The sequence below is a fragment of the Argopecten irradians genome, chromosome 2, assembly GCF_041381155.1.
Source record: "Argopecten irradians isolate NY chromosome 2, Ai_NY, whole genome shotgun sequence".
Taxonomy (NCBI): domain Eukaryota; kingdom Metazoa; phylum Mollusca; class Bivalvia; order Pectinida; family Pectinidae; genus Argopecten; species Argopecten irradians.
In genome coordinates this window covers 63,356,230-63,428,318 of record NC_091135.1, presented here as the reverse complement: position 1 = coordinate 63,428,318, position 72,089 = coordinate 63,356,230, and the positions used below count along the sequence as shown (strand labels likewise).

General features: G+C 37.1%; 2 protein-coding genes across 2 annotated transcripts; one reads left to right on the top strand and one right to left on the bottom strand.

The window, feature by feature from the left end:
- Positions 1-23,763: 23,763 nt before the first annotated feature.
- LOC138316205 (aquaporin-4-like) lies at positions 23,764-49,257 on the bottom strand. The gene is made up of 3 exons (XM_069257783.1): positions 48,500-49,257; positions 29,760-29,840; positions 23,764-24,560 (listed from the first exon to the last, which is right to left on the bottom strand). The coding sequence occupies exons 1-3, from the start codon at positions 49,085-49,087 to the stop codon at positions 24,348-24,350; spliced, it is 882 nt and encodes a 293-aa protein (XP_069113884.1). The 5' UTR covers positions 49,088-49,257; the 3' UTR covers positions 23,764-24,347.
- A 961-nt stretch (positions 49,258-50,218) lies between these two features.
- LOC138316776 (uncharacterized protein FLJ40521-like) lies at positions 50,219-50,854 on the top strand. The gene has a single exon (XM_069258431.1). It carries the CDS (start codon positions 50,219-50,221, stop codon positions 50,852-50,854), a length of 636 nt encoding a protein of 211 aa, XP_069114532.1.
- The last annotated feature ends 21,235 nt before the right edge of the window (positions 50,855-72,089 follow it).

Below are 72,089 nucleotides of genomic sequence, written 5' to 3'. Positions count from 1 at the left end.
ACAAGAGGCCAGGAAGGCATGTAGAGCTCATCTGCTTTATTTAGTTATTATTTAGTATATTATTTACAAGATCCCTTACATTATAATTTGTCCCACCACAATTGCATATTTGATATGTTTCAGAGAGAGCATTTATATGAAAAAAGTCAAATTGTCACCTTTTGGATCAACCCCTCAGGCCCATATAGTACTCGCCCGAACATTTGTACACGCTGTAATATGAGTATCTACGGTACAGACACACTTAGCTAGGTATTACGTCATCAGCTTATGTGTACTTTATGTGTACTGTGTACTACGTCATCAATATGGAATAAAACTCGTGCTTTAGAAGTCAGCCATCTTGTGTCCACTGTTACATGGTGTCAGAAGTGAAAATGAACGGTTTACGAGCCCCAGAATCCCTAAAACCTGACGGGAACTTGTCAGAAAACTGGCGCAGGTGGTATCAAAGATTTCAGTTTTATGAAACAGCGACAGGAATCACAGAGAAAGCGGAAGGTGTCCGTTTAGCAGCGTTTCTACATGTTATCGGTACAGAAGCGTTGGACGTGTATAACACTTTGAAATTTGAAAACCCTGGGGACGAAAATAAACTGGAAAAGATTGTTGACAGATTCAAAGCCTACTGTAATCCTATGTCTAACGTAACATACGAACGTCATTTGTTTTTTTATGCGTCACTGAACTCAGAAATAAAGCACGCACGTGTGAATTTGGAACACAAAATGACAGTCTAATCAAAGATAGGTTAGTTTGTGGCGTGCAAGATAATGCAGTACGTGAAAGACTTCTGCGTGAAACGGACCTCGATTTAACTAAAGCAGTGGATCTTTGCGTGCATGTGAAGCTAATAAAACGCACGCACATGGCCTACGTGAGGGCGAGAAATCTCAGCAAGTAAGTCTGGTGAAAGAAAAGAAAAAATATTCCGGCTCAAAACCTCAAAAATATGTCGAAAGGTCAAGAGAAAAACTTTAAAGAATGTGGAAGGTGTGGTTACAACCATCATCCTGATAAATGCCCCGCTATTGGTCAAACGTGTAGCAAGTGCCGCAAACCGGACCATTTTGCGGCGAAGTGCCATTCCAAAACCCCAACAAATAAACATTCTCAACATAATAGGAGAAGGAAAGGTCGACAGGTACATTTAATTGATGATGATGATGATGAGGATTACGATGAACATCCATTATTTGTGCAAGCCATTGAAAATCAAACTGTCAAAACAAAACAAAATGGCGATGAAAAAGATTGGTTTGTGACTGTGAAAATAAACAATCAAAACAAACAGTTCAAAATGGACACTGGAGCCCAATGCAATGTCATGTCACAGAAGGACTACGAAAGGTTAGGTGGAACAACAGTGACAAAAGTGAAACCAAAGAAATTGGTAACATACACTGGTCAGCGAATCAAAACAGTTGGTACTACAATCCTAACATGTGAGTACAAGAATGCCTTCCATCTACTCGAATGCCAAATTGTGGATCATGATGTGACTCCTGTTATCGGAATCTAAACATGTAAGGACTTGAACCTTATACAGAGGATCGAAACTGTCGAGAAAACACCAATACTGGCAGAGTACACTGATTTGTTTGAAGGGCTTGGCAAAATTCATAAACATCACATAAACATTGACAAATCAGTAAACCCAGTCGTTCATCCACCCAGAAGGGTACCAGTTATGCTACACGATCGTGTCCGTAAAGAACTCGACCGGATGGAAAAATTAGGTGCAGTCGAAAAAGTAATTGAACCAACAGAATGGGTCAACTCTATGGTTGTGATTACCAAACCCAATGGAAAATTGCGTGTATGCATTGACCCGAAGGACCTAAACAAGGCTATAAAAAGAGAACACTACCCGATGAAAACCATAGATGATGTCACATCCAAGGTTTCCGACGCAAAATTCTTTTCTAAGGTCGACACAGAATGCGGATTCTGGCATGTCGAACTTGACGACGAAAGCAGCAAATTATGTACCTTCAACACACCGTTCGGTAGATATAAATTCTTGAGACTTCCTTTCGGAATATCCTCAGCTCCCGAAGTGTTCCAAAGGGCAATATTCGAGATCTACGAGGGAATGGATGGAGTGGAAACTATTGTAGATGACATTCTAGTATGGGGTCAAACTAAGGAGCAACATGACAGTAGACTACGTGCTGTACTTGATCGTGCTCGTGACCGCAATTTTAAACTAAATCGAAATAAGTGCGAAATAGCCATGACTGAGCTACAGTACATCGGACATACCCTCAGCGACAAAGGTTTGAAACCAGACCCGGAGAAAATCCGTGCAAAACGCGAAATGCCAGAACCTACTGACAAAACCGGCGTACAGAGGTTTATGGGAATGGTCCAATATGTCGCGAAATTTATTCCAAACTTGTCAGAAGTAAGTGCACCACTACGCCAATTGTTGGGAAAAAATGTGCAGTGGCATTGGGATAAGCATCACAGTCAAAGTTACGAACGCCTGAAGGACTTGGTATCATCGGCACCAGTGCTAAGATTTTATGACGTAACTAAACCAGTTACACTTTCTGTTGATGCCTCCTCTATGAGACTAGGAGCAGTGCTTCTCCAGGAAAATCAACCAGTCGCGTTCGCATCAAGGTCGCTTACACCAGCACAACAGAGATATGCTCAGATAGAAAAAGAGATGCTGGCTATCGTGTTTGGAACGAAAAAATTCCATCAGTATCTCTACGGCAAGAAAGTAAATATTCAAACTGACCACAAGCCACTAGAAATCATAGTGAGAAAACCCCTGTACTTCGCCCCTACGCGTCTACAAAAAATGCTGTTGAATCTACAGCAGTACGACGTAAATGTAGAATATGTACCGGGAAAATATCTGTACATCGCAGATACACTGAGTAGAGCACCATTGACTGAACAAGCTTCTGATCTAGAGGAGGAATATGATGTGAAAGTTGTACTGGCGGTCTCTGAAAATAAACTGGACATAATAGCCAGAGAAACGGAAATGATCCAGGCATAAAACTTGTGAAAAAACTTGTACTGTCAGGGTGGACCGACGACCAATCTGAGCTACCGAGCGCGACAAATGTATACTGGAACTTGCGTGACGAGCTCATTGTTGAAAAGGGTATCATATTCAAGGGAGACAAGCCTGTTATCCCTCCTTCCATGCGAAGTGAAATGTTGCAAAAAATACATGAATCGCATCTCGTGATTGAAAAATTTTGGCCAGGCATGTCCAAGCAAATCGCTGAAGTGGTTGGCAGGTGCAAAGTCTGCCAGGAGCATAGACATTCATATTCAGAGGAACCGTTTATACCACATGAGGTACCGGATCGTCCATGGTCAAAAATCGAATCGGATCTCTTTCACTTAAGAGGAGAAAACTATTTACTACTTGTGGACTATTATTCCGAGTTTATAGAAATCTCGAAGTTGGCCGACACGAGGAGTGAAACCGTAGTAAACCATTGTAAATCACAGTTTGCAAGATACGGTATTCCAGATATTCTCATCACTGACAACGGACCATAATATAACTGTCGTGAATTCCGCAACTTTGCTACAAAGTATGGATTCGAACACAGAACGTCTAGTCCCAGATACCCCCAGTCAAATGGGATGGCAGAAAAAGCTGTTCAAACGGCAAAAAGCCTGCTCAAAAAAGCCCAGCAGGATGGAACTGATCCGTACTTAGCCTTAATGGCTCATAGAAACACCCCCCGATCGTCCGCGATTGGTTCTCCGGCCCAACGGCTAATGGGAAGGAGAACGAAAACGCTCTTACCCACCTCTAACGAGCTACTGGTTCCAAAGATAATTCCGCATGTTAAAGAAGCCCTACAGGAAAAACGACGAGTGCAGAAACATTATTATGATCGTGGTTCACGAGAGTTGCCTCCCCTGACACTTGGACAAAATGTTAGAGTACAATCTGGGAATGTATGGCAGCCCGGTCGCGTCATTGATCTTCACAAAACTCCACGTTCTGCCCTTGTCAGAGCAAACAATAACGTGTATCGGAGGAACAGCCGACAACTTCGCGCCACTAAAGAGACATTTACAGATATGGACATAAATCCACACGAGTTTGTTTCAGACAGTTCACCAGTCGCGAGAGAACCTATTAGTGAATCATCCGCGAGTGCCTGTGGAAACAGAGAAACTGTATCTCCGTGTTCAGAGACTGTTACACTAAGTGGTCGTGTGGTACAAGAACCACAGCAAATGAAGGACTATGAAAAGTTCTGATAAGCCTAATGATCGGCATACAATAGCTGTTAGTCAGATATATGTGTAGGATTCAGTAGAGACACTTTCAGTTCTAGTCAAGAATTTGTTTAATATGCATCTATTGATATAGAGACTGTCAATAATGTTTAAATTTCTGTACCATTTCAGTTTTTTGTTTATATTCACATAATACTCAACGTAAACAGTGATTTGGTATATTTTATAATTCGTTTACTGTAATAGTCTTATAAAGTTATAATCGTAAATACATTACTGAGATATAGTAAAAATAACATAATGGTCATTCTGATAACTATCTCCCAGTTCTTTCAAATTACATTTGTTGTGTCAATTCACTTTAGCTTAATTAAAAGGGGAGATGTAATATGAGTATCTACGGTACAGACACACTTAGCTAGGTATTACGTCATCAGCTTATGTGTACTTTATGTGTACTGTGTACTACGTCATCAATATGGAATAAAACTCGTGCTTTAGAAGTCAGCCATCTTGTGTCCACTGTTACACACGCTACCAATGCAATATGAGTACAATACAATTATTATTTTCATAGAAGTCGTTTATAAAGTAATAGCCAAATTGACCACTTTTGCCCCACACTTCATGGTCCCTGAGCGTCAACCTAACTATCTGTACGATTTTGAATCCTTATCCCACAGGGATACTACCATAGCAATATATTTACACTTGCTAGGCTTGGTCACTATACGTAAGTACTAGCCGATTTTGTTTACCATAACTGCATGGTAACATTGAACTTTGAACTTGCGTATGAAAATGTTCTGTGCAACGTAAAAGGACTACTTTTTTTAAAAAGAAACACATGGCTTTGTTTACATTTTAACGCAACATTACGTATATATTGTTGTTTTTTCATAGGATTTTGGAAGAATGTAAACAAAATAATACATATTTTATATTTATATATGATTCAAACAATTTTTAAATTAACAATTTTATAAAGAAACGGAAAAATATCCCGACCGGGGCGACGTGCTTTCATTTTTGTTAAAAATGATGAGTGTCAAATGAAAACATTACCTCTGTGCCTATGTTCGTCCTACGATCGAGTCTTTGAGGTGGACGGGCGTGAGATCCTCTGATAGAGGTCAGTTATAATCATATCCTCTTGTCTTTGTTCTTTGAGAATTTAATCATGTGTATTATAAAACATGCACCGCTAATAATCCACGTGTTGACAGTTACGCGTCACCACAAATACATTGTATCCATCGAATACAAGTGAATTTGTTTCATCTATCGATGGCGATATGAGCGTAGATTATATAATCACATGGCTCCCAAGGATGTAATATCGTCAAGTCAGACGACATCTCAAACACATTGAGCTACTTGAAAATCGGTGTTTTGACAACTCCAGTGTGTAAGCGTGCGTCAGCTTCGCCTCGCTGCACAATAACGGTCACCGAGTACACACATGTGACCGTGTACAAATTCTTTATGTTATTACGCTATATACTAACTTTTAGCAAAATTGAATATATATTTAAAGTTCTGATCTGATTAAATCAAATTATCTCTGAAATTGACTTTGTTTGTCATGTTTATTTTACAATAAAATATTGAACTTTTTGTCGTCGCGGATGAATAATTCTACCTTATGTGAAGAGTCATCATTCGCTGTTCAATTGAGCAAGCTCCTCCCACTTTTGACCGACTTTTATTGAATAATTACGTCACATTCAAATGACGATTTTATTGCATAAAATATAAATGAAAAAAGTCATGTGAGTGTAAATATAGGGATTGGATTTCGCTTTTATGTTAACCATGCTTGTATGGAGCAATTCCTCTAAGAATATATTCAATATGGGGCGCTAACGCGCCCCATAGAATATATTCTTAGAGGAATTGCTCCATACAAGCATGGTTAACATAAAAGCGCAATCCAATCCCTATATGAGTGCTATCATATGCTTAGGTTAGGAAAAAAATCGTTTATATGGAAATATCTCAAATAACCCCTTTTGGCCACTCCCCTTCTGCCTACGGGCGCCAGCCTGATAATTTGTTGATGCTACATATGAACCAGTCATTTGGTTAAATTCCATTCTTTGTAGTTGTAATAGAGGTCTTGGTCCTTCCAGGTGTGGGGCCGCGGTGGCCGAATGGTTAAGATGTCCCGACATATTACCACAAGCCCTCCACCTCTGGGATGCGGGTTCAAATCCCATGTGGGGCAGTTGCCAGGTACTGACCGCTGACCGGTGGTTTTTCTCCGGGTACTCAGGCTTTCCTCCACCAATAAACCTGGCAAATCCTTACATGACCCTGGCTGTTAATAGGACGTAAAACTAAACAAACCAAATCCTTCCAGGTGGCTGATATGTGCCATTTTCGCTTTTTCGTGTTGGAAAAACGCGAAAAACCGAAAATCCAACGTTACTTTTTCGCTTTTTTTTTTCACTTTTCCAACGCTACAATTAGGAAATTATCCTTTCTTTACTTCCTAACTAACTTTATGCTTCCTAACGCCTCTCTTGACCGCCTCACTTTTGACCTTCTTTTGAGTACTCGCCCCTGTGGGTTAGGCTCTGGCTCCTGTCCCCTGGCCGATACGTTTCTGCTCCTGCTTAGCGCTCAGTATACAGGGAGTAGAACGACTGGTTGGCCCGTTGTCAGTATAATATGACCGGTTGGGGTAAGTTACTTGGTGTCTTCGGCAGCATTCTTAAGTGATATAGTACTATAAAAAGGGCAAGAGTTCCACTATACATGTTGACACAACACTAATATACCACAGTCTCTAAAAACACGCACCGCATACTACATACCCGCTGCATACCGCATACATGGGAGCCCGTCCTTACATGACCCTGGCTGTAACATGACCTTGATAAATTAAACAAACAAAAAAACATAGGGGTGCCCGTCCTTACATGACCCTAGCTGTTAAAATGACAATAGGGGATGCAGTCCTTACATGACTGGCTGTTAATACGACGTTAGGGGCGGCCGTCCTTGCATGACACTGGCTGTTAATACGACGTTAGGGGCGGCCGTCCTTGCATGACACTGGCTGTTAATACGACGTTAGGGGCGGCCGTCCTTGCATGACACTGGCTGTTAATACGACGTTAGGGGCGGCCGTCCTTGCATGACACTGGCTGTTAATACGACGTTAGGGGCGGCCGTCCTTGCATGACACTGGCTGTTAATACGACGTTAGGAGCGGCTGGCCTTAAATGACCATAGCTGTAAATAGGACGCTAAACCTGATCAACCAACTATGTACAAGGGTTTTACGTATGGTGGCTGATTTGTGCCATATTTGCTTTTTCGCCTTGGAAAAGCGAAAAAGCGAAAATGGCACAAATCAGCAATCATTCTTTAGCAAGTTTCTGGGAAAACAAAAGACGATAGGGATAGATTAAGGAGAATTTCTAAAGTTTTCAAACAGTGCCAACAGTGCTTAATTATACTATGGACCGGGCCGGCTGTCCTTCTGTGGTATGCTACCTCATACCTCCTAAATTTAGTCGCCTTTTACGACCATGCAATATGGGCAGCATGTACAATTCTCATGCCCTACCTGCAGAGTCACCACTATATGCAATGTGTTTCGTGTGTGCAGTATAGTTTTAGAGGTTGTAGTACATTCGTATTATGCTCCTTGTAATTAAGAAACCTGTGCCTTTTTATATTGTCATCTTAATGAAGCATGTCATTAAAGACACACGGTCACATTATACTGCCAACGGGAAACCAGTCGTCCTTATTCCTATATGCTGACCGCTAAAGAGATTCAGACGAGATGTGAATCCTAATAATACACATACACAAGGGACTCCGCCCTGACCTTAATCAATAGTCAAATCATGATGCCCTAAGCCCCGGAAATCTGTAAACAAAAGTAATGCTAGATTTATTTTTCTAAAGCCTTATGACCCACTGATAACGAAATCGAGAGGTAACATTGCATAAACTGGGATGAACTTCCGGTTATGACGTCATCAAAATGGCTGCCATCTCGAATTTCACTAACAATTGAAAAATAGTCATAACATTAACATTTTTCAACCGAAGTAGACAAATGAGGTATCAAAATGATCATAATAGAACAACAAATTCATATCGGGACCACATAATTCAATATATGTAGTGATTTTTAGGTAGGAAATGAAAAAATCGGATTTTAAGCTCAAAAATGATATTTTTTTAGCAAATTTTTCATATTTGGCTTGACGCAGCAAAATGTTTACCAACACCAAACTATTATTCGTAAACAGTTATGTGACTTCTAATCACTCAGTAAAACAATAAAATATATAGAGATACAAAAAGAATTATTGTTATACCATCATTAAGTTTACAAAACACCGGGTGCGTATACTGGGTATATGCTATTTTTCTAACTCCAAATCGCTGACACTACAGTTTCCTGGTGTATTATAAGTTCCTTAAATAAGTTTGACTATTGGCGATTTATAAGTAGGAAACATGAATATAAAATTGGCAGAATATATAGGTAGGACAATTCACAGTTCCGGGTTTTTTCCTATGCATAGTATAAGCAAAATGTCAGATGGTTACCACAATGTCACATAAACATTATCATTGTGCGTGCTTACCCGCCTTACTGCACTATCCTCTGACGTGACTCGGCATGTCTGGTAGCTGGTACATGCAGTCCGAATCAGAGTAATCGAGATATCAGTATCCAATTCGTCGAAAGCCAGAGCGTCGTCTTCGATGTCGATGAGCTGATGTGACACTACATTACCAGTGGTGTTCTAGCCTGTCATCCTTCATGACCCATCCATGGCCAGAGTTTATATCAGGAACAACAGGTTCAGGGATGTGGGATCTCCTTCAGATTCTAACATATCTTATATGGTGTTTGCAGACTTCTCAGGAAATTACAATAGATCCATATTCTTCGAATGGTGGAATGATTCAAGCACCATTCATCAACCTTGTGGACACTCTTGCGACTATAGATGGCACAGGTGACATCCTCGAGGTCTTTAATGAGGTCATAATGTTAAATGTTTTTCATTGGTCAGACTTTCCTTAGTCCCTTGAAGATACTGGTTGTGTCGCATCTGGTGTATGCGTGGATACACCATTGAAGACTCTCCAGAAAAAGTTTTCTGCAGTGCTCTCCAGACTTGTCAAAGAGAGGAACTTCACTGTAGACCTCATTTATGACCTCACAGAATTCACCTGTGCCATCTATGGTCACTGAGAGTTCACAAGAATGAGGAATTGTGCTTCATACGAATTAAGGAGAAGCAACTCAACCCTTCGCAGGATGTGGCTCTGGTGTCTTTTCCATCCTACTGGAGAAGTCTGGAACATCATATACGATATGTGAATCACTAGGTTGAAAACAGGATGAGCTCCCACATCCGCGAACCCTATGTTCTTGATGTTACCTCTGGCCATGGACGATTGACAAGTTAGAATCACGATGGTTAACCGGTAATGTAATGTCACATCAGCTCATCAGCTCATCGACACTCTGGCGAGAAAGCACGCACAACGATAATGCTTATCATTAAGAACTATTGAAAGAAATATGTGATACTGCAGTAGCCATCTGACATTTCCTTACGTTATCCACAGAAAAATAAAGTTAACAGTGGATGCGCTATTTCTAAAAGAAACACATTTCGGAAAGTGTCGTGGTATTAACGGAAACAAATGCTTTCTTCAGTTTTAATTTGATACCCTATTAGTTGGCGTTGTGCTGTAAAAATTCATTTTGAGACGCTACTAGTCTACAAACTTTCGAACATGAAAATGGATTATGTTAGGAAATTGTCAAGTCCCACTTAGATATTAAGCTTAATATTAACTTAAAATTCAAATGTGTTAAGATATGTATCGTCAATTGCCAATGTTATCTTCAGGAAATTTTAAGACATCCGGAAACTGTAGTGTCAGCGGTTTGGAAAAAAAAGCAATTTTATACCCGGTATACGCACCCGGTGATGTTTTGTAAACCAAATGATGGTGTAACAATAATTCTCTTTTGCATTTCTATATATTTTTGTTGTTGTTGTTTTTACTAATTGATAAGAGGTCAAATAACTGATTACGAATAAAAGTTTCTTATTGGGAAACAATTATAGCTGTGTCAAGCCAAATATGAAAAATTTGCTAAAAGATTATCATTTTTGAGCTTAAAATCCGATTTTTTCATTTGCAACCTAGAAATCACTACATATATTAAATTATGTGGTCCCGATATCAATTTGTTGTTCTATTATGATCATTTTGATACCTCATTTGCCTACTTCAGTTGAAAAATGTTAATGTTATGACTATTTTTCAATTCTTAGTGAAATTCGAGATGGCGGCCATCTTGATGACGTCATAACCGGAGCTTATACAATGTTAACATTGTTTTTTTGTTGGTGTTGTTTTCACTGATTGATAAGAGGTCAAATAACTTATTAGAAATATTTGTTTGCTATTTGCAAACATTTTTGCTGCGTCAAGCCAAATATGAAAACTTTGCTTAAAAATTACCATTTTTGAGCTCAAAATCCGATTTTTTCATTTCCTGCGTAGAAATAACTACACATATTGGATTATACGGTCCTGATATGTATTTTTTGTTCTATTGTGGTCATTTTGAATTTTTTTACTGACCTTCAAAGCGTTTTTTACAAGATTATTAATGTCATCTTGTGATATTCTAGCCAAAGTACACAATGCTTGAGTATTAATGAAACAGTCTATAGTGTATATTGTCCTATTTCAGCCCTGGAAGCAACATTTACTGCATATTTTCCAACCCCAAGAGCCATTTTGCAATATTTTTAATTTATTTGTTCAAATGGCGTTTTATCTATAATTGAAAATTCGTCAAATGTTGAATTATTCACACGCGCTCTTTTTACTTGCATTCGCAATTTTACTGTAAAAGTCAGCATACCATATTTCAGAATTATATGTTAAGATTGGTCTGACTAAAGAATTATTAAACTTTTTCCAGGGTCATATGGGCATATCAGCTATTTTATTTAAATATTGCTTAATTGAAAACAGAACTTTTCTACTTTTTACACTAAGTTCCTTAGCAGCTAGCATGACTTTACCGTTGTTACATGAAGTTGTACCTAAATATTTATACTCAGAGACTTGTTCAATTTCCTGATTTTTAAACATAAACGGTTTCACATTATGTTTGGTTTTGATATTTCTCTGCCTAGTTTGGAAAATTATCGTTTTTGTTTTTTAGCATTTATTGATAGCTGCCATTTTCCACAGTGGTTTTCCAATTCAATTAATGATTGCTGCAGTCACTCGGGAGTTTCTGATAAAATCAATAAATCATCCGCAAATGACAAACTACCTACTGCTAAATCCCCTAATTGTAGTGTAACAGGACAGAAGTGCCTTACACATAGGACAACATACATACATACCTTACAATGCTTTGTTTACCCAGAACACCATTGTCTGCCTGTCACGGACAAAAACTAGATGAGAACCCAAGAGCCCACATACTCATATGTTTTAAAAATAAACATGTCACCCGATGCCTTATTTGCACCTTACAGTGTAATAAAAAAAATCCGAAAAACAAAACCCTGAAGTCACACATCTACATATGGTCACAGACATTACTGCAAAGTTTAATTGAGCCTGATCAACTAGTTTAGAAGTTGTCCCGACAAATTCATCGTCGGTTACCCACGTTAACCAGCCTACACTAAGTTCATCGTCGGTTACCCACGTTAACCAGCCTACACTAAGTTCATCGTCGGTTACCCACGTTAACCAGCCTACACTAAGTTCATCGTCGGTTACCCACGTTAACCAGCCTACACTAAGTTCATCGTCAGTTACCCACGTTAACCAGCCTACACTAAGTTCATCGTCGGTTACCCACGTTTACCAGCCTACACTAAGTTCATCGTCGGTTACCCACGTTAACCAGCCTACACTAAGTTCATCGTCGGTTACCCACGTTAACCAGCCTACACTAAGTTCATCGTCGGTTACCCACGTTAACCAGCCTACACTAAGTTCATCGTCGGTTACCCATGTTAACCAGCCTACACTAAGTTCATCGTCGGTTACCCACGTTAACCAGCCTACACTAAGTTCATCGTCGGTTACCCACGTTAACCAGCCTACACTAAGTTCATCGTCGGTTACCCATGTTAACCAGCCTACACTAAGTTCATCGTCGGTTACCCACGTTAACCAGCCTACACTAAGTTCATCGTCGGTTACCCACGTTAACCAGCCTACATTAAGTTCGGTATAACGGGGCGCATTGTATAGTGGAGTTTATACACTGGGTTATTATGAAACCTGTGCATAGTGACCTGATTACCATGACAACCAAAATTTTGAAAAATGAAAACATACGTGCACATTTACACATGGTTCCATATAATGCTGCCTAATTCATTCCATCGGTCCAGTATTATAGGAGTGATCTGAACTTCTTGGGAGTAAGGAAGGAGGGGTTGATAAAGAAAGTACGTTTGAGCCATTGAATCTCGATTGAACCGGGTATTATATAATTGTTAGGATACACATAATTGTTACCAGTAACATCTATATATATTGGTATAAGTGTTCCTAAGGTAGATTTGCTTTAACTGAACACGCGGAGACCTGCACTCGGACACGATTCGATTCATTTGCCTATAACGAATCTCGTGATGGATTCTAGCAGCTACTATTAGAAAATACTAGTAGGTGACAATCGCTGATTTTTTGCATTTTTTAAAAATTCGAAGCGAAATTTGATTAAGCGAGTCAGTATAATGACAATTTCCATGGAACCGAATCGAATGATTACAACCTACTGAATTATCCTTTTGGAATTACACATCGCCGTTCTGGAGTGTACTCGGATCCTGGAGAATCATATCGATTATATGATGATAACTGGGAATTTGAAATCAATAAGATATATCATTTCACAGACATTATACGAATGCGGAGAAAGTTCGTTCAGACATCGTGTGAAGTCGGGGTGGTTTTGTTGTACCGACCCGTGTAGTAATCATCTAAAATTACATTAGTGTGAAGGATGGGAAGAAAACAAAGTACTTTAGGATCTCTAAAAACTCCACAAATATGTCCTTACCTAATGAAACTGTAACATATTCTGTTCATACTATAATAAATTATAAACTCAGTGCTGTAGTCCTGCAATAGATCAGTCCCTGCTATCCCAATTACAATGACTGTTGACGGAGACTAAATCTGAGGTCCTTTTTCTTACCTGTTCTTCCTGTTAAGACGGATCCGAATTCCATCATCTAATAGAGTCTGCACATGAACGGGGAGTACACGCTTATTTTGACTCTTGTTATTTCTTATGTATTAAACATAGTTGTGATGATGTCATCTATTGTTGTTTCTGTACTTTAACTCCAGGACCATTACTTGTAACTGTCCTATATGTTACCTTTTACTGTCTTAAATGTGACTCTAATATAAGACAGTCACTTATAAGACAGTAAAATGTAACTTATGGGAGAGTTACACAATGAGGGTGAGTATACGTCTCCGGGCATAATCCCATAATTATGTTAACACAAAACCTGCCGGAAAATTCCATAATTTTTAAATCAAAATTACGAATAAAATCCCACATAATGAATATGAAGAAAATTTAATCCTCTATTGACGCAGAATTAAACACATCCACAGAATTTCTGTATATATCCCGCTTTCCACTTTTGATTTTAAATTTCCAAATCATCTACACTGTAGTTTTACACTTATTTTGATTTTGTTTCAACAATATTTTAGAATTTCACCTACATCCCATTGGTTTTTTGAATGAAATTGCACATGGTATAAATAAATCCAAGATTGTCCCTAGAGAGGTCGAAATTTTAAATCCTCTGAATTCAATGTAAGTTCTGGGGGCACCGACTGTTTTGAACTAGCCTGAAAAATCACTATTATGTGCGATCATTTTAGCAAGATGCTTTCAAACAAACGCCTTAATTGCAAGTCTAGTTTCATATGTCATTTCTTTACCACACCAGACATTGGACAGAAATGTCCTTTTAGCAATAAAAATCACTAAAGTCACCTTATTATATCGCTTAAATTGATATAAGAAAGTAATATCCCTCCATCACTGTCTGTGGACATGGTTAAAGTGAATTTACAGATAGTTGTCCAACCCAAAAGCATGCTTCATGCATTCCGTTCATGAATGCTATTCATCACATATAACAAAGGCAAAGGTAATTCTAATTTGCCATTGTCTATCTTGGATTTGTCATGGTTGAATGCACATTGGTAGAGTTACCTGAGCTCATAGACAAAGGCAAAAAACTGCCTTATATTAGAAATAAAAGTGTACTTTATTAACACAAAGACTTGCTATGTTTTAAGTTAGAGATAAGCCTCAAACTGTACAATATGTTGAAGAGAGAACAGATCTCGGCCTTGACGGACCTCGATACAGATCTTTCTCCAACATATTGTACAGTTTTCGGCTTATCTCCATAACTTAAAAAACTTACATTGTGCGATTTACTTTCACGATCCAAGTAAAATCGCGAAAGCTTATCTAAATTAATATCTACATCATCTACATTGATAGGGATTGTCATTCAATTGTTCAATCCGTGAATATTAATCATCTCAAACTTGTTTTAATCTCGAAATAAAGAAACCCAGATAAATATATTGAAATCTTATATTGAAATAACCAGTATAAAAACCTGTAAACTGCTGTAGAAAATAAACATCCGATCTTGATACTCGTCAATATCAATTTTATGTCACAGGCATCTGCATCAATGCATACTGATCAATTGACACGATTTCCATTGATCTAATATGTAGTTTGATCAACGATGTACAACTGTTTGACCGATGATTTCCGATATCATCATGAAAAATAAAAAGTCAATAGCTATTCCACGTTTGAGTAAATCCTTTCAGGATAGCAGACAGACAAAGCAGTCCTATTTATCGGGTGTTTGTTTGTATGACGTGTGTGGTTTATCTGTTGGTCCCCGTCATCCTGCACACGGCGCCGTTAGGTGTTCTGATAACCGGCAGCTGACTAATAAATCTTTCTTTTGTTTTGTACCACCTAGAACATCCGAATCTGTTATTACATGACGTCATATAAATGATAGATGGAACTTCAAAAAATATCATTTTATCACTTTGTAAGTAATTTTAACGTCCATTCTATATGTAGTTTCTGCTCCTGGTTAGCGATCAGCATTAAGGGAGTAGGACGACTGGTATCTGTATAATGTGACCGGGTGCAGTGTGTTGCTTGGTGTCTTCGACGGCATGCTTCAGTGATATAGCATTATAAAAAGGGCAAGAGTTCCACTATATAAGAAGACATAAAATGAATATACCGCAATTTCCCCTGGTTGTTGATAGGACGTTAATTAATCAAACAAACAAATTGTGCCGTATAATCTTTTAGTCCATGGTCTTACGAACGCTCTTTGCATTGACAGGTTAAGGTCTCCCTGGACACTGCCTCATTTTTGGCCTTCTGTTGAGCCATCGCCTCGGTGAGATAGGCTCTGGGTTCTTTCCTAGGCTCTGGGTTCTTTCCCCTGGCCGAGACATAAAAATATAAAGACATAAAACACATGAACGTGGTAGTCTCTGCTCCTGCTTAGCGCTCAGCATACAAGGAATAGGACGACTGGTTGGCCCGTAGTCAGTATAATGTGATCGGATGAAGTGTGTTGTTGGTCTTTTCGGCGGCATGCTTCAGTTATAGAGCACTACAAAAAGGCCAACAGTTCCACTATAAAGGAAGACACAACACAAATATACCAAAGTCTCCCAAGATACACACCCGCACATCATACACGCAACACATCGCATACACGGGATGCCGTCCTTATATGACACTGACTATTACTAGGACGTTAATCAAAGGAACAAGCGAAATGCTTTTTGAATAAATGTTTGACAAAAAAAACAACTTCGTCCTGTGCCCTAAACAAGTAGGTCGTGAACCCTGCTACATATTGGGGTATCCTTAAATGACTAAGTTCAATCAACCAAGGAAGCACCACAAAAACACGAAAACCTTGGCTGTTAATAGAACAAAAACCAGCTTACCAATTAGATGCCTTGGGGACTCATCATTGGCAAAACTAATAAATGACAAACAAAATGCTTGGAAATAAATCCGTCAATGCTACGTTTAATTAATCTAAATTGCCACGTTGCGAGCCGACACTTACCTCGTGCATGCCCCGGAATACTCTAACGTTTCATTATGTAGCCAAAATATCCCTTTCCAGAGACGATGTGTAATAAGAAGGCGTGTGCTTTGCACACAAATTATCAGCTGTTTGAGAGAAAATGACATAAACCAACTCAGTTTCTGTCATCAACATGGATTGGAGGGGACATTAGTTGAAACAGAAACCCCCATTTGAGAAAACGTTGTATTGCTTTTTTTACTGAAATCCTTTTAATCGTCTCCGTGGTTGAGCATTTGTCAAGGTTACATAGAACGCTTCGTAATGGTGGAGACAAAAACAAAGGTTACCAAATCTATCAGTAAACAAAATAAGGTTTCCTCTTTTAAGTGAATCAATCAAAATTTTCAAAGGACTTTCGTAAATATCAATACACTATATTGGTAAGGAAATAGTTTCTAACAATACGGCCTTTTGGGATTGTCTCTTGTCCGTTAAGTGGTGTCTCACTTAAGGACGCTGCCACAGACATACATGTAGAACAAACACACCTCACTCGGTCAGCAGCCATGCAGGTAGGATGTAAGAATTGTGCCTGCTGTCCCTACAGAATGGTCGTTGAAGGCAAATTACTTTGGGATTTTATCTTTTCATTTCTTACTAATTGACTTTTTTCTCCCTAATGTCACCCTTGGCACCGTCTCGATTTGAGCATGTGCCCCTGTGGGGAATACTCTGGGTTCTGAGCTGAGCGCAAGCAGGGTAGAACGCTCACCCGTGTTCACTCCGTAGGCCCTGGTCCAGACACACTCTGGTCTTTAGAAAGTGTAGAATCTGCTTCTGCTTGCGCACAGCATACCGGGAGTAGGAGGATTGGCTTGCCTGTTTTCAGTACATTTTGTGACATCGGACATTTGCAGACTAAAAAAACCTGACTGCATGTCTTGGTAATAAGAAATCAGACGTTATAACCAAAACTACTTGCCGTTCTTCATTCAAACACCGTACAGGATCCTCGATGTTTTATACAGAAACACTCTTTAAGTTGGGACATTGGGATAAAGTGGAGCCCTACTTCCGAAGACTACTCATGAAAACTGTTTATTATTGTATAACTTTTAATTACAATGACATTGCGTACGTCACTTCCGGTTCAAACACTTTAATATATACTGAATACATATTGACGCCTCGTCTTGGTGCTTGATGCACAATTACTATAGATGTTATAACGGAGTCATCCAAGTGTGTTCACACTTGTTCAATTACTCAGTGTAAATAATGTTAAAGTTTTAAATTATCTCGGAAAATTCTTAAAACTTGCATTCCAGAAACGTTCTCAGTCTCTTAATACACCATAACTGTATAGTATCTGATGTATAATAATTGTGTGGTAATGTTTGTGTTTTATTGTATACAATCACTCTCCTGTACATGTTTAAATTATTCAATATGTATTAAAATTGTACTTTGTGTCTTATAAGCCGCAAGGCTTACGGAAATAAACAAATTTAAATTGAATTGAAATTGAGTCCTATTTTCACAATTGTAATAAGTATTCATATTTATGACACAATAACTCTCATCTCTTTAATGCACAGACAACATCCAACTACAATAAACTTTACACACCGTTCGTCCAGTGGCCAGGAAGATCTAAAACGGAAACACCCTCTCCAGCGTTATAAATAATATCCAATAAATAATTGCTTTCTTCGCAAGAAGAGTGTTTATTTCCAATAATAACAATGAGCAATTTTTGTTGCCATCCAAATGTTTAAAAATGTAAGCAAGTCTCTGGTTATCTATCCCAAGGTTTTGAACAAGTCTGCGTATTAATTACTCTTTGTTAATCAATCAACGATTAATGGACTTATTCTAGCACAAAGCCCCATCCGGATTTTCAATCTTTTGGTTTCTGATCACCCATCTAACCCTACGTGTTGTTTTATAGTAGTGCTGCGTATGACCCTTTGTACCTGTGATCATGTTTTTCTTACCGATGATTTCCGATCTTCGATTGGCAAAATGTGATCATACTTTACAAATCTGTCTTACACATGAAAACAATTCTCTTGGCTCAATTTAGCGATCGAATTTTTAAACTACTAAAATCCATAATTCGTGGAATTCTAAAAGAGGGGTTGGATATTGCTAATATCACAGCTAAGTGTTGTGCATGGCTCCAAATGTTGTGTTTCTACCTCGGGGCGCTTGTCTAACGTGAATAATTCATCGGTAAGTAGATGGGTGTGATGATTCTATAGGTTTAAGTTGATGTAGAGAGCCGATACCTTCAGTCCTTGAGCAGAGACATTGATTTTTAAATCGATTTCTAACTCTAACACTATTCTACAGTTTAGTTGTGGTATTGGAGCAATCAGAAAAAACCTTAGATTCACTTTTAGATTCAGAAGGTCAGTCAGCAAAGACATACGGATCAACTTCGATTCTCGATAGATAGATAGTAACATAGAAAATATAAATGAGTTGTAAATTTACGTGTAAAAATCATATGGTCTGCTTAGTAGCTTGGGGCACCTATTCCTGTATGAATAGTTTAAGCTAGTTTCATTCTTAAATTTTACCTCCTTACATTTAAAAATAACGTCTATGGACGATCTCTCTATTTATTTCGAGAAATGGTTTTCTTTTGTAGCTGATCAACCCATTACATTGGCTTCTCATGGTCATGTGATGATCGGGATTCTTTTGAAACAAGCCGTATATATCCAAGTTACATGTAGTTGTCAATACACCAGAAAACACGAAGCAGGTCAATCAATTATTCATGCCAACACGCCGCTAAACTGTTATTTATTTTCTAAATATCTTTTAATGAATCTAATTTTCAGCTTGGTATTGGCGTGCGTCACGGCGGTCGTGCCGCGGTCCAATGTAATTAAACCAGTCGAGTCTCTACTGTGGAGACGATGTTGCTTGGAATGATTTCATGGAAGTCATTGCATCCTCGTATAAATTCGATTTGATCCTTTTTCAAGATTTAATTAAGCTCTATACAAAATATGAAAATGGGGAAAACAGTGTACGACTCTTTTTCATTTATACTATTTTACATTTGATGTTTAGTTTTTAAGGATATAATCGAAGAAAATCGAGGCAAACTATATACATCTGTTATCGATTTTTTTTTCTCAAAGATTGTTATAGAAATTAGACATTGAAAATACATTATTAGGGCAGAAAACCTGTACACCAAAGAGATTAAAAAACTAGTAAACTAATTGTTGTCTATCAAATTAACACTTTGACTATTGGCAATTTACGTTTTGCTTCGTAACCACTGCAGGCACATCAAGAAACTTTCGAAGTAACCATTGTACAGTCTGATGGATTAAACATGTCTAGTAAATTCAATCAAAAAACATTTATTGTCGCCTTCAACAGAAATAAACAGAGGCCTCTAACCTTCATTAAAGAATTACATCGAATAAAGCCAACAGATATATATACTAATTCATTAAACAAAGGTTAGTGGCAAAACCAAGGACAAATATAACCTTCATGAAGTTACTTTAAAGTGGAATATTCTTTGCATCGTATCTGAATACCCGATCGTTCTGAGTAATCAATTCCTAGAAGCAGCTGTGTTCTGTTTTATATTGTTCAACTACTTTACGATTTTAGAACGGTATAATATTTATGGTTAGCTTTATAATACTCTCAGTAAGGCTGTGCTGGCGTATAGGGCGTAGGGAGTTTATACAATAAAACATTTCGTGGATGTTAGGAAAATACGATTTTTTTATATAATTTTTTGATAACATTGCTCTCAATTTCAAACTTTTGGACTATTATTCCAATCAACATAAAACAGTTTAACGAAAATGTATTTCGGCTATATCACATTTTCAATTTTTGTGCAATGTCTTTGTCGAACAAGTACGTCTGCCGGAAGTAGAGTGGGTCATGCTTCGGTCTCGAAGGTCCCTGGACGGCGATGATAAACCAATGTATAATATGGCGTCTAGACGGTTAATGTTACTCCTCGGAAAATGTGTTTTACAGTCACAAGGGACTGGCCATGCATTTTACCACACTATATCAAGGAGGAAATCTGTTTTACAACAAGTATACCAACATCCTTTACCTCCCGATGTCAGTACATGGACATCTAAATAGCATGCTGACGCCATAAAGCGCAATAGTCTGTCACATGAGACATACCATACTAGATATACTAGATTGAATGGCTAACGATAGTGCCCGTAATTAAGAACGAAAGTGAGGTACATCAATTTGGTATTATCCGTTTCGTTTCGCTTCTTTAACACACTCTGTAATGTGTATCAATTTTGAGACACTAGCACTAATACCAGTGTCTAAAACAGCAGTATTTACATTAAAACGCAAATATTGTGTAAACGAAATAACATTTCGGATTATATGGGTGCTGGCAATGACGTTGAAAGTGTCGGTAACATGGAGGTCAGCCAGGACCAACTTGGATATGACATTATAATGCTATCTTTGACTAATAATCATATCCATGTGTTACTCATTTCCTATGAAAATTAAGCAAACAATGCTCATATTAAAAACATTTTCCTGATATAAACTATGGTAAATTTGACCCCCTCCCAAGGGCCATCAAATTCAATTTGAATTTGACCACTTATGGTCCCTACATAATTGATAATTTTGATTGGTAGCATGCCTTAGAAGGTTTAGGGTGTATGCAAAAATTCATTGGATTTGTTTTAGCAGTTTTGGAAAAAAGTCGAAAAAGAAAATTGACGATGACGGACAAATCGCGATTAGAATAGATCACTTAAAAACCCATCATATAGCATGTCCGTCTTGTCTTTCTCATCCGTAATTTAAGGGTATTATATTAATACCCCTGATTTTGTGTTTATCCATTTTCATATGTTTTCAAAAATGTCGAAATAACTTGTATATACGTGCTGATGTATCTATTGCTGTGGGCAATTGACAGATATTGATAGTTGATTGAGTAATATAAGTGTCTAAGTTTGAATCAATTTTTAATGAAGTGCAAAATATTAAAAAATACAAAAGGAAATATAAAATGTAGGGTAATTGATAATTAAGATATTTTCATAACTTGCTGCCACTGTGAGGAAAATATCAGAAGAGACAACATACGATGTATATGATTCAAAGTTCAAGGCTAGAATGAAACTCTATCAGAGTAGAATAGCCAAGACAAGATTAATATTTCAGAGCTTTGTTCAAATAGCAAAGGTCAACAGTCATGGATATGTTGATTGTTTTACTGATACTCTTTTGATCGATGGAGCGAGAGCTGAAGTAAGAAGGAGAGATATTGTGATCAACACAAGTCACTTATTATTATTTCAAACGTAACTTGTGATCGCTCTGATATCAGCACACACATATATATATGGTTTATCACTATGTTTACGCACATTGGATATAGATATTAATCATGTCTAGCTGTACGCTAACAAGACATGCTTTATGTAGTCATGGAAATAGAGATTACGTTTCCGAGAGATGTCCCTTCTGTAGATCACTTATTAACTACGTGTGCGATGGCAATTAGTCGTAATTAACCATATTTTTAGATATTCCTAAATTCACACTCCAAAAGGAGTTTCATTATTTACACCGTCTGTGCTGCAGGGTAAACCGAAGTGAACAATTAATTCCCGGATAGTAAACAACTACAAATGGTATCGACAGGAGAAAGCCTAGAAGGAATATATCTTCTACTCTCTAGCTAATCAACCAACTACAAATCGACAGTAGGCACATACCGTCAAATAGATTTGTTCTCGTTTAGGAGTTGTAATTCATGACAAATCTTACAGCCGCGTCATAAGTGGTCCTGGTATAGCTAGAGAAATGATCTTGTTCAGATTAGGTTATGTAGCCATGTAGCGGCTGAGAGCCTGATTAACTGGGATGAAGAAAGGTTACTGGTTAATTTTGTACTTATCATGGAAATGTCAAGAGAGAACATTACGGTTTTACAGAGAAAAACAATTATAAAATGAAGTTTGAATCCAGAAATTGCGGATTTAGTAACCGGCGAGAAATCTCATCCGATCCCTAGCTAGCTACTGCCTTCACATGGCTGGGGTCTGCGACATTTGTACATATCATGCGATGCGATGCTTTGGGTATAACAAGGCGAATTCAACGTTGAATAAACATCGGCGTGATCGGTTAAAACTTTGACTAATTCACATGTTTTAACATAATAAATCAATGAATGTCATGTCATAACATCGCTTGAAGATGTCATCGCGGTTTAAACTGAAATACAGAAAACATTTCTCACCTTGTTACAAGTGAGATCAAACCACGTCTTGTATGGGGTTACGTTGTGATAAACTGTACAATATATTATGTAACTACTAAATCATTTCATCACATGTTGACTAGGGATGATTCAAAATGTATTTCGAACATACAAATCAAATTCTAAAAGTCGAATAGTTTACCCGAAACTTTCTCGTTTTGATTGAGTTAGAATATGTACATGTGTTTTAATCATTAATTTGAAGACAAGATAAAGAGGGGATATTCCTTCTTTCTTATGAATAACAGCTAAAATCAACCGGACGGGTAGAAAGTTTTCAGAGAACTAAGTACGAGTGAAAAATACGAACTTTTCCATCACAACACGAGATGAAATACAACTGTTATTAATGAAACAAAACAAGGAATATTCTATTTATTATGTGTTGTAGTCTCTGCCCTAAGTGAAAAGTATCACATATATTAACCATGAAGCATCATACTTCACTGTAAAAATGTAATAAACGTTTATTAACGACAGTGTCAGTTATCCATAGGTTGACGGCGAAATCTATTTTTTTCACATCTTTGAGCCTGAATTTCTTGAGATTTCTTATTTCTTTCCTAACGGCGATAAAAGTGTCAGAGATAAAAACGTAATTGTAATAGATATAAATATACTATATACGCCATTTAAAGCAGTGTTTTGAGTTATCAGATTAGTTCCAAGATATTCATAATATTATACGCCTTGGCTTGGGGTTTTACAAAAATACTCGTGATCACCGATATTTTTGTCGGCCTCCACTAAATAATATATATCACTAAAGTTAAAGAATGTCATTCTCTCTGCCGCCTGTCTTCCTCCTCCGAACCACCTAATGCAATAATCTGGGTCAGCTATCCGATCAGTCAATAAGTAAAATATCTTCCAGGGTAACTTAAACAGAGAAGAATAATGAGTCTTATCTGAAAATTTAAATTCTCATTTAAATGATTATTTCATACGAAATTTTATGAAACGAGTACCATTTAAAACTTCGAGACGTGTTTCATAAAATATCATATGAAATGAATACTTTAAGATACTTTTATCACATAACTACCCCAACCAACATTTCGAAGAACTGTAACGTCGAAATGTGTTGTTAAAATCTAGCGGAGGCCGTCGTTTTGTAAAGAGACCTTCGAATCCTGACGTCATAATTTAATTCCAACCAATCGGAAGCATTCTGTTTTAGTAATGTTATACTAGTGACGTGCAGATATCGGGTAGATTGTGTAAGCTATAACTTATTGTCAGGTGATCCCAATATACAATACCACTGCTGGCTAGGGACAGAGAAAAGAAACCGGTCAATTCACTTTTTAGAGAAATAAAGATCGCAATGATCGTTCGCGGACAGAAGTGTAGTCTTTCATCTCATAAGTTTTCTATTTTTTTTCCACTATACATTTGTGGAGCTATTTTATTTCCATTAATATTCACATATATGAACCAAGTTTGACACTTGTGTCAGAAAATATGCCAACTGCAATGAACAAAATTACACGTAAATTATTGCTATTATTGTTAATTTTTTTGTTTATCTTTTTGTCTGTAATTATTTACTTTCGTTGTATTTCGTAAAGTTGATTGTGGATTAAACAAGCACATTCGAAGTTTTCGGGGATAGTAAACAATGAAAAGTGGCGTCATATTTGAAGTTCCTCTGTTGTAATGTCGTGGTCACATGCCAATTCCGTTGCTATGGAGTTGGTGCTGGCACACTCTTCTTTGCGCTGTAGGCTATAAACCTTTTGTTTCAACGAAAACTTAAAGTTCTGGAATTGTTTGGACGAATCTTTGGTATATTCAAATGTGAATCCACCCAGCATTCCTCCAAGTATTGGGCCCACCCAGTAAACCTGCAATAGAAATGACGTTAGGACATTTTATTCACTTTTTAATTGTGTATACCTCCAAACCTCATATCTTGACTTTTTCCGATACATTTAGAGCTATAATTTAAGCTTTACCGTTTAATTTTTTTTCTAAAGAAAACAAAACCTTTTAAATGCCCAATATACGTAACTTTTCGTTTTTTTTTGTTTTTTGGTTGTTGTTGTTTTTTTTTTTTTGTAATAACAAACATATACAATGATCGAGTATTGTACCAATGACCTAGTATAAAGATGAAAGACGTGTATTATGACATTATTCTGAACAGATAAACCTATGATATCGAACGGTAAAAATTGTGTTGTAAACTAACCTGCCATTTTGAAACAGTCGCAATTGCAAAACCGACAATTACCGAAGCGTTTCGTACATAGGCCCTTAGGGACCTGGCACAAATACTTAACCAACAGTAATATATATATATATATATATATATATATATAATGTATTCAATTCTTTTATTACCTTGAGTCTTTCGGCTCATCGGTTTGAAACAAACATATATACAAATACAAAATACAAAAACCACACTCGCATCCATGCTTTCGCAATACTTGCATACAACTGACACACAAGCAACCCTCGTAAGTATACATAAGGCTAGTGTAGAGGGATTTTGCTAATATTTAACTGATAAAATGTTATTTCTTATTTTATGTCTTAATTTAAAGGGACAATTCAGTCTAAGAGAACATTAGAGTTTGTACACATATCGAAAAAACCCAGTTCTAATGAAAATTAAATCAGTCGGTTTTACTGTGATATGCATGAAAAGTCCGTGGTTGTGACATGTGTGTAGGTGTTCAAACTCGCTCGCTGTCCGCCATTACACATTGTGGTCGAACTTCTTGTATGCCGAACCCTGTCCCTTGCTCGTAGAGTAATGAAACTTTTATCTAGAACTGCTCAAATCGCTCTGACAGTAGTGTGTTTACCTTATTAGGTGAATTGTCTTGCCTAAAAATTATTTTATCACCTTCTCAGTGGTTATGTAGTTTATTTGTTTAACGTGCGTGACTTTGGCTTGGGTATGGGTACAGCGTCCATATTGTACCTGCTTAATCGTATTGATCAACGATTTGATATTTCAACGATATTAATTAAAATACTTAACAATGTCGTGGAATTTATCAATGTTTTACGTTATATGTTTCATAAGAAATGTAGAACAATACATTTATGCTATATTTTGCTTCTTGTTTATTTAAAAGAATTAGCCTGAGTGAATTGTCCCTTTAATATATTTTGCTAAATTTGACAACTCTTTTTCGTTCTCTGTTTCTAAAAGTTGAATTAATTTGTACATAATCGGTCTAATGAAATAATATTTCTTAATAAAACGCTTTCTTAAAGCTAAATAACATTCACATTTTAAAATAAAATGAAACTCATCTTCAATGTCCTCACTGTTACAGTATTTGCACGTTCTTTCATTTCTTTCTAAATTGTTATACCTTTCCGTTTCAATGTTTAATTTGTGAGATGACAATCGTATTTTTGTTATTTCTTTTAAATTCATGACACCAATAGGTTTTGTTAAATAAGGTTGTAAGCAGAAATTTTGACCAATAAACTTGTACAATGAACACTTTGAAGACGAATCATTTTTTTCTTTACATTCCTGCTTGAATATATCACATAATTTACATTTTATAACATTTATTATATAGTCAGATGTATATACATCCCCAAACTGCCACAAATACCCTACCCCTATCATAAATAATTCATTTCTCACTCCATCCAACCATTCACTTCCATTTTTAACATTTCCTGATAGCAAGCGTTCAAAACACAATTGTCAGTCTGTTTTAATTTTATTCAATATTTGAAAATTTTAAGTTTTCTCCCTATTTCTAAAGACATTCTTCCTAGTTCTTGATATACCTTAAAGTTTGCTGTAGTTTTTTTAACGCCCAATAATCGTTAACAAAAACCTAAATGATTTTTTTCTATGTCAGGCGCCTTATGAAAACCCCACACTTCGGCTCCATAATTTAAGATACTACTGACATATGTATCAAAAATATTATGTTGAGTTTCAACGTTAAAATAATTTTTCTTAAATACTCCTGTTATGGAAAACAAAGCTTTTTTGTTGGGCTTTTCTAAATTTCCCATTGAAGTTAAGTAAAACTCCCAATTAGTTAAATTCCTCTACCGTTTCTAAAACATTTCCATCATAAAACCATACATTTTCATTTTATAATTTACCTCCGTTTCGTAAAACCATTACCTTTGTTTTAGAAGTATTAACAGTAAGATTCCATTTATTTGTATATAATAGAAGAGAATCTAGCATTTTTTGTAATCCCTCGGGAGTTTCAGACAATAACACCATGTCATCAGCATACATCATTAAAAATAGGTTAATATTTTGTAACTCTATAGAAGGACATCCTTCAGTTAAAAAATCAATTTCACAATCATTAACATATAATGAAAAAAAGAGGGGAGACAGTATTTCCCCTTGGAATAAACCGTTCTGACACTGGAAGAAATCAGATATATTTTTATCAAATTTCACACAACATTTTACATCTTTATATAATGCTCTTATAATATTAAGCAATTTTCCTTCAATACCTTCCTTAATAAGTTTGAACCACAAATTCTGTCTATCTACAAAGTCAAAAGCTTTTTTGTAATCAATAAAACAACAATTTTTTTCTTGTTTTTTAAAAAAAACATAAAAGTTTCTTAAAAACATTAATAACATCAGAAAATATATACCAATGGCCTAAGCTGAGGTTAGAAAACCAAACATATGCAAGATTTCCTTTAGCGAATATACAAAAATATCGATCTCGTTTTACTTTCCCATTTTAAAAATTAAAAGCCGTTTCGGAAAGGTAGTGGCCCTTTAATATTTTACTTATCAATGTTTGTAAAACAAAAATGGCGTCAATAGTTGATATTTTTTTTTGAAACCAAACTGAGCGTCACTTAATTTAGAATAATCACTATCAAATTCCATAAGACGCTCATTAAGAATTGATGTAAAAATATTGCTTAAACAACTTACGATAGTGATTCCTCTGTAATTATTTGTATCATTTGTATCTCCTTTTTTAAAAATGGGAATAATATTACCTAAAGACCAGCTTTTAGGATAAAAACCAGATTTAAAAATGTTATTAAACAAAACAACGAGACATGGCAAAAGTACCTCTTTACCCTTTATAAAATACTCATTTATCAGTAAGTCTGGTCCGCATGCCTTAGAGTTGTTTAATTTATTTATGGCTTTTAGAACTTCACTTTCAGATATCTGTTCATCTAATTCATGAAACATATTATTTGGAACGTTAACATCATAATTGTTCAAAAAATCTCTCACCGTGTCATTTTCAAGTGTTTCTGTTGACGACAGATTACTAAAATAATTGAAAAAATCTTCGTTGGTTAGAACGCTATTTTCTTTATTTTTTCTTTTCCCAAATCTTCTATAAAAAACCTTGGGATTACTTTTTCTTAAAAATTCCATCATATTACCTTGTTGGTATATATATTCGCGCTTTAACTTAGCTTCTAGTTTTTTATAATTACGTTTTTTGGCAATAAAAATATTTTTATTTTCTTCAGATTTAAATGAATTGAATTTAAACAAGGCATTTTTGTAGTCAATGTATTTGTTCTTACAAACTTCGTTAAACCATGGTTTATCTTCTAATCGAGTTTTTTTTAACCTTTCTTGGTTTATTTGAAACAGAATGTAAGGGCAATAAAAGTTCATTCAACGTATTTGTAAATCTAAGGACACTTTCATCTATACATTCTTGATTTTCCATTATTACATCACATGATTGTAGTAACTGCCTGCTGTTTTCCTCCAACCTTGAAAAAGAACTCTCTGCATTTTCCTCATTCCATTTGATATTTGTAAATGTACATACTTTATCATAACTAGTGTAATCTGTACCCGTAACATTTCTCCCCCATGAATACACTTGATACAAATAGAACAATGATCGGAAAAAACTTTAAAAATTCAACTTTCAAAATGAATATTTAAAAAAAAATCCTCAGTAGTCAAAACATAATCTATAAGACTAGATCCTGTACTATTTAAAAAAAAGTATTATAGTATGAAGTGTATGAACTCTACGGTCGAGACAAACGGATAATTTTTTCTAATCCGAGTTTTTTTTTTAATAAATGGGCTCTACATATCAGTGACGCACATCTTACTTTTAATAAATGGGCTCTACATATCAGTGACGCACATCTTACTTTTAATAAATGGGCTCTACATATCAGTGACGCACATCTTACTTTTAATAAATGGGCTCTACATATCATATCAGTGACGCACATCTTACTTTTGATAAATGGGCTCTACATATCAGTGACGTACATCTTACTTTTGATAAATGGACTCTACATATCAGTGACGTACATCTTACTTTTGATAAATGGGCTCTACATATCAGTGACGTACATCTTACTTTTGATAAATGGGCTCTACATATCAGTGACGTACATCTTACTTTTAATAAATGGGCTCTACATATCAGTGACGCACATCTTACTTTTAATAAATGGGCTCTACATATCAGTGACGCACATCTTACTTTTGATAAATGGGCTCTACATATCAGTGACGCACATCTTACTTTTGATAAATGGGCTCTACATATCAGTGATGCACATCTTACTTTTAAAGGAAATAATTGACACTATACTGCAATACACACATATATATACATAGGCCTAAACATTTTGTACAGCCGCTAACATGTTTCTTTCTGTTTTTCTCGTGCGAAGTTGATCGAGTCACGACAATTACCGAATACCGAAGCGTTTCGTATATAGGCCTATAGTCTATATAGATCGCGTCATGTATTTTTTTTTTACAGAAATAGAGTTTCCGTGAACTTCTTCGTATCATTTTGGTTTGTTTTTATTATTGGCCACATTAATTATTTTTAATGCTTTTACATTCTTTTCGAAACTTCACAGTAGGTTTTACCTGGCTTTAGTCAACATTTGATGCAGAGAGAACGTTGTAATTTTCTCGTAAATGTTTGTGATTACGAAAAAAAAAGAAAACTTACGTAATTTGTGTCTTTAAAAAGAAGGAATATCATCAAAAACAATAACACAAGAAACTTAACAATCAGAAAAGCAAACATAAATGTTTTCCCGAAAAACACTATACCTACCCAATGGTCCGTCCAAATATTCATAATGAGTGCTGGTCCCAGGGACCGGGCTGGATTGATGCTAGCTCCAGTGTATCTTATCTAGGGATATAAAAGTCAGTATTTTACTTAACTATACTGCAACGAAAATAAAGATAGAAGAAAAGAAGAGAAATAAAGATATAGAGGTGATTAAAATAATATCACGATATTCTATTTTATAACCAACTGCCATATATTATCAGCTGTAATTTAGATTTGCCTTCGTGGGTATTAATCTGAAACCCCATTTACTCCTAGAATGGTACAATAATAGTTATTTATCTGGTCCATTTATTAAATAATCTTAATTAAAAGAATGTTTTTTTAACATCTGTTAGAAAAGATGTTTCGGTGATGTGAAATTTATTTTCAAAAGTCAAGAGCTTTGTTTTCAGCATACAGCAAAACACGGAAGTCAAAGCACTAACACGGCTTTAACAACATGTATACGTATATCGACTCCTCACTGAATCACTGTTAGCATGCAGATATGAGAAATAGTTTCGTGCATGGTTAACATGCCCTAACTATCTCGATCAACACCTATATAGCTATGTTTAAGCAATATTAAGTGCGGTCTCGAGTTTTAACAAAAGAAAATCGATAATTTTCCTTTTTGGTGCTCGTTAACCTTACCTCGCTTTGGTGAAAATGAATTGTTCTCATATTTTTTTAATATATTCATTTGTTTGAATAGTTTTTAATCATGTGTTTGTCTAAATAATGGAAATAGAATAAGGACTTACAGAAAAATTATTTTAAGAGACAAAAAGCCAACACGGACAATTTGTATTCGGCCGACGTTATCAGGGTACTAACTTAATTGGTTTGTTACCTTCATGTCATACCATAATTGGCCAGCCTACCACGTCTTTTTAACATGGACATTTTCCTCGCGAAATTAAAAAACACACGCGAGAACTGTACTTTAAAAAAGTACTGTTAAAAGTTTAAAACACTGTTTCAAGCAGGGTTAATTTAGAAAGAACTACATCGCTGATTAAAAGTAAAGATCCAAACTGTTTTACAACACAGAAAACAATCCAGTGTTGACATTTTTTTCTTGAACAAATTTTTGAAACCAATAATCAATGCTACTTCAACTGTAGAGCAGAGTCGTCTGACTGTAATCATCTCCTTGACACTTTTGCAAGGAACTGAATGAAAAGATCCTGTCAGGAAATAAATAGTGGAAATATGTGCAGTATATCGGACTCTTGTGGGATGACCGACGTTATCGCTATCCTTTTGCGTTTTTCTTTTCCGATTAAAGTGTTAAGAGCCTGTTATACCACCAAAAGCACATGTCTGGGATACACTTGATATCAAATCAAGCGAAACAGAAGCTTCTGTCTTTTTAATAAAATAGTTTAATTAGTTTTATTTCATTCATGAAGCAAACATAACTTAAATGAAATATTTATTTCACAAAGTTCCCGAGGCCTTCTAGAGTAAATTAGTTTTCCGTGTATCATGTAATTAAAGGTTATTGATTCTAGTCAGGAACAAGACTAGGGTGTTTCTCCTACACAAGTTCGTGTGTCATGTACTTGAGAACAGCTCTACACCTATGGAACCATAATGTCAAAAATAAATCTATTGATTGTGGTTCGAAGCTAATGGAACGCGTTTTTGATCGAATTACATGTATTTTCTGAACGTTATCTTGCTGTATTTGGTGATCAACATTCCAGCCAACTGTGTTACGTACATTAGTTTTGAAAACAGTACTAGAAGACTGCCAATCCCAAGTATTACTAATACCTGTAAATGATCTTTTCCTGAATAATTTTAGCGTGCTTTGTGGTAACTGGAATCGCTGAAAATTATTATCAGCTAAAATGTGACAAAAAAAGGGTATAATAGAATAATGCGGCTTTAAATCACGAACTTTTTTCGAAATGACTTCATAACTGATATCTACCGCAATGTGTTTCAGTATTACATCAAAGTCCAAACTGTGTTTGTTTTATTATATTTACTGATATCTACCGCAATGTGTTTCAGTATTACATTAAGGTCCAAACTGTGTTTGTTTTATTATATTTACTGATATCTACCGCAATGTGTTTCAGTATTACATCAAGGTCCAAACTGTGTTTGTTTTATTATATTTACTGATATCTACCGCAATGTGTTTCAGTATTACATCAAGGTCCAAACTGTGTTTGTTTTATTATATTTACTGATATCTACCGCAATGTGTTTCAGTATTACATCAAGGTGTGTCCAAACTGTGTTTGTTTTATCATATTTACTGATATCTACCGCAATGTGTTTCAGTATTACATCAAGGTCCAAACTGTGTTTGTTTTATTATATTTACTGATATCTACCGCAATGTGTTTCAGTATTACATCAAGGTGTGTCCAAACTGTGTTTGTTTTATTATATTTACTGATATCTACCGCAATGTGTTTCAGTATTACATCAAGGTCCAAACTGTGCTTGCTTTATTATATTTACTGATATCTACCGCAATGTGTTTCAGTATTACATCAAGGTGTGTCCAAACTGTGTTTGTTTTATTATATTTACTGGTATCTACCGCAATGTGTTTCAGTATTACATCAAGGTCCAAACTGTGCTTGCTTTATTATATCTACTGATATCTACCGCAATGTGTTTCAGTATAAGATCAAGGTCCAAACTGTGCTTGCTTTATTATATTTACTGATATCTACCCCAATGTGTTTCAGTATTACATCAAGGTCCACACTGTGTTTGTTTTATTATATTTAATGATATCTACCGCAATGTGTTTCAGTATTACATCAAGGTCCAAACTGTGTTTTATTATATTTACTGATATCTACCGCAATGTGTTTCAGTATTACATCAAGGTCCAAACTGTGTTTGTTTTATTATATTTACTGATATCTACCGCAATGTGTTTCAGTATTACATCAAGGTCCAAACTGTGTTTGTTTTATTATATTTACTGATATATACCGCAATGTGTTTCAGTATTTCATCAAGGTGTTTCCAAACTGTGTTTGTTTTAATATATTTACTGATATCTACCGCAATGTGTTTCAGTATTACATCAAGGTGTGTCCAAACTGTGTTTGTTTTATTATATTTACTGATATCTACCGCAATGTGTTTCAGTATTACATCAAGGTGTGTCCAAACTGTGTTTGTTTTATTATATTTACTGATATCTACCGCAATGTGTTTCAGTATTACATCAAGGTCCAAACTGTGCTTGCTTTATCATATTTACTGATATCTACCGCAATGTGTTTCAGTATTACATCAAGGTGTGTCCAAACTGTGTTTGTTTTATTATATTTACTGATATCTACCGCAATGTGTTTCAGTATTACATCAAGGTCCAAACTGTGCTTGTTTTATTATATTTACTGATATCTACCGCAATGTGTTTCAGTATAACATCAAGGTCCACACTGTGTTTGTTTTATTATATTTACTGATATCTACCGCAATGTGTTTCAGTATTACATCAAGGTGTGTCCAATCTGTGTTTGTTTTATTATATTTACTGATATCTACCGGAATGTGTTTCAGTATTACATCAAGGTCCAAACTGTGTTTGTTTTATTATATTTACTGATATCTACCGCAATGTGTTTCAGTATTACATCAAGGTCCAAACTGTGTTTGTTTTATTATATTTACTGATATCTACCGCAATGTGTTTCAGTATTACATCAAGGTCCAAACTGTGTTTGTTTTATTATATTTACTGATATCTACCGCAATGTGTTTCAGTATTACATCAAGGTCCAAACTGTGTTTGTTTTATTATATTTAATGATATCTACCGCAATGTGTTTCAGTATTACATCAAGGTCCAAACTGTGTTTTATTATATTTACTGATATCTACCGCAATGTGTTTCAGTATTACATCAAGGTCCAAACTGTGTTTGTTTTATTATATTTACTGATATCTACCGCAATGTGTTTCAGTATTACATCAAGGTCCAAACTGTGGTTGATTATATTTACTGAAATCTACCGCAATGTGTTTCAGTATTACATCAAGGTCCAAACTGTGTTTGTTTTATTATATTTACTGATATCTACCGCAATGTGTTTCAGTATTACATCAAGGTCCAAACTGTGTTTGTTTTATTATATTTACTGATATATACCGCAATGTGTTTCAGTATTAGATCAAGGTCCAAACTGTGTTTGTTTTATTATATTTACTGATATCTACCGCAATGTGTTTCAGTATTACATCAAGGTCCAAACTGTGTTTGCTTTATTATATTTACTGATATCTACCGCAATGTGTTTCAGTATTACATCAAGGTCCAAACTGTGTTTGTTTTATTATATTTACTGATATCTACCGCAATGTGTTTCAGTATTACATCAAGGTCCAAACTGTGTTTGTTTTATTATATTTAATGATATCTACCGCAATGTGTTTCAGTATTACATCAAGGTCCAAACTGTGTTTTTTATTATATTTACTGATATCTACCGCAATGTGTTTCAGTATTACATCAAGGTCCAAACTGTGTTTGTTTTATTATATTTACTAATATCTACCGCAAGGTGTTTCAGTATTACATCAAGGTCCAAACTGTGGTTGATTATATTTAATGATATCTACCGCAATGTGTTTCAGTATTACATCAAGGTCCAAACTGTGTTTTATTATATTTACTGATATCTACCGCAATGTGTTTCAGTATTACATCAAGGTCCAAACTGTGTTTGTTTTATATATATTTACTGATATCTACCGCAAGGTGTTTCAGTATTACATCAAGGTCCAAACTGTGGTTGATTATATTTACTGAAATCTACCGCAATGTGTTTCAGTATTACATCAAGGTCCAAACTGTGTTTGTTTTATTATATTTACTGATATCTACCGCAATGTGTTTCAGTATTACATCAAGGTCCAAACTGTGTTTGTTTTATTATATTTACTGATATATCTACCGCAATGTGTTTCAGTATTACATCAAGGTCCAAACTGTGTTTGTTTTATTATATTTACTGATATCTACCGCAATGTGTTTCAGTATTACATCAAGGTCCACACTGTGTTTGTTTTATTATATTTAATGATATCTACCGCAATGTGTTTCAGTATTACATCAAGGTCCAAACTGTGTTTTATTATATTTACTGATATCTACCGCAATGTGTTTCAGTATTACATCAAGGTCCAAACTGTGTTTGTTTTATTATATTTACTGATATCTACCGCAATGTGTTTCAGTATTACATCAAGGTCCAAACTGTGGTTGTTTTATTATATTTACTGAAATCTACCGCAATGTGTTTCAGTATTACATCAAGGTCCAAACTGTGTTTGTTTTATTATATTTACTGATATCTACCGCAATGTGTTTCAGTATTACATCAAGGTCCAAACTGTGTTTGTTTTATTATATTTACTGATATCTACCGCAATGTGTTTCAGTATTACATCAAGGTCCAAACTGTGTTTGTTTTATTATATTTACTGATATCTACCGCAATGTGTTTCAGTATTACATCAAGGTCCAAACTGTGTTTGCTTTTATTATATTTACTGATATCTACCGCAATGTGTTTCAGTATTACATCAAGGTCCAAACTGTGTTTGTTTTATTATATTTACTGATATCTACCGCAATGTGTTTCAGTATTACATCAAGGTCCAAACTGTGTTTGTTTTATTATATTTACTGATATCTACCGCAATGTGTTTCAGTATTACATCAAGGTCCAAACTGTGTTTTTTATTATATTTACTGATATCTACCGCAATGTGTTTCAGTATTACATCAAGGTCCAAACTGTGTTTGTTTTATTATATTTACTGATATCTACCGCAATGTGTTTCAGTATTACATCAAGGTCCAAACTGTGGTTGATTTATTATTTTACTGAAATCTACCGCAATGTGTTTCAGTATTACATCAAGGTCCAAACTGTGTTTGTTTTATTATATTTACTGATATCTACCGCAATGTGTTTCAGTATTACATCAAGGTCCAAACTGTGTTTGTTTTATTATATTTACTGATATATACCGCAATGTGTTTCAGTATTACATCAAGGTCCAAACTGTGTTTGTTTTATTATATTTACTGATATCTACCGCAATGTGTTTCAGTATTACATCAAGGTCCAAACTGTGTTTGCTTTATTATATTTACTGATATCTACCGCAATGTGTTTCAGTATTACATCAAGGTCCAAACTGTGTTTGTTTTATTATATTTACTGATATCTACCGCAATGTGTTTCAGTATTACATCAAGGTGTGTCCAAACTGTGTTTGTTTTATTATATTTACTGATATCTACCGCAATGTGTTTCAGTATTACATCAAGGTCCAAACTGTGCTTGCTTTATTATATTTACTGATATCTACCGCAATGTGTTTCAGTATTACATCAAGGTCCAAACTGTGTTTGTTTTATTATATTTACTGATATCTACCGCAATGTGTTTCAGTATTACATCAAGGTGTGTCCAAACTGTGTTTGTTTTATTATATTTACTGATATCTACCGGAATGTGTTTCAGTATTACATCAAGGTCCAAACTGTGTTTGTTTTATTATATTTACTGATATCTACCGCAATGTGTTTCAGTATTACATCAAGGTCCAAACTGTGTTTGTTTTATTATATTTACTGATATCTACCGCAATGTGTTTCAGTATTACATCAAGGTCCAAACTGTGTTTGCTTTATTATATTTACTGATATCTACCGCAATGTGTTTCAGTATTACATCAAGGTCCAAACTGTTTTGTTTTATTATATTTACTGATATCTACCGCAATGTGTTTCAGTATTACATCAAGGTCCAAACTGTGCTTGCTTTATTATATTTACTGATATCTACCCCAATGTGTTTCAGTATTACATCAAGGTCCACACTGTGTTTGTTTTATTATATTTAATGATATCTACCGCAATGTGTTTCAGTATTACATCAAGGTCCAAACTGTGTTTGTTTTATTATATTTACTGATATCTACCGCAATGTGTTTCAGTATTACATCAAGGTGTGTCCAAACTGTGTTTGTTTTATTATATTTACTGATATCTACCGCAATGTGTTTCAGTATTACATCAAGGTCCAAACTGTGTTTGTTTTATTATATTTACTGATATCTACCGCAATGTGTTTCAGTATTACATCAAGGTCCAAACTGTGTTTGTTTTATTATATTTACTGATATCTACCGCAATGTGTTTCAGTATTACATCAAGGTGTGTCCAAACTGTGTTTGTTTTATTATATTTACTGATATCTACCGCAATGTGTTTCAGTATTACATCAAGGTCCAAACTGTGTTTGTTTTATTATATTTACTGATATCTACCGCAATGTGTTTCAGTATTACATCAAGGTGTGTCCAAACTGTGTTTGTTTTATTATATTTACTGATATCTACCGGAATGTGTTTCAGTATTACATCAAGGTCCAAACTGTGTTTGTTTTATTATATTTACTGATATCTACCGCAATGTGTTTCAGTATTACATCAAGGTCCAAACTGTGTTTGTTTTATTATATTTACTGATATCTACCGCAATGTGTTTCAGTATTACATCAAGGTCCAAACTGTGTTTGTTTTATTATATTTACTGATATCTACCGCAATGTGTTTCAGTATTACATCAAGGTCCAAACTGTGTTTGTTTTATTATATTTACTGATATCTACCGCAATGTGTTTCAGTATTACATCAAGGTGTGTCCAAACTGTGTTTGTTTTATTATATTTACTGATATCTACCGGAATGTGTTTCAGTATTACATCAAGGTCCAAACTGTGTTTGTTTTATTATATTTACTGATATCTACCGCAATGTGTTTCAGTATTACATCAAGGTCCAAACTGTGTTTGATTTATTATATTTACTGATATCTACCGCAATGTGTTTCAGTATTACATCAAGGTCCAAACTGTGTTTGTTTTATTATATTTACTGATATCTACCGCAATGTGTTTCAGTATTACATCAAGGTCCAAACTGTGTTTGTTTTATTATATTTACTGATATCTACCGCAATGTGTTTCAGTATTACATCAAGGTCCAAACTGTGTTTGTTTTATTATATTTACTGATATCTACCGCAATGTGTTTCAGTATTACATCAAGGTCCAAACTGTGTTTGTTTTATTATATTTACTGATATCTACCGCAATGTGTTTCAGTATTACATCAAGGTCCAAACTGTGGTTGCTTTATTATATTTACTGATATCTACCGCAATGTGTTTCAGTATTACATAAAGTCCAAACTGTGTTTGTTTTATTATATTTACTGATATCTACCGCAATGTGTTTCAGTATTACATCAAGGTCCAAACTGTGTTTGTTTTATTATATTTACTGATATCTACCGCAATGTGTTTCAGTATTACATCAAGGTGTCCAAACTGTGTTTGTTTTATTATATTTACTGATATCTACCGCAATGTGTTTCAGTATTACATCAAGGTCCAAACTGTGTTTGTTTTATTATATTTACTGATATCTACCGCAATGTGTTTCAGTATTACATCAAGGTCCAAACTGTGTTTGTTTTATTATATTTACTGATATCTACCGCAATGTGTTTCAGTATTACATCAAGGTGTGTCCAAACTGTGTTTGTTTTATTATATTTACTGATATCTACCGCAATGTGTTTCAGTATTACATCAAGGTCCAAACTGTGTTTGTTTTATTATATTTACTGATATCTACCGCAATGTGTTTCAGTATTACATCAAGGTCCAAACTGTGTTTGTTTTTTATATTTACTGATATCTACCGCAATGTGTTTCAGTATTACATCAAGGTCCAAACTGTGTTTGCTTTTATTATATTTACTGATATCTACCGCAATGTGTTTCAGTATTACATCAAGGTCCAAACTGTGTTTGTTTATTATATTTACTGATATCTACCGCAATGTGTTTCAGTATTACATCAAGGTCCAAACTGTGTTTGTTTTATTATATTTACTGATATCTACCGCAATGTGTTTCAGTATTACATCAAGGTCCAAACTGTGTTTGTTTTATTATATTTACTGATATCTACCGCAATGTGTTTCAGTATTACATCAAGGTCCAAACTGTGTTTTTTTTATTATATTTACTGATATCTACCGCAATGTGTTTCAGTATTACATCAAGGTCCAAACTGTGTTTGTTTTATTATATTTACTGATATCTACCGCAATGTGTTTCAGTATTACATCAAGGTCCAAACTGTGTTTGTTTTATTATATTTACTGATATCTACCGCAATGTGTTTCAGTATTACATCAAGGTCCAAACTGTGTTTGTTTTATTATATTTACTGATATCTACCGCAATGTGTTTCAGTATTACATCAAGGTCCAAACTGTGTTTGTTTTATCATATTTACTGATATCTACCGCAATGTGTTTCAGTATTACATCAAGGTCCAAACTGTTTTTTTTTATTATATTTACTGATATCTACCGCAATGTGTTTCAGTATTACATCAAGGTCCAAACTGTGTTTGCTTTTTTTATATTTACTGATATCTACCGCAATGTGTTTCAGTATTACATCAAGGTCCAAACTGTGTTTGTTTTATTATATTTACTGATATCTACCGCAATGTGTTTCAGTATTACATCAAGGTCCAAACTGTGTTTGTTTTATTATATTTACTGATATCTACCGCAATGTGTTTCAGTATTACATCAAGGTCCACACTGTGTTTGTTGTATTATATTTACTGATATCTACCGAAATGTGTTTCATTATTACATCAAGGTCCAAACTGTGTTTGTTTTATCATATTTACTGATATCTACCGCAATGTGTTTCAGTATTAGATCAAGGTCCAAACTGTGTTTGTTTTATTATATTTACTGATATCTACCGCAATGTGTTTCAGTATTACATCAAGGTCCAAACTGTGTTTGCTTTATTATATTTACTGATATCTACCGCAATGTGTTTCAGTATTACATCAAGGTCCAAACTGTGTTTGTTTTATTATATTTACTGATATCTACCGCAATGTGTTTCAGTATTACATCAAGGTCCAAACTGTGTTTTTTTTTATTATATTTACTGATATCTACCGCAATGTGTTTCAGTATTACATCAAGGTCCAAACTGTGTTTGTTTTTATTATATTTACTGATATCTACCGCAATGTGTTTCAGTATTACATCAAGGTCCAAACTGTGTTTGTTTTATCATATTTACTGATATCTACCGCAATGTGTTTCAGTATTAGATCAAGGTCCAAACTGTTATTATTTTTATTATATTTACTGATATCTACCGCAATGTGTTTCAGTATTACATCAAGGTCCAAACTGTGTTTGCTTTATTATATTTACTGATATCTACCGCAATGTGTTTCAGTATTACATCAAGGTCCAAACTGTGTTTGTTTTATTATATTTACTGATATCTACCGCAATGTGTTTCAGTATTACATCAAGGTCCAAACTGTGTTTGTTTTATTATATCTACTGATATCTACCGCAATGTGTTTCAGTATTACATCAAGGTCCACACTGTGTTTGATTTATTATATTTACGTCCTATTAACAGTAACAAACTCGTGGAATGGGATTTATTTTATATTGGACATTTTTTTTCAAATTCCTAAAGCTCGTGTATTTTGTATATGCCTCCTTACCATTACATTTCTATAGACTGTGACAGTGTATGTGGTAGATGACCCCCCTTTTTTAAATAAAAAATGAAAGTAACGCGGATGTAGTGCACAGTGCGTGTTTTGGGAGAATATTCATGCTGTTTCTTCTTGTATAGTGGAACCATTGGAAGAAGAAAGTTGGTTAAGTAAGAAGACGAGAAACGATAAGATCCTAAATTTAGTCGCCTTTTACTATCATTCAATAAGGACAGCAATTACAATTCAAATTCCCTACCTTTTATCACCTATTATATCAAAGGGGTTCTTGGTAACCGAACGTCAAATAATCAGATATGTATGTATATACAGTATTTGAAATTCATCTGGCAAACACATTTCGCAACCATTTGATTTCTCAACTTGATATATTGGGCAGTAACGATGTGTTTATTTATCAATATCAAAAGTAATCTTGTAATTTCCTATCTTAATAGAATTTTTATTTTCATGGGCTCCAGAATGTCGACAAGAGTGGCCATTGCCGATAGCCATTATCGTGAGTAAGTGTCAAGAGAGACATAAGATATATACGGTGACGACAGCGTATGGTACTGTTATCACAAAGTAGTGTAGCCAGTCTTTAGTATAACTTTTCAAATGCATTTGATGATAAATAAAGATAATACATTGGCAACTGTGCAAGTCGACAAAGTAATAGCATGTACGATAAAAGTGGTGTTTGATTTATACCCGGGAATATGTACCTTATCTGTTCAAGCGCTGAAATATATATCATCACTTATTTAGAAAAAGAAACAGGATTGGTTGGTTAACGTCCTATTGACAGCCAGGATCAAGGAACAACGTCCTCCCGTGTGCAATTTGTTGTGTGTATAATATGTGTGGGGTGTGTTTTGAGAGACTGTGATATTGCCGTGTTGTGTTTTCATGCAATAGAGGAATTTTGACTTTTATAGTACGATCTCACTGAAGCATGCCGCCGAAACACCAAACAAGCACTCCCCTCCCGTTCACATTATACTGACATCGGGCGAACGCTAAGTAGGAGCAGAAACAACCACTTTATAGACTATGGTGTGTCTCGGCCAAGGAACAAGAACCCAGAGGGGGCTACAACTCAAAACTTGTCTTACAGGAGCGAGCGCTCAACTGAAGGCCGATATTAGCTTACTTTAGAAACTGGAATGCTACGAACGAGATACAGTGTGAAACAGAAACAAAAAACATGTCAAAGTATAACTTGGATAGTTGCTGTCCATTTTCGAGGTATAATGTGTGTCATTAATGTGTGCCATTTTTTGTATTGCGGTGAGTCAGCACTAAGGATGTATATGGTAATAAGTGGATTCATTATTCCAGAAAAAAACCATATTACCTTCGCTATAAAACTTATAATCAAATTTTATACCGACACCGTAGTTCTTGTTTTTCTTTTTTATGCATTATTTATGTTTAGATAGAAACATACCTGTAGAAATCACTTCATAGGTACCGCAGAATCAAACCCAAAATAGATTTCTGGAGATTCCCTTTTGGGCAGAAGATCCCATGGAGAGGAGAATGTTTCGGAGCCTGCTGATTGGGTATTCAATGTGTATCAGTTTAAAATGTTTAATGTGTAGATTGGGCAATACATGTACATAAATATGTGAAATCTGATATACTTTTAAGTCTGCTTCTGACAGGGGAGATAATCCAGATTGCATTTTGATGAACATTTTGGTCATTTTTTTTGTGCGGAATCCAACACAAGATATTCTATTATTTTTTCTACTTCCCTATTGCCCGTGCCATCCATTAGTTACCTAGGTCTAGGTTACTCTTCATTTACGATTTACCGTCTCTCTTAATGCTCCCCTGCTATTGGTTTCTCACTATCCCTGTTTCCCATGTTATCTCGTTTTCCCACGATTCCTCTGTTCCCCTCCTGTCTGTTTCTTACTGTCCGACTGTTATATCTGTTCCCGCTATCCCTCTGTCTCAAATTGCCATCTCTGTTCACCACTATCCCTCTGTTCCCCTGCTATTTTCTTGTTTACCCTGCTTTTTTTCCTGTTATCTTCCACTAACACAAACCGGCTCATTCTTAAATACCAATAACACTAAAACAGACGTAAAACAGACCCAGCCAAGCCCTATTCTCTAATCTTTGTAGCCTTCTTAATTTGAAATCTAGTTATTGACGACTGCGCAACCGGAACGAAATGTAACTAAAGAAGCAACAACATAAAAAAAACCGGCCACCGATATCGATTTTGCGGAGAGAGTAAATCCGTGGTGATTAGGAAAAAGATAGGTCGATGTTTCAGGGAATCGGGGGTGTAAAATTAGATATATAGTCACGCATGACGACTGGCCTTAACATACGCGAATGATATCAGGAAATATTCCATTCATACCTTCCATATAACCCTTGTCATTTTGGAAATTGGTAAATATGTATATGTATTTCGTAAGACATGAAGGACCAAACATGGTTGGTACAATGACTCTTGAATTATGAATATTTCTATGATTTAGGAAGCTAGAGCATACTAGAATTCTGAACATCATACTTTCACATGTATCAACGTACAAACCAGTCGTTACACTCATGTTATGTTGAACAAGAGTAGACAATTTACTAGTAATGGTCTGTCTTGGTTAGGGGGACATAATCCAAAACCTTCCTCACAGAGGCAAACACTCAACTCAACGCCAAACGTATGGTCATATCAAGAGAGACGTTAGCAAGTAGGAAGAATATAAAATATAAGATCCGAAATTTAGTCGTCTTTACGATTCTTATGCTCTACTTACAGAATATATTTCTTCAAAAAGCAAATTTAGACTGGTGTACATAGACCAAAGGAATCTACGTTATATATGTATGATATAGTAGTACTTTTTTTTTTCTTTCGATAAGGTTATATGTGAAAAACATTCCCTTCTTAATCCTTCACATAACTGACTGGATCTTGTTTCTATAACATTAAATAAAAATACAGTAAATTTATGTCATATATTTTATGAACCTGGCTGTTAATTGGACATCAATATAAAAACCAAACGAAACCGAAATAGTTAATGTACATTTAGATTTATTTACATACATCGAAGAAAGATATAATTATTGATACAAAAGCTGTGTCAAGTTAAGCGTTCTTCCTTTTTAGCTTAATGTTCACGTTATATGTGGCACGATCGTATGAAATAACGTATATTTATTAAACAATTAATACAATGGATATTGATATTCGTACTGTGTGTGATTTAAACCTAATGTTGCCTGGCTACACGAAGACGTTTGTCGCCCGTTTGTTGTCGGATCGCGTGTTTAAATAGATCGCTAAGTCCTTGTCCCTTTCCCGTGTAAATACTTAGATGATATATATGCATTTTACTATCATTGCATATTTCCCAAGTCGCAAGTACAGAATCTAGAATAGGAGTTTTGATTTCTACCACAGCTGAGTGTTACATACTGGATAGTTGCGTTCTTCCTAATGTCTCCTTTTACACCACCTCACATTTGGCCTTCTGTTGAGTACTCGTCCCTGTGAGGCAGGCTCTGGGTTTTGTCCCCTAGTGGTAGTTTCTTCTGCTTAGCGCTCAGCATATAGGGAGTAGGACGACTGGCTCGCCCGTTGTCAGTATAGTGTGACCGGGTGGGGTGTGTTGCTTGGTGTCTTCGGCAGCATGCTTAAGTGATATAGCACTTTAAAAAGGGCAAGATTTCCACTATACAAAAAGATATAACACGAGTATCCCGCAGTCTCCCAAAACACATATCTCGCACTGCACACACGCTACACACCACATACATGGGAGGCCGTTTTTACATGACCCTGACTGTTTATAGGACGTAAAGAATTCAAACAAATGCAAGCGTTCTAAACTATAACGTGCACATCGCCATATTTTGCTCGGGTTTTTTTTTCTCGTTGTGGTGATTTTTACATCGGCCAAACTAGTAATGAACTTATAACACGTATGACTGTTCATAGGCAACAAACAAGAACGGATTCTCTACGTAATTTGAATGTCAATAAGCATATACATGGTTGTGCAGGTGATCAATTTAATGTTATACCTTTATATCAATTACATTCTTCAGACACGGTTTTGTTGGAAAACAATGAGAATCAGCTTATAAAAATATTAAAACCAACTCTCAATAGGCCATAATAGAAAATGGCGCAACTTCATATTATTGTTATGTAAACGTGTGTACCTTGTGACGTCACGCTATTTGTGACGTCATTAATTTGTTCTTTGAAAAATAAACATATTCCTGAAGAGCAATCATGAAATGGTGAATGTACAAGAGGAAAGTCGTTGACTTTTATTATATATATATATATAGTCAAATAAGAAAACATATCTGTTAACGTCTGTTTTTTGTACCTGGGATCATAGAAAGGTAATGATTGCTGTTTGGGCGAAATTCGTAATGATTTGTTATTTTGATGATGAAATGTGTTGTGCGCGAATATTTTGTTTGTTTGATCGATTGTTTGATTAATTTACGTCCTATTAACAGATATGGTCATGTAAGGACGGCCTCCCATGTATGCGGTTTGTTGTGTGTATGTTGTGCGAGGTGCGTGTTTTGGGAGACAGTGGTATATTCATGTTGTGTCTTCTTGTATAGTGGAACTGTTGCCCTTTTTATAGTGATATATCACTGAAGCATGCCAGAGAAGGCACCAAGCAACACACCCCACCCGGTCACATTATACTGACAACGGGCGAACCAGTCGTCCCACTCCCTGTTTGCTCAGCACTAGGCAGGAGCAGAAACTACTACTAATATAGACTTTGGTGTGTCTCGGCCAGGGGACAGAACCCAGAGCCTTCCTCACAGGGGCGAACGCTCGAATCAATGCCAAAAATGAGCCGGTGCCAAGGGAGGCATTAGGAAACATAAAGTCAGTTAGGAAGAAGAGAAAAAATAAGATCCTAAATTTAGTCCCCTTTTACGATCATGCAATAGGGTCAGCAGGTACAATTCTATTTTTTAAGTTGAAGATGGAAGTAGTTATCGATGTTTGCTTTATTGTTTTGTATTCCACTAGGTATCTTCATCCGTGTTCTATATATGTTGCTTTTCATTCGATCAAATCTGTCATTGAGAAATTTCAAAATGAAATTAGGTGAGCCTGGCTTACAACTGCAGCGTTTAATTGTGATATATCGTGACTTTAGAAATTTAACAGATACTGCACTGTGTGTGCTTTGTGACATGAAATCGATCAATTTCAACGTTAGAATTTCGAAAAAGTCATAAAAACATGCAGATTTCAGACATTAAATAAATCATTTTCTGAAACTGCATTTCAGGAGCTCCATTGGGCCTAGCTTAACGTATATGTTAACTGAATGGTGATAAAGACAATGTACTGAAACCAGTGTTATCCATTCGCTCCGCGACGTGAGTACAGAAAATGACATGTGCTGCCAACCTATAATGACGCATCCGAGGGAATTTCCCAGGATACCACAGAATAACAAATCGCATATAAATGTTGTCAAGGAGAGAACAATATTGTGATTTGTGATAACGCCTAATTCTATTTAAGCGTACTTCTTCAGAAGCCAAAGCCCCGAATTGTAATGGAATTAAATATTCACTTTTAGAAGAACATGACGTAGTTAACGGTCTGTGCGTACCACATTTAACTCTACAAGTATTGTTTATAGATATTATCTCTGTATTTTAAAGAAGATTTGATGACATTATGTTCTTACAGTAGATTGTATCTGAGGGATTTACCTTGTAAATTGTAGGCTAGGTATTTGGTAGATTGGTAGTCGTTTTATCGGTGAATGGTAGACGACACGATTTGGCTTATGTGTCGATTCCCTTGTTATCACTAATTACGACCAGTGTATGACGACCTTACTAGTGTGTTTGTATTGACAACCAGGGTAATTTAAGCCCAAACTTTAAATTGCAAATAAAAAACAACAATACAGAAACCAACAAACGATTAATGTATAACAGATATTTATGATATAAAGTAGATAAGTGTGTTTTTCATAGACGTTTAAACGGTTTTGAATGGTAAAATAGTTTTTGTTCTTTTAAAACGATGCAGTGAAAAAGGACGAAGACAAAAAGATGAAATGCAATCACATGGTGATATAGAGGATACTTTTACAGGTTGAAACTGATATTTTTTCACTCGTGCTTCGTACTCGTTAAAAACATAAAAGTTTCCACCTCACTCGATGAAATACATAATGGTATTCATCAAGAAACACGAAATATTCTATTTGTTAGATTTGTTTTCTCGCTTCCATTTACAGAAGACCACCACTACTAGTTCCAGCAAAGGTCATTCCGCCATTATATTTTTACAGATTTATTTGCTCTTGCGATTATTACGTTGTATGTTTGTGAGCATAACGTCATATGTCTACACAAAAATATGACGTCATTTTTGTGCACAAACTAATAACGTAACAATTAAAATGACAGTTTAACTGTCAATGTTGCATTCCAATTGGTCAAAAGCGAGTGAAAATATCAAATTTACAATACATATCACATATATTTTCACCATAAAACCTTATATTTCACTGCGAAAAACAACTGATAAATAAATGATATAGTAATAAATTTAAATTTAACCCTGACGGCAAGATTTTAACTCTTATATATTTCAAATCCGCGCAATTAACTACAATATGTTCTACTTAGAGAGGAGAATTACTTGTCACCTTCCCCTTTCTGTAGAGGAAAATTACTTGTTACCTTCCCCTCTCAGTAGAGGAGAATTACTTGACATCTTCCCTTCGCTGTACAGGAGAATTACTTGTCATCTTCTCCTCTCAGTAAAGGAGAATTACTTGTCATCTTCCCCTCTCAGTAGAGGAGAATTACTTGACATCTTCCCTTCGCTGTACAGGAGAATTACTTGTCATCTTCCCCTCTCAGTAAAGGAGAATTACTTGTCATCTTCCCCTCTCAGTAGAGGAGAATTACTTGTCATCTTCCCCTCTCAGTAAAGGAGAATTACTTGTCATCTTCCCCTCTCAGTAGAGGAGAATTACTTGTCATCTTCCCTTCGCTGTACAGGAGAATTACTTGTCATCTTCCCTTCGCTGTACAGGAGAATTACTTGTCATCTTCCCCTCTCAGTAGAGGAGAATTACTTATCATCTTCCCCTCTCAGTAAAGGAGAATTACTTGTCATCTTCCCCTCTCAGTAGAGGAGAATTACTTGTCATCTTCCCTTCGCTGTACAGGAGAATTACTTGTCATCTTCCCCTCTCAGTAGAGGAGAATTACTTGTCATCTTCCCCTCTCAGTAAAGGAGAATTACTTGTCATCTTCCCCTCTCAGTAGAGGAGAATTACTTGTCATCTTCCCTTCGCTGTACAGGAGAATTACTTGTCATCTTTCCCTCTTAGTAGAAGTGAATTAGTTCTGAGCCGAGAGAGTGGCAGATAGAACCCTGGTTTTCGTGAGAGACTCTTTTGTTAGAACTATTTTTGGATCTACCTAAAACATTGGTTTGTAAGTCATGCTGATAGCATACTGCCAGACCCATAATTTTCACTTTCGTAAATAAATTGTTTTAAAGAGAGAACTGGCCCCAGGTTTACTTAATCCAAGGAATCTCCTATCTTGCAATTTTTCTTTGGAAAGCAGAATTTAAAGAGAACATTTGAGGTTAAAGTTTGGCATTAAGAAAAGTCGACGTACAAGCATCCATCAACACCAATATGCTGTTTATGAATCAGTTCAAAAATCTGAAATCGTTCATAATTTTGTTATATAAACAAATATTTTGTTTGTTTGATTAAATTAACGTCCTTTTAACAGCCAGGGTCATGTCAGTACTTTCTCCCGTGTGTGTGAATTATTTAGCGACGATAAAACGGATACGCAGATACACTTATATGGGCATATAACTATGGAAACAGTAGGACCTTACTAGGACATATAACATTTACATGGCCATGCAAATAGTAAAATTTAACTAAATACTTATTTGTCTACATGACTATGAAAACAATTAGACATAATGGTCTCATAATTTGTCGATATATGTATGAAATCGATCGGACATCAAATTAGATGAGTTCGTGCATAAATGTATGATACATTAGTCGGTTATCAGGATTTATACCTACTGTAAATATATGTGAGAGACAAACTGCTAATCCACACGTGAAAGCCTTTGGTACCAGCACATCTCTCTTTAGCTCTAGAGTAGAGAAGTATGTAAACACCACCATGAAAGTACCGAGGAATTCGAACCCAAACGCCTGGCCTTTGTCAACATCTCTGTGGGGCTCGGTGACTCCGAGGTTTCCATGGTACTTAGACGGGGTCAGTCCGTACAGAATCCCGGCCCCTACTACGGCACCAATAGCCTGTACTAGTAAATACGTCAGAGCTTTCACTAATGTGATATAGCGTACACATAACATAGCAATCGTAATCGAGGGGTTAAAATGGCCCCCACTTCCATGGCCAAAGGACTGGACAAGGACTGATTCAGATAAGCCAAACGAAACGGCAGTCTTTGTTTCATAAGAATAATAATAGTCGGCCTCAATGGGATGGTTCTTGAGTATGGTGGTCCCACATCCGAATACCACATACAAAAGAGTTCCTAAAAACTCACATCGGACACCTTTCCAGAATCCTTTCGTCTGTACTTCAGCTTTTGTCTTTTCCCACTGTTCCTTAAAACCCATATTGCACCACTGATTCATACAAGCACTATCCTGTTGCTAGGAGCTTTTGAAACGTACGTAAAGCAGATTAGAATCCTTCTGACCGGAAATAAATCTTGTGTGTTCCCACCAATATGAGCAATAAAAACAAATACCTCCTTAGTTCCCGACAACACATCTAAAGACACAAAGGGCGTCTGTCACAAGCGATCTACACATAGGATAATATTGAATCAATCCACGAAGGAGTTGTACAGTTTTATAAACGTAAATGCGCCCATTGAAAGGTCCATTTATCCAATTACAGCCGCTGGATGGCAATGCGAGTTCATTCTATTGTCTTTACGAAATGTTATTAGCCAATCTGTCTTGTGTATCGCCGGGCCTGGCGTACAAGGTCGTATCATTAGTGGCACCGAGGGAACGAGGCTAATTGTAGCGATCCTTGTAGACAAACATTTAGTTATCAGCACCTTGTCGCAACGTCAAAGTATCAATACATTCGGCCGTCGATTACAGTTGTGTAACATCGATTGATCAAGCTTTCTTACTACCTTTCAAACTGTTCCATTGATCGAGGTCCAATGCCTAAACATTCTAGGCAGCTGTCGAACTGTTATATAGCTGACAGCTATCGGAAGTTTTACTGTTAGTGGTAAAGAGATGACCTGTTGCTGAACATTGTGTCGAAAGTTGTCTAAGGAAAACATACATCAATCGGTCGGCACGGCAAACTTCTGATACTAGATTTACCAGTATACACAAATAGAATATATGTATGAAATAAAACTAAGTTTTATACATTGTATGGTAAGTATTCCAAAACATTCCAAAGGTGAACACCAAAATCTCCTTCTATATTTGGATCCTCATCTACAGTGTTACATCTGACAATGCTGTTCTCACACTGACCAAGACATCGGTAATTCGCAATGGGTAAGTTAGCAGATACTATGCGCTAAAGTCTTGACACAACGGTAATGTAAAATGTAGTTTGGGTATTCTGGGGTTATATAGGTGGTACCTCTTAAGGCTATGCACCAAATATTGTCGGTGCTTTTTTCTGTGTATCACTGCTCGAACTTCTGAGGATCAATACCCTACACTGATATTTATCTGTTCCGTACCATAGCCAACACAGGGAACAGCTCCTTATCTGTCTACACGATAATGGCCGAGGAATTCCATAGCTTCACACATGAACCTTTGGTAGGCGGCCATCCGCGGAATCGGACAACCTTTGGTCGGCGGCCATCCGCGGAATCAGACAACCTTTGGTTAGCGGTCATCCGCGGAATCAGACAACCTTTGGTCGGCGGCTATCCGCGGAATCAGACAACCTTTGGTCGGCGGGCATCCGCGGAATCAGACAACCTTTGGTTAGCGGTCATCCGCGGAATCAGACAACCTTTGGTCGGCGGCTATCCGCGGAATCAGACAACCTTTGGTCGGCGGCTATCCGCGGAATCAGACAACCTTTGGTCGGCGGCTATCCGCGGAATCAGACAACCTTTGGTCGGCGGCTATCCGCGGAATCAGACAACCTTTGGTCGGCGGCTATCCGCGGAATCAGACAACCTTTGGTCGGCGGCTATCCGCGGAATCAGACAACCTTTGGTTGGCGGCTATCCGCGGAATCAGACAACCTTTGGTTGGCGGCTATCCGCGGAATCAGACAACCTTTGGTCGGCGGGCATCCGCGGAATCAGACAACCTTTGGTTGGCGGCTATCCGCGGAATCAGACAACCTTTGGTTGGCGGCTATCCGCGGAATCAAGAAAAGCTTTAGTGATCTGCCGTCCTTAGTATTTGAAAAGCTTTAGTGATCTGCCGTCCACAGTATTAGAAAAGCTTTAGTGATCTGCCGTCCACAGTATTAAAAGAAAAGCTTTAGTGATCTGCCGTCCACAGCATTAGAAAAGCTTTAGTGATCTGCCGTCCAGTATTTGAAAAGCTTTAGTGATCTGCCGTCCTTAGTATTTGAAAAGCTTTAGTGATCTGCCGTCCACAGTATTAGAAAAGCTTTAGTGATCTGCCGTCCTTAGTATTTGAAAAGCTTTAGTGATCTGCCGTCCACAGCATTAGAAAAGCTTTAGTGATCTGCCGTCCACAGTATTAGAAAAGCTTTAGTGATCTGCCGTCCACAGTATTAGAAAAGCTTTAGTGATCTGCCGTCCACAGCATTAGAAAAGCTTTAGTGATCTGCCGTCCTTAGTATTTGAAAAGCTTTAGTGATCTGCCGTCCACAGCATTAGAAAAGCTTTAGTGATCTGCCGTCCACAGTATTAGAAAAGCTTTAGTGATCTGCCGTCCTTAGTATTTGAAAAGTTTAAGTGATCTGCCGTCCACAGTATTAGAAAAGCTTTAGTGATCTGCCGTCCTTAGTATTTGAAAAGCTTTAGTGATCTGACGTCCACAGTATTAGAAAAGCTTTAGTGATCTGCCGTCCTTAGTATTAGGTAAGCTTTAGTGATCTGCCGTCCTTAGTATTTGAAAAGCTTTAGTGATCTGCCGTCCACAGTATTAGAAAAGCTTTAGTGATCTGCCGTCTACAGTATTAGAAAAGCTTTAGTGATCTACCGTCCACAGTATTAGAAAAGCTTTAGTGATCTGCCGTCCTTAGTATTAGGTAAGCTTTAGTGATCTGCCGTCCTTAGTATTTGAAAAGCTTCAGTGATCTGCCGTCCACAGTATTAGAAAAGCTTTAGTGATCTGCCGTCTACAGTATTAGAAAAGCTTTAGTGATCTACCGTTCACAGTATTAGAAAATCTTTAGTGATCTGCCGTCCTTAGTATTAGAAAAGCTTTAGTGATCTACCGTCCACAGTATTACACAGTCAATGACGGCCTCTCGTGCTTACGGTGTGAAGTCAATGACGGCCTCCCGTACTTACGTTGTGTGAAGTCAATGACGGCCTCCCGTGCTTACGGTGTGTGAAGTCAATGACGGGCTCCCGTGCTGACGGTGTGTGAAATCAATGACGGCCTTTCGTGCTTACGGTGTGTGAAGTCAATGACGGCCTCCCGTACTTACGATGTGTGAAGTCAATGACGGCCTCCCGTACTTACGGTGTGTGAAGTCAATGACGGCCTCCTCGTGCTTACGGTGTGTGAAGTCAATGACGGCCTCCCGTACTTACGGTGTGTGAAGTCAATGACGGCCTCCCGTACTTACAGTGTGTGAAGTCAATGACGGTCTCCCGTACTTACAGTGTGTGAAGTCAATGACGGCCTCTCGTGCTTACGGTGTGTGTGAAGTCAATGACGGCCTCCCGTACTTACAGTGTGTGAAGTCAATGACGGCCTCCCGTACTTACGGTGTGTGAAGTCAATGACGGCCTCCCGTACTTACGGTGTGTGAAGTCAATGACGGCCTCCCGTACTTACGGTGTGTGAAGTCAATGACGGCCTCCCGTACTTACGGTGTGTGAAGTCAATGACGGCCTCCCGTACTTACGGTGTGTGAAGTCAATGACGGCCTCCCGTGCTTACGGTGTGTGAAGTCAATGACGGCCTCCCGTGCTTACGGTGTGTGAAGTCAATGACGGCCTCCCGTGCTTACGGTGTGTGAAGTCAATGACGGCCTCCCGTGCTGACGGTGTGTGAAGTCAATGACGGCCTCCCGTACTTACGATGTGTGAAGTCAATGACGGCCTCCCGTACTTACGGTGTGTGAAGTCAATGACGGCCTCCCGTACTTACGGTGTGTGAAGTCAATGACGGCCTCCCGTGCTTACGGTGTGTGAAGTCAATGACGGCCTCCCGTACTTAAGATGTGTGAAGTCAATGACGGCCTCCCGTACTTACGGTGTGTGAAGTCAATGACGGCCTCCTGTGCTTACGGTGTGTGAAGTCAATGACGGCCTCCCGTTCTTACGATGTGTGAAGTCAATGACGGCCTCCCGTGTTGACGGTGTGTGAAGTCAATGACGGCCTCTCGTGCTTACGGTGTGTGAAGTCAATGACGGCCTCCCGTACTTAAGATGTGTGAAGTCAATGACGGCCTCCCGTACTTACGGTGTGTGAAGTCAATGACGGCCTCCCGTTCTTACGGTGTGTGAAGTCAATGACGGCGTCTCGTGCTTACGGTGTATGAAGTCAATGACGGCCTCTCGTGCTTACGGTGTGTGAAGTGCGTGCGTGTTTTGGAATACTGCATAAGTTAGCGTTGTAATTTTGTGCAATAGGCCTAATGGAAATGTTGCCTTTTCAAAGTGGTACAGAGACACAGAATATTCTACTACGGGGAGGCCGTCATAGCTGTTAATATGATATTAAGCCTACTACCCCATTACACTATATAGTACAAGCGGTGAAACACTGTTGGTACATATTTCGTAGTAGTATTTTCTATATGTACACGTACACTTAGTATTAAAACCTTCGTAAACGAAGTGTAACAAAACAATAAAAAATATTCGACAAAGGAAAATGATACGCCGTTTGGTGCAACATTGGTACGAAATTTCTGGAAATCATTGTGTAAAACTATATTTGGTTCAGTTTTACTATGCCATTAGACATGAACCTACTGCTGACCAAAGACAAGTCAACGGCCCTAGTGGTCATATGGAACTTCCCCTGTAATTGTCCATCACCGTTAACAAGCTTATTTAGTCATATTTATGTCCTTTCCTCCCAATAAAAACACCTTGGGTCGGATCAATATTCCCACCAAAATTGATGTTATATGCTACAGTGGCAGGCATCGCATCCACGTACTGTGCTAAGAGTTAAGTTGGTGCCGTTATTACCTCGCACTAACTGACCGTTTACTCAACCGATCTCCGGATCACGCCTTCTCGGTCCCGCGTTTATACCCTACAAACCCATCAATCCGCCATAATACGGCCTTTCTATACCGATAGTGAATTCGAATCTGGAATTGGCTGGACAATTCCCATCATATACTATTAGACAGCAACCTTGCTGAGGAATTTATTACCAGCGGGATGCCACTGGCGCAGAATGGGGGACATTATTAGATACCGCATTCGATCAGTTTCTGTCATGTGTAGAATACTTATTAGGAAGAAAAAGCGGAATGGATGTCGTGAAAATTTGATTATAGACTTTGATAAATACTTGAGTAAATCATTTCGCTTTGCTGCTTCCGTAGATGTTACATTGAAAAGAGCTAATTTGAGCCTCTGGCGTCTGTTGCTAGAGTAAAAATGCCGAGAGAAGCAGTCGGACAAAGCAGTATTTTTTGCCAAACATCAAATGAGAAAACTGAGAGATAGCTATAAACACCAAATAAATGATTAGAATACACCTTCGAATTTATCCCACACAATATTAGAACCTATTTGTATATATGCATTTGTTTTTATCCCCCGCTTTCGCCGAAACCGGGAATATTAATTTAGCTCTGTCCGTCTGTCTGTAAGGCTTTGTTTCCGTGCAATAACTGCCACAAATCTTAAGCGATTTTTTGGTAACTTGTGCCAAAACGCCCCACTTTCACATAATACATAACATGATATACAAAAATGTGTATAGGAGGGGGTGGAGGCGGCTTTTTCTGTCAAAAACGTAACAAATAAAAAAAACTGACTGACCTTGGAAAACGCCCTACTTTTATTTGTTTCTCTGTCGCAGCTCTGATATGCATGTGTAATGACTATAAATCTCCTACCCATCTCCACCATCTGTATCTCCGAAAAAACCGCGAAATTTGAAATGGTTTATGCATATAAAGCTTATGATACGATTGTGTTTAACGGCAACTCCTAGCATGTATAAAGTATTTTTTTTTATTTATATTAATTTTTTTTATTTTTTTGCCAAACAATATATCAATTTTACAATAATCAAATAATCATGAAATATGAATATAGTTATCTTCCATGCACATCTTTCACTCTGCCATTCTTTCATTCATCAGTATAATTACATTGTTTGGGTTTTTTTGATAGAGAGGGAGGAGGGAGAGAAAAGATAAAATAAAGAACAAAGAATTGGGAAGGAGAGAAGGGATAATAGGATGATCTAGAAAGGAGAGATTGTGAAGAATAAGAATTAAATGTAGATATATTCTTATATGAAAAATAATGAATAAACAAATGAAAACATGAGTAAAAAAAGTAAAGAAAGAAAAAGAATGAAAAAAAAACCCAAAAAACAAAAAACAAACAAAAAAGGCAAGATGTTAGAAATACAATTTATTTTTGATAGTGACAATTGCATTAAAAATTACTGCTCAACATCCCGATCAAAAGCAAGCATGACACATGTATGTATGACAACAAATATATATAATTAAATTCTATTTTAATAAAAGATATTTACAAGCATGTATAAAGTATATCAAAATGTTATTTTAAGTATCATGAAGTCTAATTATCGAATAAGGGTGATATTACATACAAGATGTGTCTTATGATTTTATTACGTAATGAACGCGCGAGAAATTCCACAGACGCTAATCATATCCGATGATAAGCCCAAGATAGTATCCAATCCGATACAGAATACGAGTAAATTTCATTGTCATCAAGGATTGTGTGTGTGTGCTTGAATGGAGATTAAGTTTCCTGTGTGCCAACTATTTCTTCTTTTTTTTATTCAGATCAAAGAATATCACATTTTAATGTGAGCATTTTCTTTTTCCTTTATTCTTCCTGGCAATGTTAGTATATATATATACACACACGCATCCTCATACACGCTCTCACTCGCATGCATACACACATACCATATTGTACACAATATATATATAACATGCGAGCAGGAAAAAAAACATGCGTATGATCATAACCTTCCTTTCATCAAAGAACAACACTAAATGAGGCTTTTCCATTGTATAAATATAGTTGATTTTTGTTAGCTCACTTTCTGGTTTCATCATAGTGTGGTGAATGATTATTACTTTATTTACTTTTTTTCAAAGGCTACTGAATAAATAAATATTTACAATTTAGTCCATAACCATGGATGCTAATATAATAAGCGTATTACGCATGCAGGCGGAGTCTGAGAAATTGCACGTACAGATCGAGAGTCAAATTTTGTTTGTCAACTTTGTTAGTGTAGTGAGAATCACAATAGGCGTGTGTAAAGGTTACTAATTACTTCACAACTCATCAGGAAACGATCGATTTCCAAGACAAAGCAATTGCATGGCGTAAACAAGCTCATTCGCTTTGTACTTAACTACTTTTAAATATTACAGCTTCGTCATAAGACGACCCAGTGTGTCCGATATCTTATAATTAACCTTCTGGCATATTACTTTAGAATAGCATGTCCTGCACATCTGACATGTTACTTTAGAATAGCATGGCCTGCACATCTGGTATGTTACTCTACAAAAGCATGGCCTGCATATATGACACGTTACTTTAGAATAGCATGTCCTGCATACCTGACACGTTACTTTAGAATAGCATGTCATGCACATCTGACATGTTACTTTAGAATAGCATGTCCTGCACATCTGGTATGTTATTTTAGAATAGCATGGCCTGCACATCTGGTATGTTACTTTAGAATAGCATGTCCTGCACATCTGGTATGTTACTTTAGAATAGCATGTCCTGCACATCTGGTATGTTACTTTAGAATAGCATGTCCTGCACATCTGGTATGTTACTTTAGAATAGCATGTCCTGCACATCTGGTATGTTACTTTAGAATAGCATGTCCTGCACATCTGGTATGTTACTTTAGAATAGCATGGCCTGCACATCCTGTATGTTACTTTAGAATAGCATGGCCTGCACATCTGGTATGTTACTTTAGAATAGCATGTCCTGCACATATGACACGTTACTTTAGAATAGCATGTCCTGCACATCTGACATGTTACTTTAGAATAGCATGGCCTACACATCTGACATGTTACTTTAGAATAGCATGTCCTGCACCTCTGACATGTTACTTTAGAATAGCATGGCCTGCACATCTGACATGTTACTTTAGAATAGCATGGCCTGCACATCTGGTATGTTACTTTAGAATAACATGGCCTGCACATCTGACATGTTACTTTAGAATAGCATGGCTGCACTGCACTTCTGGTATGTTACTTTAGAATAGCATGTCCTGCACATCTGGTATGTTACTTTAGAATAGCATGGCCTGCACATCTGGTATGTTACTTTAGAATAACATGGCCTGCACATCTGACATGTTACTTTAGAATAGCATGTCCTGCACATCTGACATGTTACTTTAGAATAGCATGGCCTGCACATCTGACATGTTACTTTAGAATAGCATGGCCTGCACATCTGGTATGTTACTTTAGAATAGCATGGCCTGCACATCTGGTATGTTACTCTACAAAAGCATGGCCTGCATATATGACACGTTACTTTAGAATAGCATGTCCTGCACATCTGACATGTTACTTTAGAATAGCATGGCCTGCACATATGGTATGTTACTTTAGAATAGCATGGCCTGCACATCTGACATGTTACTTTAGAATAGCATGTCCTGCACATCTGACATGTTACTTTAGAATAGCATGGCCTGCACATCTGACATGTTACTTTAGAATAGCATGGCCTGCACATCTGACATGTTACTTTAGAATAGCATGTCCTGCACATCTGACATGTTACTTTAGAATAGCATGGCCTGCACATCTGACATGTTACTTTAGAATAGCATGGCCTGCACATCTGGTATGTTACTCTACAAAAGCATGGCCTGCACATCTGACACGTTACTTTAGAATAGCATGTCCTGCACATCTGACATGTTACTTTAGAATAGCATGTCCTGCACATCTGACATGTTACTTTAGAATAGCATGGCCTGCACATCTGGTATGTTACTTTAGAATAGCATGTCCTGCACATCTGGTATGTTACTTTAGAATAGCATGTCCTGCACATCTGGTATGTTACTTTAGAATAGCATGGCCTGCACATCTGGTATGTTACTTTAGAATAGCATGGCCTGCACATCTGGTATGTTACTTTAGAATAGCATGTCCTGCACATCTGGTATGTTACTTTAGAATAGCATGGCCTGCACATCTGGTATGTTACTTTAGAATAGCATGGCCTGCACATCTGGTATGTTACTCTACAAAAGCATGGCCTGCATATATGACACGTTACTTTAGAATAGCATGTCCTGCACATCTGACATGTTAATTTAGAATAGCATGTCCTGCACATCTGACATGTTACTTTAGAATAGCATGTCCTGCACATCTGATATGTTACTTTAGAATAGCATGGCCTGCACATCTGACATGTTACTTTAGAATAGCATGGCCTGCACATCTGGTATGTTACTTTAGAATAACATGGCCTGCACATCTGGTATGTTACTTTAGAATAACATGGCCTGCACATCTGACATGTTACTTTAGAATAGCATGTCCTGCACATCTGACATGTTACTTTAGAATAGCATGGCCTGCACATCTGGTATGTTACTTTAGAATAGCATGTCCTGCACATCTGGTATGTTACTTTAGAATAGCATGTCCTGCACATCTGGTATGTTACTTTAGAATAGCATGGCCTGCACATCTGGTATGTTACTTTAGAATAGCATGGCCTGCACATCTGGTATGTTACTTTAGAATAGCATGTCCTGCACATCTGGTATGTTACTTTAGAATAGCATGGCCTGCACATCTGGTATGTTACTTTAGAATAGCATGGCCTGCACATCTGGTATGTTACTCTACAAAAGCATGGCCTGCATATATGACACGTTACTTTAGAATAGCATGTCCTGCACATCTGACATGTTACTTTAGAATAGCATGGCCTACACATCTGACATGTTACTTTAGAATAGCATGTCCTGCACATCTGACATGTTACTTTAGAATAGCATGGCCTGCACATCTGACATGTTACTTTAGAATAGCATGGCCTGCACATCTGGTATGTTACTTTAGAATAACATGGCCTGCACATCTGACATGTTACTTTAGAATAGCATGGCCTGCACTTCTGGTATGTTACTTTAGAATAGCATGTCCTGCACATCTGGTATGTTACTTTAGAATAGCATGGCCTGCACATCTGGTATGTTACTTTAGAATAACATGGCCTGCACATCTGACATGTTACTTTAGAATAGCATGTCCTGCACATCTGACATGTTACTTTAGAATAGCATGGCCTGCACATCTGGTATGTTACTTTAGAATAGCATGTCCTGCACATCTGGTATGTTACTTTACAAAAGCATGGCCTGCATATATGACACGTTACTTTAGAATAGCATGTCTTGCACATCTGACATGTTACTTTAGAATAGCATGGCCTGCACATCTGATATGTTACTCTACAAAAGCATGACCTGCATATATGACACGTTACTTTAGAATAGCATGTCCTGCATACCTGACACGTTACTTTAGAATAGCATGTCCTGCACATCTGGTATGTTATTTTAGAATAGCATGGCCTGCACATCTGGTATGTTACTTTAGAATAGCATGTCCTGCACATCTGGTATGTTACTTTAGAATAGCATGGCCTGCACATCTGGTATGTTACTTTAGAATAGCATGGCCTGCACATCTGGTATGTTACTTTAGAATAGCATGTCCTGCACATCTGATATGTTACTTTAGAATAGCATGGCCTGCACATCTGGTATGTTACTTTAGAATAGCATGGCCTGCACATCTGGTATGTTACTCTACAAAAGCATGGCCTGCATATATGACACGTTACTTTAGAATAGCATGTCCTGCACATCTGACATGTTATTTAGAATAGCATGGCCTGCACATCTGACATGTTACTTTAGAATAGCATGTCCTGCACATCTGACATGTTACTTTAGAATAGCATGGCCTGCACATCTGACATGTTACTTTAGAATAGCATGGCCTGCACATCTGGTATGTTACTTTAGAATAACATGGCCTGCACATCTGGTATGTTACTTTAGAATAACATGGCCTGCACATCTGACATGTTACTTTAGAATAGCATGTCCTGCACATCTGACATGTTACTTTAGAATAGCATGGCCTGCACATCTGGTATGTTACTTTAGAATAGCATGTCCTGCACATCTGGTATGTTACTTTAGAATAGCATGTCCTGCACATCTGGTATGTTACTTTAGAATAGCATGGCCTGCACATCTGGTATGTTACTTTAGAATAGCATGGCCTGCACATCTGGTATGTTACTTTAGAATAGCATGTCCTGCACATCTGGTATGTTACTTTAGAATAGCATGGCCTGCACATCTGGTATGTTACTTTAGAATAGCATGGCCTGCACATCTGGTATGTTACTCTACAAAAGCATGGCCTGCATATATGACACGTTACTTTAGAATAGCATGTCCTGCACATCTGACATGTTACTTTAGAATAGCATGGCCTGCACATCTGACATGTTACTTTAGAATAGCATGTCCTGCACATCTGACATGTTACTTTAGAATAGCATGGCCTGCACATCTGACATGTTACTTTAGAATAGCATGGCCTGCACATCTGGTATGTTACTTTAGAATAACATGGCCTGCACATCTGACATGTTACTTTAGAATAGCATGGCCTGCACTTCTGGTATGTTACTTTAGAATAGCATGTCCTGCACATCTGGTATGTTACTTTAGAATAGCATGGCCTGCACATCTGGTATGTTACTTTAGAATAACATGGCCTGCACATCTGACATGTTACTTTAGAATAGCATGTCCTGCACATCTGACATGTTACTTTAGAATAGCATGGCCTGCACATCTGGTATGTTACTTTAGAATAGCATGGCCTGCACATCTGGTATGTTACTTTAGAATAGCATGGCCTGCACATCTGGTATGTTACTCTACAAAAGCATGGCCTGCATATATGACACGTTACTTTAGAATAGCATGTCCTGCACATCTGACATGTTACTTTAGAATAGCATGGCCTGCACATATGGTATGTTACTTTAGAATAGCATGGCCTGCACATCTGACATGTTACTTTAGAATAGCATGTCCTGCACATCTGACATGTTACTTTAGAATAGCATGGCCTGCACATCTGACATGTTACTTTAGAATAGCATGGCCTGCACATCTGGTATGTTACTCTACAAAAGCATGGCCTGCATATATGACACGTTACTTTAGAATAGCATGTCCTGCACATCTGACATGTTACTTTAGAATAGTATGGTCTGCACATCTGATATGTTACTCTTCAAAAGCATGGCCTGCATATATGACACGTTACTTTAGAATAGCATGTCCTGCATACCTGACATGTTACTTTAGAATAGCATGTCATGCACACCTGACACGTTACTTTAGAATAGCATGTCCTGCACATCTGGTATGTTATTTTAGAATAGCATGGCCTGCACATCTGGTATGTTACTTTAGAATAGCATGGCCTGCACATCTGGTATGTTACTTTAGAATAGCATGGCCTGCACATCTGGTATGTTACTTTAGAATAGCATGTCCTGCACATCTGGTATGTTACTTTAGAATAGCATGGCCTGCACATCCTGTATGTTACTTTAGAATAGCATGGCCTGCACATCTGGTATGTTACTCTACAAAAGCATGGCCTGCATATATGACACGTTACTTTAGAATAGCATGTCCTGCACATCTGACATGTTACTTTAGAATAGCATGGCCTGCACATCTGACATGTTACTTTAGAATAGCATGTCCTGCACATCTGACATGTTACTTTAGAATAGCATGGCTGCACATCTGACATGTTACTTTAGAATAGCATGGCCTGCACATCTGGTATGTTACTTTAGAATAACATGGCCTGCACATCTGACATGTTACTTTAGAATAGCATGGCCTGCACTTCTGGTATGTTACTTTAGAATAGCATGTCCTGCACATCTGGTATGTTACTTTAGAATAGCATGGCCTGCACATCTGGTATGTTACTTTAGAATAACATGGCCTGCACATCTGACATGTTACTTTAGAATAGCATGTCCTGCACATCTGACATGTTACTTTAGAATAGCATGGCCTGCACATCTGGTATGTTACTTTAGAATAGCATGGCCTGCACATCTGGTATGTTACTTTAGAATAGCATGGCCTGCACATCTGGTATGTTACTCTACAAAAGCATGGCCTGCATATATGACACGTTACTTTAGAATAGCATGTCCTGCACATCTGACATGTTACTTTAGAATAGCATGGCCTGCACATATGGTATGTTACTTTAGAATAGCATGGCCTGCACATCTGACATGTTACTTTAGAATAGCATGTCCTGCACATCTGACATGTTACTTTAGAATAGCATGTCCTGCACATCTGGTATGTTACTTAAGAATAGCATGGCCTGCACATCTGGTATGTTACTTTAGAATAGCATGGCCTGCACATCTGGTATGTTACTTTAGAATAGCATGGCCTGCACATCTGGTATGTTACTCTACAAAAGCATGGCCTGCATATATGACACGTTACTTTAGAATAGCATGTCCTGCACATCTGACATGTTACTTTAGAATAGCATGGCCTGCACATCTGGTATGTTACTTTAGAATAGCATGGCCTGCACATCTGACATGTTACTTTAGAATAGCATGTCCTGCACATCTGACATGTTACTTTAGAATAGCATGCTGCACATGAGTTACTTTAGAATAGCATGCACATCTGTATACTTGAATACATGGTACATGTGTTACTTTAGAATAGCATGGCCTGCACTCTGGTATGTTACTTTAAAATAGCATGTCTGTCCTGCACATCTCAATGTATGTTACTTTAGAATAGCATGGCCTGCACATCTGCACATCTGATAGCATGCTACATCTGATGTACTTAGAATAGCATGGCCTGCATATATGACACTGTTACTTTAGAATAGCATGTCCTGCAATCTGACATGTTACTTTAGAATAGCATGGCCTGCACATTCTGACATGCTTTACTTTAGAATAGCATGTCCTGCACATCTGACATGTTACTTTAGAATAGCATGGCCTGCACATCTGGTATGTTACTTTAGAATAGCATGGCCTGCACATCTGGTATGTTACTTTAGAATAGCATGGCCTGCACATCTGGTATGTTACTTAAAAAGCATGGCCTGCACTGAACGTTACTTTAGAATAGCATGCGCCTGCACATCTGGTACTGTTACTTTAGAATAGCATGGCCTGCACATTGGTATGTTACTTTAGAATAGCATGGCCTGCACATCTGACATGTTACTTTAGAATAGCATGTCCTGCACATCTGACATGTTACTTTAGAATAGCATGGCCTGCACATCTGGTATGTTACTTTAGAATAGCATGGCCTGCACATCTGGTATGTTACTTTAGAATAGGCATGGCTTTGATAGCATGCACATCTGGTATGTTACTCTACAAAAGCATGGCCTGCATATATGACACGTTACTTTAGAATAGCATGTCCTGCACATCTGACATGTTACTTTAGAATAGCATGGCCTGCACATATGGTATGTTACTTTAGAATAGCATGGCCTGCACATCTGACATGTTACTTTAGAATAGCATGTCCTGCACATCTGACATGTTACTTTAGAATAGCATGGCCTGCACATCTGACATGTTACTTTAGAATAGCATGGCCTGCACATCTGGTATGTTACTTTAGAATAGCATGGCCTGCACATCTGGTATGTTACTTTAGAATAGCATGGCCTGCACATCTGGTATGTTACTCTACAAAAGCATGGCCTGCATATATGACACGTTACTTTAGAATAGCATGTCCTGCACATCTGACATGTTACTTTAGAATAGCATGGCCTGCACATATGGTATGTTACTCTACAAAAGCATGGCCTGCATATATGACACGTTACTTTAGAATAGCATGTCCTGCACATCTGACATGTTACTTTAGAATATCATGGCCTGCACATCTGGTATGTTACTTTAGAATAGCATGGCCTGCACATCTGGTATGTTACTTTAGAATAGCATGGCCTGCACATCTGGTATGTTACTCTACAAAAGCATGGCCTGCATATATGACACGTTACTTTAGAATAGCATGTCCTGCACATCTGACATGTTACTTTAGAATATCATGGCCTGCACATCTGGTATGTTACTTTAGAATAGCATGGCCTGCAAATCTGACACGTTACTTTAGAATAGCATGGCCTGCAACATGTAACTTTAGAATAGCATGTCCTGCACATCTGACATGTTACTTTAGAAATGCATGGCCTGCACATCTGACATACTACTTTACAAAAGCATGGCCTGCACATCTGACATGTTACTTTAGAATAGCATGGCCTGCACATCTGGTATGTTACTTTAGAATAGCATGTCCTGCACATCTGACATGTTACTTTAGAATAATATGGCCTGCACATCTGACATGTTACTTTAGAATAGATAGCATGGCCTGCACATCTGGTGTGTTACTTTAGAATAGCATGGCCTGCACATCTGGTATGTTACTTTAGAATAGCATGGTCAACACATCTGGTATGTTACTTTAGAATAGCATGGCCTGCACATCTGGTATGTTACTTTAGAATAGCATGGTCTACACATCTGTCATATTACTTTAGAATAACATGGCCTGTACATATGTCAGATTACTTTAGAATAACATGGCCTGTACATCTGACATATAACTTTAGAATATCATGGCCTGCACATCTGACATGTTACTTAGAATAGCATGGTCTACACATCTGGTATATTACTTTAGAATAATATGGCCATTTGTCATGTTACTTTAGAATAGCATGGCCTGCACATCTGTCATATTACTTTAGAATAACATGGCCTGCACATCTCACATGTTACTTTAGAATAGCATGGTCTACACATCTGGTATATTTTTTAATAATAATATGGCTTGAACATCCGACATATTAATTTATAATAACGTGGCCTGCACATAGTATAAATAGACTTATTATTGTTAAGGAAGAAAATATTGAATTGCATATTGACACATCACAGACCATTCTCGGACTTGTTGATAATATAGAAATAGTAGCATTATTTCGTTCCGCATATAACACCACCCATTTCGTAATATTGTGTAACCTTGTTTACTATTATGTGTACTTCCGGTTGTTCGAATACAGCATGGCGAGAACTAGAAGATGAGTGTTTGTTATGATTGAAACACGATATAAATCAAAGTGGTCAACATGGTGGCAGCGGCGGTAAGGTTGTAAACTTGATAAACAACACGCCCATGAATATTTTCGACATCTAGAGAAGTCTGTGTCGATAATTTTAAATCACTATTTCACATAAATCGTGAACTGTTTAAAACCACGTGCTCGTACGATTCAGAATGGAGGCGGCACAACCACAAGTAACGATAAACACAAATCTGAGATTGCCCCCAGAGTTAAATCTCACATCAGGAAATATTTCTGAACATTTCAAGTCCTGGAAAAGGCAAGTACAAATATATTTACTCGCGAGTGGTACACAACAACTTCAAAACTCTGTACAAACAGCGACAATTATACACTGTGGTGGAGAACGGTTGTTGAAAGTATATGACCATTTTGAGTGGAATGAGGGAGAAGATAAGGATAACCCTGACCATGTTTTCCAAAAGATCGAACAATATTGTAATCCACGTAAGAATGAAGTGGCTGAGTCTCATAAATTCTGGACTTTGAAATACTTTGAACCATTCGACCAATTCCTTACCGAGTTGCGTATAAAAGCAGCATCATGTAATTTCCAGGAGGAGGATAGAATGCTAAGAGATAAAATTGTATTCAGTACTTCTGGAAAGGTTCAGCAGCTATTACTTCGAGATGATGATCTTGACTTGAGAAAGGCTGTGAAAATCTGTCAGTCCTATGAGCAGGCAAACAAGCAAGCTCAGGAAATGAAGGAAGAAGGTGCAAAGGTTAACAAAGTAAACAAAGCACATGGAAAACAGAAGAAAATACAACACAACAAAACATCTGAAACTCGTCAACAGAAACAAAGCATGCCTAGTTATAGAAGTAATCTCAAACCATGTAAATTCTGTGGAACCAAGCATGAATTTAAGAAACATTTGTGTCCGGTATGGGGTAAAACATGTAATGCATGTCATGGGAGGAACCATTTCCAAAACAAATGTAGAAAGGTAAATGCTGTTGGAGCCCAGGCTGAAACTGACACATATTCTGACTCTGATAGTGATGAAGTTTGGTTAAATGCTGTCAACAAGAATGCTCTTGAAAGGAAAATAGTCACTGCACTGATGGAGGTCAATGAGTGCAAAATTAGATTTCAACTAGACAGTGCGGCTGAAGTCAACACTATCTGCAGAAAATTTGTGAAAAAGGATCAAGTACGAAGGAGCACTACAATGTTGCGGATGTTCAATGACACGAAAATGAAACCATGTGGAGAAACCGAACTATTTGTCAAAAATCTGAAGAATGGAGAAACCAAATTGGTTACTTTCGTGGTAGTCTCTAACAAGCTACAGTGTCTCCTTGGATTAAAAACTATACAGCAAATGGGTTTAATCACGGTAAATGAGGAACGATTCATTGCAAAAGTCAAAACCAGCTCAGCAAAACTTGGTGACCTAGGGGAAGCAACACTTACTGTTGATCCTGACATTACACCTAAAGCACTACCTAGTCGCAAAATTCCTATAGCTTTGAAGGACGGTGTCAAAGCAGAACTGGATAACCTTGTGGAGAGAGGTGTACTAGCTCCGATAAGCACACCAACGAGATGGGTGAGCCAGATGGCGGTAGTTCACAAACCAAATGGAAAACTACGTATTAGTATTGATCCCCAGGCGCTGAATGCTGCATTACTTCGGGAACAGTACGCGCTTCCAGTGTTGGATGATATTCTACCCAAGTTACAGAAAGCCAAGATATTTAGTAAGGTTGATGTCAAAGAAGCTTTTTGGCACGTGCGCCTTGATGAAAAGTAAAGCGAACTGACAACAATGATAACACCATTTGGGAGATACCGATGGAAAAGGCTACCTTTCGGTCTTAAGGTTTCGAGCGAAATTTTCCAACGCAAGCTTACAGAAGCATTAGGCGATCTGGAAGGAACCTTCGCGTTAGCTGATGACATCATCGTAGCAGGATGTGGTGACACTGTCGATGATGCGAGGCGAGACAATGACCTGAAACTTGAAAAACTCTACAAGCGTTGTGATGACGTCAACATTGTACTGAATGACAGTAAAAAGGAAATCGGTTTGAGTGAAATTACCTTTCATGGTCACAAAATTACAAGTGAAGGTGTGAAGGCAGATGAAACAAAAGTGGAAGCGATTCTACATATGCCTAGTCCAACCGATGTCCCAGCTGTGAAGAGATTCTGTGGAATGGTTCAGTATATGGCAAAGTTCATTCCTAGTTTATCATCAAAACTAGACCCTCTTCGAGCACTTACGCGCAAAGATGCAGATTGGAACTGGACCTGTCAATGTGAGGACGCATTTAGAGAGGTGAAACAAATGCTGACTCAAACACCGGTGCTCGCATATTTCAATCCTGAAAAAGAGCTAGTGCTACAAGTAGATAGTAGCAAGGATGGACTCGGAGCTGTATTGATGCAAGATGGACGCCCGATCGAGTATGCATCCAGAGCTTTAACCACAGCTGAAAGGAAATGGGCCCAAATTGAGAAAGAAGCATTATCTATCCTACATGGACTACAAAGATTTGACCAATATACCTATGGGAGAAAGGTTGTAGTGATGAATGACCACAAACCATTGGAAACCATACTAAGGAAACCATTGTCGTCCGCTCCTCGTCGTCTTCAGGACATCATGATGAAGCTTCACAAATATGATATAGACTTTCGATTCTTAAAGGGAGAGAAACTAGTGATCGCAGATACTCTTAGTAGAGCTTATGGCGTAAACGAACGTCCACGAGTAATGATGCTCAACGAAGACATTCCGAAGGAAAGGCTTGATGAGATACGAATCGAGACTTCGAAACACTTGAGTGAGCTACGAGACACTATTGAATCTGGATGGCCAAATTCTAAGGATGCCTGTCCTGACACATGTAAGCCTTTCTATGATGTCAGAGACACCCTCAGTGTATACGATGAACTGATAGTAAAAGGGGAAGCCATCGTCATTCCTCAATCATTGAGGACCGATATAAAAAGACAATTACACAAGTCACAGCTGGGTTACGACTCGATGCTCCGTCGGGCAAAGGAAACAGTATACTGGCCAGGTATCAGAGCCGACCTAAAACAAATGGCAGATTCTTGCGAGGCATGTCAAGAACTAAAACCCAGAAACTCAAATCATCTTCTGCAGCAACATGATGATGGAGGAAAACCCTGGAACAAAATTGGAATGGACCTATTTGAGATTAACCGTAGAACTTACCTGGTCTGCGTCGACTACTACACTAACTTTATTGAAGTTGACTATTTACCGACTACCACATCTTCACAGGTAATTAGTGTGCTTAGGAAGCAGTTTGCTCGTTTTGGCATCCCGAGCAAAATAATCTCAGATGGAGGACCTCAGTTTACCTCATCAGAATTTCACAATTTCACAAAGAAATGGGAAATCTGTCATACTTACTCCTCCCCGAATCATCAGAGAGCAAATGGCAAAGCAGAGTCAGCTGTCAAAATTATGAAACATATGATGATGAAGTGTAACAAGGACAAGACTGACCAGTATGAGGCACTCATGGAGCAAAGGAACACTCCTCGACAAGAAACAGGACAAAGTCCAGCACAAATGATGTTTGGGAGACAAACACAAACACTTGTGCCACATATAGATCACAGACGTCAAACTATCAAGCGTTATCATGACAAAAGGGCTCGCGATCAGACACGTTTGAGAATCGGTCAGAACATCTACTTTGAAAGGAAATCTGGTGAACGTTGGATTCTGGAAAAGGTGATCAATGAACTTGGATCGCATACATACATCGTAAAGTCTCAAGATGGTGGAACATACAGACGAAACAGATTACACATTCGTCCAACAAAAGTTGAAGCATACTGTCGCGATCAATCACCAATACGATTTTCTGAAAATTTGGCACCAGCGCCAACACCCATATCCAACCCAGCAAAAGGTGCTGACATAACTACCTCACCTCAGCCAAACAGTCAGTCTATGGCAGACAACGATACAGGCAATCCGAAAGACAATTCTACGGTTGAAGAAAACATCATAACAGAAAAAAACCAATTCCAGCACCACGTCGTTCAGTCCGTCTACGCCAGGCACCTACATATTTCAAAGACTATGTTCGGCATTGATTTGTTTTTCAAAAACAACAAACTGTAAATATGTTCAATCTTGTTTATTTGAACTGTTATGAATTATTGAACGTTCGTGCTAGTATCATAGGACTCATTCGACGTTTTAGCTTAAACCAAAGTATTTTTCACTTTTATTAATTCAATTGGAATTAGAGACATTATTCTAGTAAATCTATTAATCTAGTCAGTATCAATATCTGCTGGTAATATGTTTTTATTTTTTTTTAAAGAAAAGGGGATGTTGATAATATAGAAATAGTAGCATTATTTCGTTCCGCATATAACATCACCCATTCCGTAATATTGTGTAACCTTGTTTACTATTATGTGTACTTCCGGTTGTTCGAATACAGCATGGCGAGAACTAGAAGATGAGTGTTTGTTATGATTGAAACACGATATAAATCAAAGTGGTCAACAGGACTCATGTCTAATAATTGATAATACTAAAGCATCTTCTTTAACTGGTCAAAGTATATGAAAAGTTGTAGACGTGTTGAAACCTTTTTTTAAGTTATACATGTATTTTATTTATCGATAAGTCGGCGCTGCTACTCCAAATATCTTTATAACCATGAATCGGAGAGACTATACATCAAATCAGCAGGTTGAGACTTGGGGCTTATCTTCACTTTTCTGTGTTTTTAGCAGACTTCGGTTTTTGATTGAATGAATTTTTGGTTTTAATACTATTACGAAGTGTTTGAAAAATGTTTTTGGTCAAAAAAGTAAAAATCGATAGTTCCTTGTCGGATTTGAACAGACCTATCCTGAGGGACCCTCGTGACGAGTGCATATTTACAATAGATATAGGAGATTATAGATCATCATATACTGAAAACGCAACCCTGAATAGCCTCTGGGTCTTTTAGGAGTACTATGAAAAGTATAATACAGAAAATAAGGGATAAAAACGCCCAATAGATAATTGGTGCTAAAAGAACGAGAAGTAAGTAGTATAAGATGTGATACATGTAGTGTTTCTGATCTTATTAACACGTGTTTTACCCATTATCGGCAACGAGTTGTTATCAGTATTTTTTTCTGTGCAATCCCAAATTGTGTATATAAAACCCCGTTGAGTTTTCGACCGTAGTTCTGGCTGGTGTATTGACAGAGGCCGAAAGTCCAGGAGAGACAACTCGTATAATAATAAAAACTGTAAAGTCTCTAGTTTGTTTGGTCAATGAAACTTCACATGTTTTTGTTTCAATGTAGTTCATAGCATAAGAATGAAGACTTTGTTAGTATGGCTGTCCTTTTTTCACGGACTGGTTCCCATGATAAAAGGCCAAATGTCCTGACGTATTACAACAAACCCTCCACCTCTGAGTCGCGAGTTCGAATCCCATATGGGCCAATTGGCATATACTTCCGCTGGCAACGTTTTTCTCCTGGTGCTCAAGCTTTCTTCCGTCTCCTAAGCTAAACCAATCCCATGATAAAGGGAGGCGACGCGCACAGAATTTTACAATTCTTCAAATAATATACATGGTATAATAGGGTAAGGATTGTAACTTACTTATCTGAGCTCTGCATCATTTTCCTCAGCCAGCAGGCGAAGAAGAATGTCCTCTCCAGACATCGTCTTAATCGTCACCCATAGAGTAATGCATTTTAGTTAGAAATCAATTTTACGCTGGTTTTTTAAACTACTCCAAAACTATCTAACTATTCCATGACATTTTGCAAAAAACAGGAATAGACAAATTAGTACTTTTCTTCAGTCACAGAAGTTACTTCCTTTACAGCATCGCCACCATTGAAATGGTTGAGTTTCTAATTTTACTCAAGATAAAAATATTAAAAATAATTGATTGCGCCCCGAAAAAAATTTCGTGGTACCATGTCCTATATGGAATGAAGTACTGATTGCGCATGCACCAAACAAAAATAACTTATTTTATATTATTTTTGTGTTAATTAGACATATAAATACACGACTGAACACCAATTAATGTTCAAATGATGAGTATCGTTTATGCTCTATCGGCGATGGGGCATCTCTAAGTTTGCTCTATCATTAGAACAAAAAAGACAGTTTGATTTTTGTTTGTTTTGTTTGTTTGATTAATTAACGTCCGATTAACAGCTATGGTCATGTAAGGACGGCCTCCCATGTATGCGGTGTGTTGCGTGTGTGTTGTGCGAGGTGCTTGTTTTGGGAGACTGCGGTATATTCATGTTGTGTCTTCTTGTATAGTGGAACTATTGCCCTTTTTATAGTGCTATATCACTGAAGCATGCCGCCGAAGACACCAAGCAACACACCACACCCGGTCACATTATACTGACAACGGGCGAACCAGTCGTCCCACTCCCCGTTTGCTGAGCGCTAAGCAGGAGCAGAAACTACCACTTTTATAGACTTTGGTGTGTCTCGGCCAGGGGACAGAACCCAGAGCCTTCCTCACAGGGGCGAACGCTCAACCCAAGGCCAAAAGTGAGGCGGTGCCAAGGGAGGCATTAGGAAAGATAAAGTCAGTTAGGAAGAAAAGAAAAGATAAGATCCTAAATTTAGTCGCCTTTTACGACATGCAATAGGGGCAGCAGGTACAATTCTAACGCCCTACCTGCAGGGCCAAGACAGTTTGAAATAAAATATTCCTCTTTGGCAATACAATGGCGACAGCTTTGAGGGATTTTTAAAGCTATGTAGAAAAATTGTAGTACAGAATAAAAGGGGAAATTAGACAAAGCCGGAGTCCGTTCTTAGAGTTGATTTGGTTGTGTGTGAGGATGGTGGAGTTTTTAGAGTTGATTTGGTTGTGTGTGAGGGTGGTGGAGTTTTTTAGAGTTGATTTGGTTGTGTGTGAGGGTGGTGGAGTTTTTAGAGTTGATTTGGTTGTGTGTGAGGGTGGTGGAGT

Bases quoted from the DNA above. Each gene is read 5' to 3' on its own strand.
- LOC138316205 (XM_069257783.1), bottom strand. From the start codon at position 49,087: ATGAATCAGTGGTGCAATATGGGTTTTAAGGAACAGTGGGAAAAGACA. The intron at 29,841-48,499 runs GTAGGTATAAAT...TTATATCCCTAG, and splicing joins GTCTCTCACATATATTTACA to ATAAGATACACTGGAGCTAG. The intron at 24,561-29,759 runs GTAGGTATAGTG...TTTCTATTGCAG, and splicing joins ATATTTGGACGGACCATTGG to GTTTACTGGGTGGGCCCAAT.
- LOC138316776 (XM_069258431.1), top strand. From the start codon at position 50,219: ATGGCCGAGGAATTCCATAGCTTCACACATGAACCTTTGGTAGGCGGC.